The sequence below is a fragment of the Hibiscus syriacus genome, unplaced genomic scaffold (genome assembly GCF_006381635.1).
Source record: "Hibiscus syriacus cultivar Baekdansim isolate YM2019G1 unplaced genomic scaffold, ASM638163v2 tig00111157_pilon, whole genome shotgun sequence".
NCBI classification, from domain to species: Eukaryota; Viridiplantae; Streptophyta; class Magnoliopsida; order Malvales; family Malvaceae; genus Hibiscus; species Hibiscus syriacus.
In genome coordinates, this window is record NW_024063004.1 from 113,422 (window position 1) to 185,510 (window position 72,089).

The window sequence follows — 72,089 nt, forward strand, 5'->3', positions numbered from 1 at the left end:
CTCAAGAACAATCCTACACCACACAAATAAACTAATTTAAACCATTACAAATTCAACAAATATCTAACTCTCACCTAACTAAATTGATGTAAGCAATGACATCATTAATTAAATGATGTAAGCAATGACATCTTTAATTAAATGATGTAAGTAATGACATCAATTTAGTTTGGGTTTGGATTTAGGCTCTCATAATGGATCAAGTTTATGATCCAACAACCTTTAGGAAAACTATTACTTTTTTTAACAATGTGTTGTGAATATCATGGCAGCTTGATGTGCTACTGGTTGCAAATGAAAGTTTACTTCAAAAGGTGATTCCAGTAACTCTTTTTCTTCATTATCATGCAATTTTTTCCGTTGTTGAATGTAATGAGATCTTATGATAAGTTGTATTTAAAAGTTGATACTGTACTCGTGCACATCAATTTGGCTCTCCATCATGTTCAAGCACTGAGCCAATATTCTAAGGTTGTTGCAACAGTTGTCTTCAAATAAACGTCATAACTCATAATCTATCTGAGCACTGGCATTTGGATATTGCTGTTGCAGCACCATCTCCCAACCCCCGCCACCCCCCCAAAAAAAAAAAACTCTGATATCTTTAGGCTAGCCAAACAAGCGCTTTGGCTTATGGAAAATTTAATAATAGTCATGCACTATTTGTTTGGTTCTCCATCATGATATTTGCCTTCCCAGCTTCACCTTGCAGAGGAGAGGTGTGAAGAAGCAGAAGCAAGAGCTCAGCTGCTTGAGAAGCAGTTGAAGGAAGTAGCCCAGGTAGAGGAGGTTTGTTCTTCTATTGAGTGCCACTAGGAAGGATAGAGAGGCTTATTAACATATAAAATTGGCATGTGCATGAAATCTTGATTGTAAATCTTAAAACGAGAACCTGATATGCAAAATAAATGCCAAGGAAAGATTCGCAGAAGCCATGCTTTATTCATTCTAAGCATCTTCAAAAGTTTCATAGGTTTTGTAAACCTACCTAGTCATGCTTTATTGCTTATAACTTGCCTCTTTTCACCCAAAAAAAACTAATGAGCTGATTTCATTGCTTTACTTTTACATGGTTTATGAACTGCAGCTGAGTAGCATGTGACATGGTCCTTCTTGCAGGCTGCTTCAAAAGGTGAAACACAAAACTCAGTTCATGCTGCTATTCATATAGAATACCGTGTTCTATAACAACAAAACCAGATTTATTGAGCAAATTTTATTGCTATAAAATATAGAGAAAATCGCTATAAATATAGAGAAAAAAGATCAATTGATTAAATGAAGTAATTGCATTTTAAAAAATAAGATAAAATAAATAAAAAAACAGATAAGATAAATAACATATAACATATAAAAATAGAAAATATATTAATAAATAAAGAATAAATTAAATAATAAAATATTATTAATAATAAAGAATAAATAATTAATACAAAGAATTGACTTAATTCTTTATTTTCATTGTATTTTTTATAGTCTTTTTTATATTCTTTATTCTTTTCTCAACTTTCAACATTTCTATTCAAAATTTACAATCATATTGACAACAGTGTATCGAACAAATATAATTCAATCATAGATAAATAGATCAATTTATCCCCCGCCCACAAGTTTGGCACTTCAATTCATTGAAATAATGGGCTCTTTCTATAGAATTTGTTGTGATACAATCAGGTTTTTTTTTTATTGTATTGAAAAAAAATATTTATTGTATTGAAAAAAAAAATAGATAACAATGGAATGAATAAGACCTTTAGGAAAACTATTACTTTTTTTAACAATGTGTTGTGAATATCATGGCAGCTTGATGTGCTACTGGTTGCAAATGAAAGTTTACTTCAAAAGGTGATTCCAGTAACTCTTTTTCTTTCATTATCATGCAATTTTTTCCGTTGTTGAATGTAATGAGATCTTATGATAAGTTGTATTTAAAAGTTGATACTGTACTCGTGCACATCAATTTGGCTCTCCATCATGTTCAAGCACTGAGCCAATATTCTAAGGTTGTTGCAACAGTTGTCTTCAAATAAACGTCATAACTCATAATCTATCTGAGCACTGGCATTGGATATTGCTGTTGCAGCACCATCTCCCAACCCCCGCCACCCCCAAAAAAAAAAAACTCTGATATCTTTAGGCTAGCCAAACAAGCGCTTTGGCTTATGGAAAATTTAATAATAGTCATGCACTATTTGTTTGGTTCTCCATCATGATATTTGCCTTCCCAGCTTCACCTTGCAGAGGAGAGGTGTGAAGAAGCAGAAGCAAGAGCTCAGCTGCTTGAGAAGCAGGTGAAGGAAGTAGCCCAGGTAGAGGAGGTTTGTTCTTCTATTGAGTGCCACTAGGAAGGATAGAGAGGCTTATTAACATATAAAATTGGCATGTGCATGAAATCTTGATTATAAATCTTAAAACGAGAACCTGATATGCAAAAATAAATGCCAAGGAAAGATTCGCAGAAGTCATGCTTTATTCATTCTTAAGCATCTTCAAAAGTTTCATAGGTTTTGTAAACCTACCTAGTCATGCTTTATTGCTTATAACTTGCCTCTTTTCACCCAAAAAAAACTAATGAGCTGATTTCATTGCTTTACTTTTACATGGTTTATGAACTGCAGCTGAGTAGCATGTGACATGGTCCTTCTTGCAGGCTGCTTCAAAAGGTGAAACACAAACTCAGTTCATTGCTGCTCTTCATACAGAAGCTAAGGTATCTTGAGATGCTACGTTGTATGTTCTTGCTTTATCTCTTTCAAATGTTACCATTCTTACAAAGGGAACATATCCGTTCTTAACATAATTCTTTCTCTTAAATTGTGGCCTAGATAGCAAGAGATGAAACTAATTCCGTCTTAGAGAAGCTCAATGCAGCAGACACTGAAATAAAATCACTGCAAACAGTAACTCAAAGGATGATGCTGACTGAGGAAGAGATGGTTGGCGTTATTCTTAATCTTTTAGACATCATCCTGTCAATTTACTCCTTTATGCCATTTTTACGTAATCTGCAGTTTTCATCTTAGGAAGAGGTTGTTTTAAAGAGATGCTGGCTTGCTCGTTATTGGAGCTTATGTGTGGAACATGGTAAAGTGTTGATCTTTCAATACATGAAGTTCCTGATTGTTTTTGAATTGATGCTACTGTATTGGATAAAAAGCTGCTTATAAGTAATCACTATAAAAGTTACAATGCTGCAATTCATTGTAACAGTCGAGTAATCCTTGGAGTAATTCAAGTTGACACAGTTTCTATAATGTGCAAATCTGTAACTGTGTCCTTTACATTTTGCACGGAGCTGCTTAGATTCCTTGAGGACATCACTTTTTGCAGGTATTCAGGCTGATATAGCCGGAGTGAAATATGAATATTGGTCATCATTTGCCCCTCTTCCTTTTGAAATAGTATTAGCTGCTGGACAAAGAGCCAGAGAGGAGGATATGTCACGTAAGAGATTTCATTTGATATGCATGCTTACTTCATCCACTTCCTTAAACATTCCGACTTTTGTTAGGATTAGAAAATGAAGCTTTAAATGATCTTTTCCTTTTACATTTTTTCTTCTTAGAGCCTTACATTCAATTTTTACTCTCTCAATAGAGAGAAAACTAAATGTCTCCTTTTTGTTTCCTTCCTTATCTCTATATTGAACAGCCGGCGACGATTTAGAAGAAAGACAGAAGGTCCTGAAACACACTAATGAACTATCCGGGGAGAGAAATGTTGAGAGCATGCTTTTAGTGGAGAAAGGTCTAAGGGAACTGGCTTTATTAAAGGTATTTTTCCTTCTTTCATTTGCTTGTGTTTGCAGCTGTCATACCATCTTTTTTCTCACTTACTATCATTGAATTATGATGCAATATCTCATATTATCGTCCTTTATAGGCTTTTCCCCCCTCTTATAACACATTAAATGGTAAGTTTGTTTGTATATCTAAAGAATATTTTCCCTTTCATTTCTTTTAATTTTTTCTGAAGGTAGAGGACGCAGTTACATTCACATTGGCTAAACAACGACGCCCGAATATGCTAAAAAATGGTATTTTTTCCTTTCCTTTTCAAACGTAACATCTATTGATAGTGGGAAAATTTTCTGCTGTTCTGTTGGCATGTAATAACAACTTTTATTAATCGAAACTTGCATTGTCAACGCAAAAGCTTTACATGAATGGCATGCTTTTAAATCCAGAAGATCTATTGATCTCCTGGCATTTTTTTCTTCTTCCATTTACATGGATGTAGAGGAGGTGAAACTGCCTACCGATGGTCAATTCGAGATATTCGGTAAGTTAGTCAACCATTTTGTTCGTTTAAGCTCACTATAGCTGTATTTTGTTTACTCCCATTGATGGTTTTTTTCCTTCAGAATTGAGCCAAGAGGAGTCTGATGACGTGCATTTTAAGCAGGTACCCTGTTTCACTGCTAAGAAAAACATTTGCGTCTTAATGGTCAAATATAATCTAAGAAAGATGATTATGTCATTATGGCTCCAAGCTAATCTTTGTTTTCTCTTGGATCTTATGTTCATTGTGTGTAGTTTGAAAGTGATTAGTTGCAAAAACCTTCAGCTAATCATCTACTTAGTGGTATGGCTATGGTCTAGGCTAAAGGCAGGTTTCCTTTTGTGTTCTAAAAATGTAAAACAACTTTGATGTTGATGAAACTTATACATATAACATAAGGAAACAGTACCAAGGCCTCAAAATTCTGCCATTCGTCCTGCTTGGTCGAGCTATTTGTTCTGCAACTTGTTGCTGCCATATTTTTTTTAGCTTGTGGGAAATGCACTAAGAATTTTCAACTTTTTATGAAATGATTGACAATGTTAAGCATAATTGAATGTGTATATTTCCCTAGAAAGCATCATTTCAAGAATCTTTGTTGAGCTATTTCTTATTGCTTATACATTTGTCATGCAGGCTTGGCTAACATATTTCTGGAGGAGGGCAATGACCCATGGTGTGGAACCTGATATTGCAGACGAACGTTTGCAGTCGTTGATCACCTGCAGTTCAGAATCGTGCACTTCTCAGGACGCAGTCGATGGTACTTGCCCTCTGTTCCTCTACCTTTCTTAACCTGGAAACTTACTAACCATAACCATTTCACTTTACTACCGCGTTTGAATACTGTCTTCGATATATATCTATGTCGGACACATCTTTATCAGGCATCTCCTAGATCAGGGTAACATAGACCAGTTAAGCTACATATAATATAAACATATGACGTGGTAAATTTTGAAGTAATGTTATGTCTGGTTAAAGTATGTTGACTGTTTTAACTGTATGCAGTTGAGCGTGGGCTTATTGAGATTAGGAGGTTAGGGCTGGAGTCCCAGTTATGGAAGACGTCTCGGCGAGGGCTCGAGATAGGCGCCACTGCCCGGTTGCATATTGAAACAGATTTCTGATAAAAAAAAAGGTGTCATATGTATCGCTGAGAAAAATCTTCATTTATTTGTAGGAATTACTTTACATGGTGAGAGTTCATTTAGTACAAAAAAATTTGTAATGTATAGCTGCTGTTTTTGCCAATGAAAGTGTACTCTAAAGAATATTATCCATTTTTCTTTATTTATTTATTTGCTAAGCTGTAGATTTTGATTTTATAGTTTTTCTGATAATTGAAACTTTGTTATATCAAGCCCTGGTTATTAGTGAGTTGTTGGTGTAATGGACATGTCATAAGATTTATGGTGCTTGAGTGCGGGTTATTAAAACTCTGGTCTTGACGAGGATGAGGGATTTTGTGTATTTAGATTTCAGTCTCAGCAAGGATGATAGATGTATATTGATTTTGTATCATATACTTGACGAGGAGGTGAGATCCGGATATCTGTATATTACTAATATTTATTGGTTAATTACATTATTTATCACTTATGTTTGTGTTTTGTTCATTTTGCCTACGTTTGTGTTTTGTTCATTTTGCCTCACTGATTTCAAAAGGCATAATATATAATCACTTTCGTTTTTACTTAATTAAAATATGACAACTTTCATTTTTATTTAATTAAGATGTGGTCACCATGAGTTAACTATCGTTAACAGTTAACTATCGTTAACGTATTAGATAACGTGGTATTTCAGTACAATCGCACACTTGGTCTCACATATTCTCTCAACTTAGTCATACTTTTAGTGAATTAAAATAAATTTAATCATCCAATCGAAAGATACCACGTGTCACCGTTCGGTTAGAGGGTTAACTTTATTTTAATTTATTTTATTTTAATGTATGCCACCCGAACCTTAAGGTTCTCAATGTCAATCGAGAGGCGAATCGTGTTACTATTCTCTTGTTCAATGGGCATTGTCGAGAGTCGATACTTTCTATTCCGTCTGATGTTTCTGATTGTATCGCTAACAATGTAATTCTCAATGCCAAGAAAAATAATCTGTAATAGGTTTTTGCTTTGTAGATTTCCTAGGAGGATGACTAGCGTTTGCCTTTGAAATCAGACCACAATCTTCCCGATCAACGGCATCTGCGGTCTCGGTCTCACGACTTTCATCGGATACCTCTACCGTCATCCTCCCCCTCTTCTTGCCATTTCCCTAAGTTCCCGACTCTTTCGGCTCCGATGCCTTATGCATAGGCATGTCACCACCTTTCTTTTCGTCTCTCGTGTTTGGAAAACCATCTACGTTCTGTTTTGCTGTAAAATCCTTGTAATCCTTCGGAATATGAGGTGGCCGGGCAACTCCGCACCGAAACTGGGCACCATCGTTACATGGTCCCTGAGGACCTATGTCAAAGGCAATGAATTGAAACCCACAAGCCGGACAAAGTAACAATCTGTTGACAAAATCTTTATAGTACTGGTACTTGACGCCACAGCACTGCAGAGTGTCCAAAATGTTTGATGTTGTGCCTCCTGATAGGCATACGAAGCAGTGAACTTTGAAGAACCATTTTGATCACCATTTGTGAACTCATGCTGACCATGGACAGAGGCCTTCGATGGGCGAGAAGCTGCCTTCTTCGATGCACGAGAAGCTGGCTTTCGTGCAGTTTTGACCAAGATTCTGCACTTCAAATCATATTGAGAACGTTTCGTTTGGTCCGAGAGAATCGTGTTTGCCTCCCCGATCAGCTTGAATGCAGCCTCAGCACCAGTAAACTTATTCTTGTCTGGATGAAGCAGTAGTGCAAGCTTTTTGTGCTGCTTGATAGAAGTCTCATCGACCGAACGTTCAATCTGAAGAACCCCGTACCAGTCCATTTCCGACCCAGAGAGCTTGTTTTTCGCAGAATAGTGAACATTACACACCGTCAACAACTTTAAGATGTTCTCGAGTTCGGGGAACAATTTCTGAGCCTTCAATGCAAACTTCATAGCGCCCTCAAGATCACCATCCTGCATCATTTGTTCAGCAGTCCCCCATGCTTTGACAGCCTCTTCTCTGTTACACTCCATTGTCGATAGCACCCGAAGATCAAATGCTCAAATTTTCCAACCTATTATTTATCCAATGACCACCATCATCAAAAACCTTCCTGCAACAGTGCAACCAAACCATTGCAGTCCAATGTATCCACCAAATTCATCTAAAACTAAAACGATAGTTGGAAAACTCACAAAACACCTACCATTATAGCAATAACCACCATACATCTGCAAGACTTAATGCAGCTGGATAAAATAGAGACCAAAGGACCAGCCTATTGGTACCAAACAATTCCTAGTAGCATGCTTAAGCAAAATCCGAATGCTCCTGGGAGCCAGGAATCCAAATTTCAAAGCCTGAAACATGATATAAAGATGACAAGGGCCAAAACAAAATGGCTTAAGTATTGAAATATACAATCTTTAAAAGACTCAAAATGGAATCATAGCCATTAGAATCAACAAATTAACTAGAAATCAACTTAATAGTTTTAAGCAGAGTTTTAAATAACGTTCACGGTCACGTCGTATTTATCACGGTTGCGAACATAAAAGATGTCATTGTGGTCATTGCAGGTATCGCGGTCGTGATTTTTTTTAAATTTCGTACAACTTTTATCCTTTCATTAAACTTATTTTTCTTCAAAATTGTCATTCTTCTGTCGTTGAATAATAAAAATTCTACGAAGGTTAAATAATAAATTTATTCTTAAACTATTTTAGATTTACAAAAAAGTTCATAATTAGGATTTTATATGAAGTTCAAGGGTTACAATAAAATTTTATCATTTCATTAAACTTATTTTTCTTTTCAATTTTATAAAAAAATATATAAATTTTATGAATTTAAAATTTTTTAAAAATATATATAAATTAATTATAGTAATATTATAGTAGAATTCAACTTGTTAAAAGAAATATATAATAAAAACTATTTGATAAAACATATATTCTAATAATCTTTTATTCCTTTAATCAAATATGATAATCTTACATTCTTATAAAACTAAATAAACTCAAAATACAACATTGTGAGTAAAAACGTACCTTAAGGTTGTTGACTCGTTAAAAAGTACGCCTAATAGGTTAAGTAGAGGGACACATCTAATGTTAAAACTTACGGTTGAAGTCGGGCGATCAAATTTGCCTCTGTTTAAATTTGGCGTCGACCTCTTAAACCTCGCATCTAATGATGAAGCTAAGCTGTAGAAAACTGTAAGACCCGAATGGAAAACAGTCAACTTACCTTGGACCAAAACTTCTCTTTACAATCTGTTTTAAGTTTAGCTTTCACTGTTCAAAGTGACCTTTGATTTTTCCTGGGTTTTCTTCTTTTTTCCCCTTTTCTGGGAATCATCTCAGTTTCAAGGTGACAAAAATGAGTGATTCTGATGATATCGCAGCTGATTTGATCCTCTTAGAATCCCAACGGAAAGGCCTAATAAACACCCTGGAAAAGCTCCAGTGTGGTTCTTCTTTAGTCCCTTCCCTCACCCTTCAATGCCAAAAGATCCATCAACTCTCCAACTCCATCCAAAATGCAATCCAAACCCGTTTCGAATTGCTCCGATCCAAAGATATTGAGATAGAGAATAGACTCAAGGATCTTGAATTGAGGGAAAATGAAGTGGGTAAACGTTCAAAAGATAAACTTCACGAGGTGTTGATCGGAGAAGGTTCATCTTTACTGGATTTACGGTTTATTGTCAGCTCCGATGGTGAAAGATTGTTGATGTTCTTGAACGCTCATGGAAATGAACACGAAAAGCTTGCCGATGAGGTTTATAACGTACTCAAAATGTCTAAAAATCCTGCAAAATTGGTTTGGCAGGGTGTTAAGAGGGTTTTCATGGAGCAAAGAAATGTTGGGGTTGAGAAAAAATTGGAGAGGCGAAGTTGTTTGGTTTTGTTGGAGGGATTGATGAGGGTTGGGACTCAGTTTAACAAAAGAACTAAAAATGAAGCAACTTCAGCTGCAAAAGCATGGAAGGTGAAGATGGGGATGGAGGGTGAGGATACTTTACTGTTTTTGATGCTTGTGGGTGCTTTTGGATTGCAGGGCCAGTTTAATTCCAATGAAATTAGGAGTCTTTTTGAGAGGGTTGCACAGAATAAGCAAGCTTCCTTGTTGGGTCATAATCTTGGATTGTTTGAGAAGGCTGCCCCTGGTAAGATCTCTTCACTTTGTCATATCACGTAAAATTTCATGTTTGATCAGTGAATTGCTTAGTTGATATTCTTATGCCTCCAAAAGAAAAAAAAATTAATGATCTGTCAATTTTGTTTTTGTTGTTTTTGCCTGTTCAGAGAGCTGCATCCTCCATTCTCAAGGAAAGACGGTGCAATCGGGTGAGGTTTCGAACGTGACGTCCGAGACAATAAATGATACAAAGATTAATTATTCCTCTACACCTTCAGCTGATTTGAGATTTATTGCAAGTACAGATGCTGATAGGTTGTTGATGTTTTTGAATGAACATGAGAACAATGACAGGATTGGTATTGATGTTTACAATGCACTCAAAGTGTCCAATAAACCGGCGAAATTGGTTTTGAATGTAGTTAAAGCTGGAATTTCAGGGAAGACAAATGTGGGAATTGATAAAGGGGTGGTCAAGAACAGTTGTATAATTCTGTTAGAGCAGTTGATGAGATTGAGGCCAGTAATTAGTCAGAAACTGAGGAAAAAAGCTCTGAAGGTAGCACAAATATGGAAAGGAAGTATAAGAAATAATAGCAATTATGATAAAGAGATTTTGGTCTTTCTGATGCTTGTGGGTGCTTATGGATTGACGAGTGAATTTAATTCCAAAGAAATTGAGAGTCTGTTTCAGTGTGTTTCTCAGCATAAACAGGCTCCTATATTGAGTCCTATGCTCGGTTCACTTGACCAAAACTTGGGTAAGTGTCTTTCCATTGTTCCCATACCGAGTTGTATCATTGATTTTGTTGGTGAAACTTTTGTAGGTCTGTTGTTATTTCCTACAGAAAACGTTTTCATTTTACACTTTCTTTTTTTGTGACCTTTTTGTCAGTTCATTGGTAAACTTATTTCTTTTACAAGTTAGAATTTTGTTAAACAAGCAGGATTTTCATTTTAGGATTTTTCATCCTTGTTCTTGATTTACTGCTGCTTATCTCAATGATTTTCAATCAATTAGTGATTGTAATTTGTTTATGTCTAACTTTTTTTTGAAGGATTTTTTTTAACTACACGGAAAGGTACATGTATTTTACTAGCTTGTGAAATTTAGGGATCATTGTTTTCCATTCTTGTGATTCTAGATTCACTTATTAGTGTGTCGTTATGCTGACGAGTTGATACTCTAACCATTCAGTGAGAGGTATCCACCATTCTCCAGTAAAAATTGAGCAGTCCGAAGCAGACAATTTTCAATTGGATAGCTTCGTTCCTTCTGAACAAAAGTTTGAGCAGCATATTGCTTCTTCGACTACTATGTCTTGGCCTGAGCTAAGGTTTCTTAGTATCAATATGAATGCAAGAGGCTTAATATTATTTCTGTCTGAGTGTGTGGAAGATCATAATCTAATGCGAGGTGAAATCTCTGATGCTTTTCAATTGGCCTCGGATCCTGCAAAACTAGTATTAGAAACATCATCATATTTTTATCGTTCAAAGTCAGGGGATGGGTTTAAGGGTGTAGCCTTATCTAATGCAAGAAAGAGTTGTATTCTTTTGTTGGAGCAGTTAATGGCATGTTCAGTCCAGATTGAACCACATGTGAATGAAGAAGCCTTGAAGTTAGCAGTCGAGTGGAAAGAAAGAATGGAAGAGAAGTACCCTCAAGGAGTGATGGCATATGGATTCTTGCAGTTTATAATCACATACCAGTTGAAGTCTTCTTATAACGTTGATGAACTCCTTCGTCTTTTGGTAACCGCAAGTGAGTATAGACAGTCTCCTGATTTGTGTCTGGCTCTTGGATTGGCTGATAAGATATCGAGTGAGTCTACTCTTTCTCTATCCTGATCTTTCTTAGGACATTGTTCTAAATGCTATATATACTGAGTAGCGTCAAACATTTTATGGCATTATCATTTTATGTTTCCTGAACCATGATATAAGGTGTTTGTCGGTTTTCTTTTTCTCGATATTGTTACCTCGTTTAGCTGTTTCCTTCTCAGCAGAGCTTATATTGATTGCTTGAGTTGATGCATTGCTGCATTGATCAGAAAAACCACATAACATGTATACAGCTATTTACATCTTTCGACTAATTTCCATTTTTTGAAACATGATGTCTGTATTGCTTTCATGCCGCGGCAGTTGTCTGGTTGCAGTATGATTCATAATGGTCAACAAATGGGGTTGGTAGATCAGTATGTTTATATATTTAGTTGTTCATGGTTCTTCAGTCCTCATTTTTATTTTCGTTATTCATTTTAAAATTTTAAACCGAGGATAAACAAGCTCCAAAAAAGTCGAGTTCCGATAAAAAACTCCATGCCCTTATCGAATTGTCATCTTTCTTATTCATTTGCATTGGAAGTTTTCGTATTTATAAATTATAAAGCTATTAGTAAGTTGATATGGTGCTTTTACTTTCAGTAGTAGTTTTCTAGTCTCCTTAATGGCATTTTGATTGTAACTGCAATATTGGATTACATTCGACAGTCCTTATCGAGACCCTCATAAATAATAATCTACGGCTTGAGGCTATTGCATATATTTGTTCTTTCGATCTTGCCGACAAGTTTCCTCCTGCACAACTTCTGAATGCCCACTTGAAGTATTCGAAGATGAGAAAATCCCGGATGAAAAAATCAAATGTGAAACTGGTAACCTTTGCAGCCTTTTTGTCTCTGAATTCTCAATGGTTAAGCTGGTATCCAGCTGCTATCCTACATCACCATATCTTTATGACTTTAACTTAACATGCTGACAGAATGTGACCATAGACCAAGAAATTGCGATAATGCGAAGGGTCATTAAATGCATTGCGGATCACAAGCTTGAATCTCTATACCCTCCTCAGGGTCTTGAAAACTACGTTGAGCATCTGGAAAGGCAGAAAGAACTGGGAAATGATACAGCAGAAAGAGGAAAGCAGAAAGAAGTGAAGAAAAACAACTTGTCAATCCCTTCAACTAAAGATGAAATGCAGCAAGAGAGTGAACTTAATCGGCCCTGCATCAATCCGTCAGGCGAGGCTGCACCAAGCCCTTTTGCTAGTGCTGGTGGCAATTTTCACTTTAAACCATCACCTCTAGAACAACCAATTAGCTTTCTTGCTGATCCAGCCGAGGCTTGTAGTTTGTGGGGCTCGGCTGCTTTTTCTATGGACACACACTCTTTTAATCGGCAATGTGGGTGTGAAATTGCTGATAACTGGAACTTGGAGAATTTCACTTCAACAACTAGAGCAGTTGACAGGGCTGCCCCTGGTAAGATCGTTTTTCTATTGTTGCTTTTAGTTAACTTTTTTTTTTATCAAACAAGTTAGTATATCTGGTTTAATTTTCTTTAATATTTTGTAATTAAATAATTTTTATAGCATGAATGTTCCCATGCATGATTAGAGTTTAGAAAGAATATTTGTTCTATGTTTAGCAAGTTGAATATGTGCTCATAATCGATTCTCGAACCATGCAGGAAGCAGTATCCATCATGCTCAAGTAAAGATTGACCAATGTCAATCAGACAATTCTAATTGGGATGCCTTTGTTCCTTCTGAAGCAAAGTATGAGCAGTATAAAGCTTGTTCATCTAGTGATTATGGGATTGATCTACAATCTTTTAGTACCAGTATGGATTCAATGGGTTTAATATTGTTTCTATGCAAGCAAGTGGATGATCATGATTTAATGCGCTCTGAAATTTCTGATGCTCTTCAATTGGCCCCGGATCCTGCAAAACTTGTTTTGGATGCAATATCAGCTTTTTATGAATCAAAGTCCAGGAATGCTCCTAAAAAGAAGTCTGGGAATGAGTTTAATTCTCAACTCTTACACAGTGTGAGAAAAAGTTGCATTCTTTTGTTGGAGCAGTTAAGGACATTTCCATTCCTGATTGAACCCCATGTGAATGAAGAAGTTTTGAAGTTGGCAGTTGATTGGAAAGAAAGAGCGCAAAAGTGCCTGAAAGGCGTGATGGCCTATGGTTTCTTGCAGCTGACAGTCACCTACTCTTTGATCTCCGATTATGACGTGAACGAGCTTCTTGGTCTTTTGGTGATTGCAAGCGAGTATCAACAGTCTCCTGAACTGTGCATGGCTCTTGGTTTGACAGAGAAGATTCGCGGTTAGTCTACTTTTACACCCGTCTCTCTAGTTTCCATTCCTCCCCTTTTAGTTGATTCTTTTAGCTGTTAGATGAGGTTAATCCTTGTCTTCTGTTAATGCTACTGTGCTTTCATATTCACTACATTATAACCATGAATGTCCCAAAAATGCTACTGTTGTCTCTTTCACATTTCGTTTGTTTTTTGCATGGAAAAATTATGATATCTATGCATTATATAACACTAACCTAGTTTTTGTTGATGGCATTCTGTTGCCACCTGCAAAATCCGTTTTAAATTGGACAGTCTTGATTGAAACCCTCGTACAAAGAAACCTACGGCTCGAGGCTATCGGGTACGTATGTGCATTCGATCTTGTCGACAAGTTCCCACCTGCACAGATGCTGAAAGCTCACTTGGAATATTCCAAGCAGAGTTTACACCAACAGGCCCAAAAATCACATTGGAAATGGGTAAGTTTTTCTTGTTTCATTGTATTCATGCGTGCTCATAGATTCCTGGAAAATGAACGGCCTTCCTACGTCCATGGTTTTACTTGAATGTTCTCGCAGCATCAAATTATAGATCACAAAATAGCTGCAGTGAGAAAAGTGATAAGATGCATTGCCGATCACAATCTCGAATCACTTTACCCGCCTAACGATCTTGAAGACTACATTAAACAGCTGGAAAAGCAGAAGGAGGATCGAAATGATGCTGCACGAAAGGAGAAGCAGAAAAGAGTCCGGAAAAAAACTCCAAAAGCCTCGTCTGCCAATACAAAAACACACGAGTCTGGAACTTCGCTATCTTCCCCAACCACTTCTACTGCTGGTTCCACAGCTAAACTGTCACCTTTGCAACTACTCGAAAGCTTCTTTCCAGATCAAGCAGTGTCACGTGGGTTATGGGACACTGCAACTTACTCTACAAACTTGAACTTATTAAGCGATAATCAGCAAGCGGATGCAGCCTCCATTGAAGGTAACTAGAGCTCAAACTTGGACTGAAATGAGCAAGCTCCATGGATATTTTGTGCTATGAGGTTCTCTGTCTGCTTTAATATTTTGATTTGTAAGATCATGGATGATGGAACTTTGCAGGACAGGTATATTACTAGAATTATATAAACGAGGGTTTGTCTACATCTACTTTCAAAAGGTTGATATAAATAATGGTAAACTAAGCGTACTATGTCACCTACCTATTCCTAGTGTTTCTATTTAATCATCTAATTTTTTTTTTCAAAAATTATATATAATATTACGTTTTGTTCACTCGTCATTAAAAAAATAGGGGTGATGCTCACGATTCAACTTAAAATAATGTAATCATTAAAAAAATAAAAATTCATAATATCAATAGTTATGTTTATTTTAACGATGGATGAGCAAAATAAAGCTATAACATAACATTATGTATGATTTTGAAAAATAAAGTTAGGTGATCAAAACCAAATCTCAATAATAATTGAGTGGCAAAATATGTAGTTTATCCTAAATAGTTAAGGAATAATATATTTTCTTATAACTATTAATTATTTTATTTTAGGATAAAATACATTCATCGGTCATTCAATTATTATCAATTTTCCATTTTTATAATTGAATTATAAAAAATAAAAAATTAAACACTCGCTCATTAACTACTACTATTAGCAACTTAATGTAATGTCACATTCACTCAAGAATTAATATTCGAATTATAGTACTAAAGTGGAAAGCAGGGAAAACACTAGCCCTATGATTCCCCTCGTGAAGCCACTGTCGATGAACAAACCCCCAAGCACCAGCGTCGGCACGATGAAGCGCCACTCGATACTTCTCCGCCTCCCACCTCCTCTATGGACTGTGATATCTCTCATATTGCACCGCCTCCTCCTCCTTATTGGGATAAAGTCATTGGATCCAATACTATTGCTAACGCTGAAGCGCTATTTTTATTGGAAGATGACGATATTGATTTATTTGATGATGATGTCGAAGTTGGTGAATCTAATGGCATTGTTTTCATTAATTTTTCTGATAGGGTTCAAAACATTGCAATCAAAATTATGGATCTAACCCTTGTCGTCAAAATTCTTGGCCGAAGAAATGGTTATAACACACTCTATAACCGGCTCCTCTCCATGTGGAAACCTAGCCACCCCATCAAGTTGATCGACATTGAGAACGATCACTTTCTTGTTAAAATTCCTGCGATATTGGATTATTATTATTTTTTGATAGGAATTGAAGGCCTCGTTAAAAACCCCTTCTTGATTAAAGGAGCTTATAGAGAAGTTCCTTAATCAGCGGAAGGAGGAAAAGAGTGCCTTAAGATTTCATTAACCAAAAGAAATTACATAAAATACAACCAGATAAACACCCCCAACATAACCAAAAAACCAAAAAACACCCGAACGATATTGGATTATTTATCCGCTTTAACGGATGGCCCCATAGGTAATCTTCGGCCACTACCTTACGGTTGAACCCTGGTCAAAGCATAATGAATATAAAGAGCAATCATGATCTAATCGTGCTAAATTATTAGGAATAAAATATTAGATGCGAAAGCGTACGTAATTTAATCTATAGGTTGAAATCATTGAATCTTTCTTTGGTTGTGTCGTTGTGATCTTCCAAGAAGATAAAATTATCTTAAGTATAAACTCTCTGACGCGATAACAATAAATACAAGATTGTCTATTTCTTTGAGATCATTACCCATTTATATAGTTGATTTAAGAATTAATTATTGTCTGTAGTTGTAACTCTACCACTCATCGAATTATAAATACAACTTTAATAGTATATACACTTTTATTTCCATGACACTTCTAATACCTTGTTACTTTATAACATAAATATTCACTTAATTTATGTCATATTTTATGATAACAATATACATTATAAATATGTGTCTATAATTATGATTTTAATCTAACATTTTTCTAACAAAAATATCAAACCTCAAAACATATGTATTGGTACTTTTTATTTTGAACTTATTTTCAAAAAAAAAAATATTTTAAACCCAATTATCGAACCTGAAACCATATGTTTCAAAAATTTATATTTAGAACTTTTCAAAATAATTTTTTGACTCAAAGTATCAAACCTCAAACAATGAATTTCAATTTTTTTTCATCAAAGTGATTTTCATATAGTTTTTATCTCAACTTAATTTTTTAGTGACCAATAATATTTTTTAGCACAATCCGATTTATTAATGCGATTGATAATATTTTTAACTTTCAACTTATTTTATTAGCGTAGCTATTTTTTTGACCAATTTGTTAAATTTCGGTAATATTTTCGGTCCAAAATCAAATTTGTTAAAAAAACTTATAACATTCACGATCTCAACCTAATTTCTTAGGGACCAATAACTTTTTTGACACAATCGGATTTATTAACGCGATTGATGATATTTCGGGTTTCAACTTATTTTGTTACTGTGGCTATTTTCTTTGACCTGTTTGTTAAACTTTGGTAACATTTTCGGTCTAGACCGAATTTGTTAAAAAACTTATAGAATTCAATCTTAACACAATTTCTTAGCGATCGATAGTGTTCTTGAGCGTAATCGGATTTGTTAATGCGATTGATGATTTTTTTAGCTTTCAGCTTATTTTTGTCATTGTAACTATTTTTTTACTCATATGCTAAATTCCGGTAACATTTTAAGTCCAAACCGAATTTGTTAAATAAACTTATAACATTTTAGATTTCAACCTAATTTACTAGTTATTGGTAACATTCATAGGTTCAACCAAATTCATTAACGCAATTGATAATATTTTCAGTTTTCAACTTATTTTGTTACTGTGACTAAACTCTTAGCCCATTTGCTAAACTTTGGAAACATTTTAGGTTTAAAATGGATTTGTTAAAGAAACTTATAACATTTCAGATGCCAACTTAATGTCTTAGTGACCGATAACATTCTCGGGCGCAACCAAATTCGATAACGCGATTGATTACCATTTTTAGCTTTCAATTTATTTTCTTAGCACCAGTAATATTCTTAGGCGTAACTGAATTAGTTAACGCGATTGATACATTTTCAACTTATTTTGTTACCTTTACTAAACCATGAGCCCATTTGTTAAAATTCGGTAATATTTTAGACGCAATCATATATGTTACTAAGATCGATAATATTTTTGATTTTTAACTTATTTTATTACTCCGATAATAATTTTGAGTGCAACCAATTTTGTTATTGCAACCTATAATATTTTTTAATTCCTATTAATTGTCCCTTGTTCCCATATGTAATGGGGAAAAGGAATGTAAGATAGTAGGCTGCCCCTAACACTCGGTTGAAAGCAGTTTCTGTAGGAGACCTCCAATTATGAAATAGACTCCATAAGACTCGATCCCACGACCTTAAAATTAAGAACATAATGTTCTACCAACTAAACTGGATGGTCATTATATATTCCACTTTAAACGTATAATTATTGTAATCGATTTTATCGTTTATTAATCTTATTTTAACTGCCTCACAGTCACAGCTAAGTCATCCATCATAATATCAGCATAAAAAAGGGAATAGCGTCCCACTCATCATGGCGCACTCTATGTTTTCCGGCTCAACAAGCAATAATTGTTTTATAAAACCATAAGGGCAGCTTTTTCATTTACCCACCCCAAAAACCCAAGCTATAGACTCTGCTAGCATACTGCAACAAGCAAGCATCCGATTTCCCATCAACTACACGCCGCCAACACCAACAATCGAGCCCTAATTGAAGTTCGAAGTACCCCTAATCGCTTCCAAGCATCAAACATCAAGCAAAAATAAACGAAGAAAACTTGTCTGGTTCGGATCTGAGTTCGCATGGTTCGGGTAAATTGCATTATGCCTTTTAAATTTCCTGGAATTTCTTATGAAGTCTTAAACTTCAAAATTTTAAAAATTCCCATCTAGCCTCTCAATTGTTTTTCTTCTTCTTGAAACCTTGTTGAAAATTTTCATTGTCTTTCCAAACGTTTGAGAACTTTAATTAGATCGCCGGACCTATTCTTCTTTCACTGAATACGATGATACCGTTTTATTTTTTGTGTGTGTATATATGTTTATGTTTTAGGAATAACGTGATGTTAATTCTAATTGTATAATGTGTTTGGAAGCATGATCATTGCTATGTTTACCATTTGTGTTAAATTGGCGTCACTCAAGCGTGGAATGTTTTCAAGCCGATTTCGTTTTCAATGGAATTTAGTGAATGAAAGTGTATTCCTAAATTAAGATGAGAAATGAAGTTCTTACGTCTTGGTAATTTTTATCAAACACAACAAAAATAAAGCCATTAAATGGTCATAAATGGCCCAAAGCCCAACCCTCCGTACCCCTTCGTGATTTTCTTTTGGACAATTGCTACTCTACTATTCTTTTTTCTTCATCCCCACATCTCGAGTTTTCCCTAATTATTTTCAATGCTTTTTAGCTTTATTTTTTGATATTGCTTTTGTTTTGCAACTTTTGGCCGTTAGGTTCCTGCATACATTGAGTTGTGAAGTTTTTGAGTGTTTGGTTTGAGTTACTTGATGGAGAAGTTGACTGATTTACAGCTCATTGAGTTGAGCAAAGCCAATTTGCGAAGAACTATGAATGAGATTCAAGATCGTGCCTCCTCCATTCTTTTACTTAATCTTCGATGGGAAGATATGGAAAGCGTTTTGGATTCTGCTCAGAATTCTGTTGAACAACGACTCAAAGAAGTCAAATCAAAAGAAGATGAGATTGAAAGAAAGGAGAAATCAGTTAAAGACCAGTTTGAAGAGCTTAACATTAAAGAGGAGGAATTAAGAAGGCAATTTGGGGAGTTGGAGTTGGGTAAGAAGTATTACGAAGAAAGTATGAGAGAAGTTGTGTTGAAGCAGAAGCAACTTGAAGGGCTTAAATTAAAGGAGGAAGAGTTTGTGTTGAAGGAGAAAGATTTTGAGGAGCGTTGTAGGGATTTTGAGTTAGAGAAGAAGGATCTTGAACGGCATAGTAAAGACCTTGAATTTAGTGTAAAACAATGTGAAGAGCAACTTAAGGAGGCTAAATTGATGGAGAAAATGGTAAAAAACAAGTGGGAGGAGGTTGGGTTGAAAGAAAAAGATTTGGAAAATTGCTTGAGAGACTACGAGTTGAAAGAAGAGCAATTTGGACTGAAAGAGAAGGGTTTTGGGAAACGTTGTATGGAGTTTGAGTTGGAAGAAAAAGCTTTGGAAGAACGTCGTAGAAATCTTGAATGCCATGTAAAACAATGCGAGAAGCATTGGAAAGATTTGGAGAAGTGCTTGCTAGAGTATGAGTTGAAAGAACAACAATTTGTGTTGAAAGAGAAAGATTTGGAGAAGGGTTTGAGAGAGTATGAGTCGAAAGAAGAGCAATTTGGGGTGAAAGAGGAGAGTTTTCGGAAGCGGTGTGTGGAGTTTGAGTTGGAAGAAAAGGCTTTGGAAGAACGCCGTAGAGATCTTGAACTTTGTATTAAAAAATGTGAGCAGCAGCGTAGAGAGGTTAAGTTGATGGAGAAAATGGCAAAAGATCAGTTGGAGGAAGTTCGGTTGAAAGAGAAAGAATTGGACAAATGCTTGAGAGAGTATGAGTTGAAAGAGGAACAATTTAGGCTGAAAGAGGCGGATTTTGAGAAGCGATGTATGGAGTTTGAGTCGGAAGAAAAGGCTTTGGAAGAACGTCGTAGATATCTTGACTTTAATGTAAAACAATGTGAGCAGCAATGGAAAAAATTGGACAACTGCATGAGAGATTATGAGTTGAAAGAACAGAAATTTGGGTTGAAAGAGGAGAGTTTTCAGAAGCGGTATATGGAGTTTGAGTTGGAAGAAAAGGCTTTGGGAGAACGTCGTAGAGATTTTGAGTTTAGTGTAAAGCAATGTGAGCAGCAATGTAAAGAGGTGAAGTTGACAGAGATATCAGTAAAAGATAGGTTGGAGGAAGTTGGGTTGAAAGAGAAAGATTTGAAGAAGAACTTGAGAGAGTATGAGTTGAAAAAAGAGCAAATTAGGCTGAAAGAGGAGGACTTTGAGAAGCGATGTCTGGAGTTTGAGTCGGAAAAAAAGGATTTGGCAGAACGTCGTACATATCTTGAATTTAATGTAAAACAAGGTGAGCAGCAATGGAAAAAACTGGACAACTGTTTGAGAGATTATGAGTTGAAAGAACAAAAATTTGGGTTGAAAGAGAAAGATTTGGAGAAGGGTTTGCGGGAGTATGAGTTGAAAGAGGAGAGTTTTCGGAAGCGGTATATGGAGTTTGAGTTGGAAGAAAAGGCTTTGGAAGAACGTGGTAGACATTTTGAGTCTAGTGTAAAGCAATATGAGCAGCAATTTAAAGAGGTGAAGTTGACAGAGAAATCATTAAAAAATAAGTTGGAGGAAGTAGCGTTGAAAGAGAAAGATTTGGAGAAGTGCTTGGGAGAGTATGAGTTGAAAAAAGAGCAATTTAGACTGAAAGAGGAGGGCTTTACGAAGCGATTTATGGAGTTTGAGTCGGAAGAGAAGGCTTTCAAAGAACGTTGTAGAGATCTTGAAGTGGCAGAATCAGGGGTGCAAAAGCAGTTAGAGAATATTAGAAGGAAAGAGGAAGATTTTGGTTTTAAAGAGAGGGATCTTGCGTGGCGTTGTAGAGATGTTGTGTTGTTGGAGAATTGTCTTGAAAAAGGTCTTAAAGATCTAGAATTGAAGTCTGAGCAATGTGAAGTGAAGTTCAGAGAAATTAAGTTAATGGAAGAATCAATAACAACCCAGTTTGAGGAGCTTAAGGAGAAAGAAGAGCAATTTAGATTGAAAATTTGTAATTTTGAGGAGCGTTCTAGAAATTTGAAAATGCAGGAGACATCTCTTGAAAAGGGTCATCAAGATCTTGAAGCAAAACAGAAACACAATGAAAAGTTCTTGAGAGAAATCAAATTGAAAGAGGAGGAGATTGAAGAATTATCAGCAGACCATAGAAGAAAGTATGAGCAACAGTCCATCGAGCTTGAGTTCAATGTTAAAAAGTGTGAGCAGCGGGTCATAGATCTTGATTTAAAGGAGAAGAAACTTGTGGAATGGTCTAAAGAACTTGAAGGCAAGAGTCTTGATTTCGGCCTGCATCCTCAAGTGAAAAATGAATCAGCAGGTAGTTCGTCAGTTAAATGTTCCATAAATCATTCTTCACCAGCACATCTTTGGTTTTGCATATATATGGATGGAAAGGATTTGCAGATGTTCCTAAATGAGCGCTGGAAAGAGCATGGTTCTATAGGTCCTGAAGTTGCTATGGCTCTTCAACTTGCAGCAGATCCTGCACAGCTTGTCTTGGATGCAATGGAGGGGTTTTACCCTCCACATTTGTGCAAGGGAGACAGGGAGTTCGAAGGGAATGTTGCCAGAAGAAGTTGCATCCTCTTGTTAGAGCAATTGATGAAACTCTCACCTGTAGTTAAGCCTCATGTTAGAAAAGCAGCTTTGAAGCTTGCCTTTGACTGGATGGCAAAAATGAGAGATGAATCTGGTCATGAATTGGAGGCTTTGGGATTTCTGCGGCTTTTAGCTTCTTTCCAATTGGCAGATGCTTTTGATGCTGACGAGCTTATCAACATTTTGGTGTTTGTTGCTCAACATATTCAAACTACTGAACTATTCAAGGTTCTTGGTCTGGGAGATAAGATCACCGGTAAAGTTTATAAAACTGTTTACCTTTTCTTATTTAAACACATATATGTTATTATAAGTTTATTTTAAAATGTTATTGCTCTCTCTTTCCGTGTATTGACAATTTATCATGGTGGTGCTTTGCTGATTTTGTTCTTGAAATCGGAATTAGAGAACAAGATATGCATAAAAGAGCTGACTTGGCAAAATAAAATGAAAAGTATTGATCATTCTTTTGTTTCATTCTCAATAAATCAGTGGCCTTGATCCTAAATTGAAATTTAGTTGTTAGTAGATTCTTTTATTTATAAGGCGAGAACAGATAGGAGTGATAACTTGGATTACTTGTTTGACAGGTTTCATAAGAAAACTTGTGGGAAAGAAGCAGCATATGGAGGCAATTAGATTTATTTATGCTTTTGAACAGGTTAATGAGTTCCCCCCGGTACCTGTGTTGAAAGATTTCTTGAATCATTCTAAGACTGAAGCTAGAAGAATTTTGCTAAAAGGAAAAAAGGCCCCTTCAGCACGGGTTTGTCTATGTTCCTCTCTATTTAAATGCCGACTGTGTCATTTAATATCTAGCCATGTAACATGTGTAAAATTAATTAACAGCATGAGGCAAGCACCAAAAGAATAGCTGATCTTAGGGCTGTTATCAAATGCATTGAAGATCATAATCTTGAATCCGAGTACCAACCTCATAGCCTTAAGAACCTTAAGGATTTACTTGTCTCTCTTGAAAAAATAAATGCAAGTGGAAATCTTACCTCCCCAGAAGCTAACCCTGCCCCTTGCACTGCTCACAAGAGGGAGACCCCATCACATGAACATGTTGGTGTTAAGCGAGAACGAGAGGTCATAGCTACAGAAATTGCTGGAAATGCCCCTCTTGGTGCCACGACCAATGTTTCCTCCAGGAAAATGCCTCCTAATCATCCAAAATGGTCAAAAACAGGTAAGCATTTGATCCAATGATTCCTGGACACTCCATTTATTTGTATGGGTTCATACCTAAGCCTTGTCATCGTTGATTGTGCAAATGCTTTTGTTTATTTTATTAGTGGTTGTATTTTATGCTGAAAAAGCTGTTAATTTCATCTATTTCTCATCCTAACTCCGAGAAATAGATCTTAGTCCCAAGTTTAGTGATAGTCGTTACAACAAAGTAATTTCAGCAATGGAAGATCGGTTTTGACTTCCAGACATTTCAGTCAACTATGATAGTCTTGTGTCCTTGATCGCTGTTCCTTAGACTATCACTTCGATGGCCACATCTTTCCTGTTTTAAGTCTTGTCAGTTGCTTTTTAGTGTAGGAAGTTGAGCTTTTCCTCAAATGGATTGAAATTTAGATGGCTTTTCCCCTTTCAGATTTGCATACAAACCCCAATCGTAAGGCTGTTTCAGATAATTATTCTTGGGAAGCTCTTGCAAGACCTAGTGATCAGGTCGGTAGCTAGCCTTCAGTATGCGGTAGGGATGGCAGCAAGTGACGACCCTTGGTTCAGTTTGTATATACTTCTTGAGTTTTAGTCTCATTTTAGTATTTTTCACTCGTGTTCTAGTATCTATGGAATGGTAAGTTATTGTTCTAATTCCTCCAGTATATACATTTCTTTAGAGTGCAGTCCCATCTAAGAACAAATTATAATTTAAATATAACAAGGTTGAAACATTTCTTTGATGTCAAGATCTTGGTTCAATGATTTTCTTTGTTTCTTACTGGCCCTAGGCTAAGAGAAGTTGAAGATCACCAAATTTTTTGGTGGACTTGTATGAAGCAACTTTTATGGCTTCCTGTTTTGGGATTCAATCAGCTGAAACAAGCTAATTTATCATTTTCTTATTTAGATGTTTCATTCTTTTATTTAGGGTACACTACTTAAACTATCAGTTTTGTTTCGTATTAGTAAACTTTCATTTGTTTCAAAATCTTACATAACATTTATTTTTTGTTTCATTTTAGTACTCTGTCGTTGAAGATTTAACGACACAGTTAAAGTGATAATTTTTATTATTTATTTTTTAATTAAAATTATTATTTATATTATTATTTATCCAACTAATGAAACTAAACTCATAACCGAAAGTAGAATAGAGAAGAGAGAAAGAAGACTGACCTCCCCGGCATTTGGCATCCGTGACAGTTGGCAATAGCTCAATAATGACAGACATTGAAGAGTTGAAGAACAAAAGGAAACAAAAATCAGCAAAACAAAGGAAAAGAAAATAAAACAAAAAGGGTGAAGAGTTTTACCTACGGGTTCTCGATGATAGCTATAGTGATTGGATGACCAATCTGAACGATACCATAAGAGAACGACAAGTCGATTAACATAGTTCAGTTTTAAGCCCATTGGATGGTGGATGACGGAGATTGGAGGATAAAGAAATTGAAGAGTCCATAGTCGACTCGGGGAGTGATACGTTTTTCAGTGAAATAGAAGTTGAAATTGCGTTTAGAGAGTCAAAAAGGTTAAGGTTGAAAAGTTTGAGCTTCATCGATCAACATATGTGATAACCGATAATGGATGACATAGCGATAGACTGTAGTCAGCGATTGCAGATGCGACGACCAATGGAGCTTCTCATCATTTAATGGGCAAGATTATGTATAGATGGGAGGGATGTTTTTTTTTGTGAGGGGGATTTCTAGTAAAGTGGTGACATGTGTCACCACCTTATTAGTTGAATAAAATTAATTAAATAATAAAATAAATAATAATTTAAAATTTTAAAAATAATTAAAAATAGCATAGTCACCTGTTCCGATAAGTTTTTAATGGTAGAGTACTAAAATAAAACAAAAAGCAAACGTTAGGTATGGTTTTTAAAATAAATGAAAGTTTAGGTACTAAAATGAGATAAAATTAATAGTTAAGTATTAAATATATTGTTTACCCTTTTATTTAACACCCGCTTTGATATGTATTTAGATATGCGAATGCAATACTCTCTATGTCCTATTAAATATGTTGACTGTTGATTTTTTTGGTTAATTTTTTTAACTTTGTCATTATTTAAAATTTATTATTTAATAAAAATATGAAAAAATATATTTTAAAAACCTTTAATCAAGTAGTTTTTAAATATGTTTTTGGGTAACACACCATTCCACATTGAACTTTACTCTCTCTCCTATTTCGTTCATTGTACTTGTAATTATTTTTCAATTTACTCATTGAACTTTCGAATTGCTCTTGTTTTGGTCACTAAGAGTTATTTTATTATTGTTTTGGTATGATGTGATATTTTTTTATTATTTAATGCAAAAATAATTTAAAATATAAAATAAAAACAGAAGGTGACCGTTCATTGTTCATTAACGTTGGACATCACCGTTGATGGATGAAGATGGTGTTCGCTCAATCCCAGATTTCATCGGCCGTTTTGTCTTGACCCACTGAGTCCGAATCTGACATTCATTTTTTGGAACATATTCAAAGTCCGATAAAAAATGAGAATCAAAACGGTGATCGCCGTCGATCATCATATATGATGGTCAATCGGTCCCAAATTTCATGGGTCGTTTCGCCTCAACCCATTGAACCTGAATTTGATCTCCGTTTTATTAGAGCATGCTCAAAGTCCATGTAACATCCCAAATCAGGGCTAGAGACTAAATTGCAAATTTTGAAAACTATGTGCTCGATTTCGAAACAAGTTAAAAGTTCAAAGACTTAAATATGAATATTTCAGTATTGGATTAAATTGTAATTATAGAAGATTGAAAGGGGTATTATGGTCTTTTTCCTTTTAAAAGATATTATTTCCCCTTAAATAAGAGTGAAACACGTGGGGGAGAGTTATCTTGAAAACTCTATTCTTCTTCTGCTTTATTCTTCTCGTGTGCTCAAAGCTTAAGCCTCAAAGGTGAGTTTTAATTTAGATGGTTAATTCCTGAATTTTTAAGTTGGGTTTTATTCTTTGAGTGTTATATAAGCTTAAGGAAAGCTTATATATGTCACACCCTGAAGTTGGGGCAAATATTTTTAGAGACCAAATTGTATGATTCTCAATTTTTTATGGCAAATTTTGAAATTCCTGAAAGTTCAAGAACCCAAGCTTGAGATTGCCCCTCCCTTTTAGTGAAAATAATAAATAAGTTATTTGGTGGGATGGAAACCGTGTCCTTTAGCAATAATGGAGCATATATCTTTATCACCCATGCTAGGTGTTATTCAATACTAAATTATTAAATTATTATTTTATAAACTAGATATGAGAATAAGTTAAGGATAATGCATTTCCACATGGAATCCATTGCTTTCCAGCTTAGAGGAAATTCTATTTTATTCTTACTTGTTGATTCATAGTTTAATATGTTGACAAAAGCAAAAAAATGGAAGAGTGTAATCAGCTGAACGAGAATAATACTCTTAGCCTAGGGGGGATTTCTTTACGCAACTCAAGTTTTTGCACCAAATTCTTCAGTATATGGGGGAGCGAGTAGCAGCTTAAGCGTGAGTAATTAACAGACCAGAGAAGGTACGGGAAGTTCTTAGAGTGATGTTGGATTCCAAAGCTAACGTCGTATTTCTGCAAGAATCAAAGCTTTTAACGTTGAAGGCAATATTATTTCATCAGCTTCGATGAGGCACCTTGTCGAGTTCATTCAAGATAATAGCTTTGTCGATCTTCCTCTTGCTGGAGGACCGTTTACCTGGTGGAAAGGTAGCTATTAGGTTTGATCGGTTCATTCTTTCTATCGAAGTGCTAGCGTACTTCCCTAATAATGTGTAAAGTTCCTTACCGAGGAGCTTGTCTAACCATAAACAAATTCTGTTGCAGGATTCTTCGGTGAGTTCGGGTCCCCGTCCGTTCAAGTGGTTCAACAGCTGAGCAAATGATCAAGGATATGTTAATCTTGTTAAAAGGTCAGTTTAAATACCCAGGGTTGTGTATATCCAAAGTGCTAAAAAAATATTAAATTTGCATCAAAGTAGTTGGCATTCCAAACCAAGGAAAGAGAGACAGTGATGCGTGAAAAGAAAGAAAGAAATAGTTGAAAGTTGCATGGGAAATGAATCTTGAAATTGAGTTGAATTATAATATGGGTATCACGTGGGTTTTAGTTGAAAAAGTACAAACTGGGAAATTACAAGGTAAGTCATCTAAGTTGTTAAAAACTCAACCTTGTCTCTTAGTTTTCATGTTGTTATGATTATGGCATAATAGTTGTATTAAGATCGATTTAGTCCCTAATTTTAGTAATTAAAAATTATATTGACTCCTAAAGTTTTTAGTTTTAACAATTGGGTCCCCAGATTATTAATTGGATTTTAATAAGTATTTTTATGGCGAGGAAAATTATTTGAAGACGTATTTGTATGATAGATTGTTCGTGTTCGTTAGAAAAGATTGAAAGCTAGAAATCAAGTTGGTGAGCTGGAATTCAATAGTAATATTTTGGGTTTTGTTGACGTCCTGAATCCGAAGTCTATTTCGCCAAATTTGAACCCAGTAAGCTATTTTTCACTGATTAATCACCCGATTTGATCCGTTTTTTCGGAATTAAGCTCCGTTTTTATGTAATTTCTGTTGATATGCATCTGACGAATTATTGAAAGATGATTTCAAGATCGAGAGCGTTCGAATGGAATTTAAATGGTCGATCAGTATGGCACAAAAATCGAGGTACTACTTTACTACCTCTTTATGCTTTATGGAACATGTGAATATTGGTAAATGCATGGATAAGATAATGTTGGTCTCATTTGTATAGTTAATGAATTTCTACACTTGATCCGAATACAGTAGAAATTTGGCAACTGATTATGGTTCAAATGATTAATATAAGAAATTGATGGATTGTTAGAATTATATTATGAGTTCTGTGATTAGTGATAAATGGATTATCATAGATTTGCAGTTTATAATATATGTCATTAAAAATTAAATATTAAAGATACTCGGATGAGAAATCATGAGAATATTCTGATAGGATAAAATTACGAAAATACCCTTATATTGTAGGTTGACAAGAATTATCTTTGGAAGTTGGTTAATAACTCTGAAAAGACATATTGATCCGATATAACTACTGATGTGCATAAGAAATGTAGTTTACTTGGAAATTATGGATAACCGGTTTTTAACACCAAGAGGATTTATGGAAGATACTATAAGTCTGTTACGGAATCATTTCAAGATCAAAGAAGGTTCGAGAAAACAATTAATTATAGGATCTCTAAATTATATTATTTTCGTTAAGAGCTAATATCGAAATTATTTGGTTAAGAAATTAAGGAAATGCCCTTAAGAGGTAGAATAGTCTGAGTTGACTTTGAATGAGAAAATACTTAGAGGATTCATACTTAACTCGATTAAGTACGGATTTAATTGTTAAGATCCTGACTTAGTGCAGGAAAATTTCTGATATTCCGTTTGTAAAATCTGAGAAGGCACTTGACCCGGAAATATCCGAGTTATGAGTAAATACCTGAAGAACAATTTGTCGGGGGTGTTCTGTTGTCAGAATTTTTCGAAATGACTGAAATAAATGATAAGATTGAAATTAATAGTAAGATCAGACGAAAGGAAATTATTAAAGTGCACTGAATCTGTAAAATGACCAAAAATACCCTGTAATGGAAATGATCCAAGAATATCACCAAGCTCAAGAACGATTGGATATCCTAGAGCTCTAAAATGAATGAAATAAAAATGAACACCAAAATTACCAAAATACCGTCATGACCTATACTAAGTAAATGCCTTGGATTAATTAAGGAATCCAAATAAGCATGGGTATTGGCCTACCTTTAAAAGTAATGGAACACAATTTAAGTGAGTAGATCAACCCTAAAGCTATGTTAATACCTGAATGGAATAGATATTACTGGAATGCGTGTTCGTCTTCTTAAGTTTGACTCGATGATAAATTTTGGAAGTATTCAGCTTGGCTCAACTCTGGATCGCATTCAGTACTAAGAATTGGACGTTTGTTCGACAAATCAACCACGAAGACCAAATTGAATGGAACGGAAGTGCAACATCTGTCTGAAAATCAGGAACGCTTGAATTACTCTGGAAGATTCCGAAGTATCTGGAATGGACTTGAATGTTAAATAAATTAAGTAACCACAAGGACTGAGGATTGAATAAGTGAGTTGGATGAATCTGGAAATGTTAATAAACATATATGATGTAATGTTCTTATGGATTATGAATTACAAAATCAAGTACGTCAGTATTTCATAATATTGTGGAAGCGTGGAAATGAAATAAAGACATTGGAAGATTTATTCAGCGATAATTCCGAAAATGGTATACGGACAAGAATTTGTGGTATTAAAGAGTAAATACCCTAGAAGGAAAATGAATTGACCAGTCGACATAGATTGTTAAGGTTATGAATCTTCGTTCTCAAGATTGTTCGATTATCCGATCAATTGACATTGATGTAAAGGATTCTGAATACCCTTCTGATTACGTACAGCTTCTGAAAACTGTCCGAATAAGATAATATCCTGATAATTCACATTCTGAATAACTGATGATTCTGTCAGTTAATGAACTCTTCCAATAGTGATTCTAAATTCCGATATCCTATCGGTATACTAAATATTCATGTTTCTCTACCTATTAAGATTATCCAATACCTCTGAATAATATCTGTAAACTCTGGTGTGTTCCCTAATCATATAAATATTTTATCTGATTTCTGACTTGAATTCTGTTCTGATACATTACCTGAATTCTGTTCTGATTTCTGATCTGGATTCTGTTCTGATATCTGATCTGAATTATGTTTTGATTTCTGATATCTCCGTTTACCGATGGAGAAATGTTTTATCTGGGGGGTTTATTGTTGGAGGAAGATTATCTTCAGGCTTCTCGGCTGTGTGCTCAGGGCCTTATTGTTACTGGTTGTGCAGGGTGTATGGTTTCGGGGAACCTACACAAACAGATTGTGAAAAGATGGGGGTGTATATATATGTTTTAAAAAAACTATACTGGTTTTACGGGAACACACTAGAAAACATATTCTGATCTCCTTAACTCAATCATCCGAAATATTTCTCTGAACTGAAAGCTCATTGTCCGTTATCATCTGAAATATCAGTAGGATCTCTGCTCAGTATAAAAATCTGTAAATGTTCGGAAATAATAAGGATATGTATGTTTATCTGTATCTGGACGTTCATCAGCATCATCTGGTAGTTATGTATTACTGAGCTTTCCAAAGCTCACTCTATTACTCACCTTTTCAGGTTAAAAGAATTATACCAGTGCAGTTATCGACATCAGTAAAGGAATTCGTCCGGCGTTGTTGCAGAGTATGGTACATGTGATTAGGGGGCATGTAATTGTATTTTAATTTATATACGAGTTTGGAAATCTGTTTTATTTTTAAATAGTGAAAACTGATTTTATAAGTTTACATGTTCTGAAAAAAAGTTTTAAATTTTCCGCTATTTTTACTGTGGGTCGCTCCGGTGGCCCTAATGTGACTTCCCGAAATCGGATCGGGCTACCCGCATCGGTATGGGGGGTTACATTTAGTGGTATCAGAGCTATGGTTTGAGTCAAAATTTTTCAAGATAGGCCGGCCGGTCGAATGTCAAAATATGTCTGATCAGTACATGCCCCTAGACTACAATCGTACCTCTCTGAGCCGGAACTCCAGGGCTGAGTCCCTATCTGTAGCGAGTAAACCAAAGTTTCTATCTGTTAAGGCTATACCTGTATAAAATAGAATACCAGTAACATCTGTCTAAACGCTGTGATGTACCTCACGAGCCATGTGAGAGTTATTTATCTGAAAAATTTGACTTGACTCCGGAAATGAAATTGGGATATATTATCGCTCTAGGAGCCTAATTTCACAATCAAGGCTGAATTGTTTCCACTAGGATGAATTGGTTCTGATTATTTTATTAGAATGAGTGAGAGTTCTGATGAAAATGTATACTCAGCTGGTTAAGTATTAGTAGAGGACACATACTTTTGTAGAAGCTACTTGAAGATATGAAAGAACTGATGGAAGTTTCATTTCTTGAATTATGTGACATGAATGAATTTCGCAGACGAAATTCTTTTAAGGAGGGGAGAATTGTCACACCCTGAAGTTGGGGCAAATATTTTTAGAGACCAAATTGTATGATTCTCAATTTTTTATGGCAAATTTTGAAATTCTTTGAAAGTTCAAGAACCCAAGCTTGAGATTGCCCCTCCCTTCTAGTGAAAATAATAAATAAGTTATTTGGTGGGATGGAAACCGTGTCCTTTAGCAATAATGGAGCATATATCTTTATCACCCATGCTAGGTGTTATTCAATACTAAATTATTAAATTATTATTTTATAAACTAGATATGAGAATAAGTTAAGAATAATGCATTTCCACATGGAATCCATTGCTTTCCAGCTTAGAGGAAATTCTATTTTATTCTTGTTGATTCATAGTTTAATATGTTGACAAAAGAAAAAAAATGGAAGAGTGTAATCAGCTGAACGAGAATAATACTCTTAGCCTAGGGGGGATTTCTTTACGCAACTCAAGTTTTTGCACCAAATTATTCAGTATATGGGGGAGCGAGTAGCAGCTTAAGCGTGAGTAATTAACAGACCAGAGAAGGTACGGGAAGTTCTTAGAGTGATGTTGGATTCCAAAGCTAACGTCGTATTTCTGCAAGAATCAAAGCTTTTGACGTTGAAGGCAGTATTATTTCATCAGCTTCGATGAGGCACCTTGTCGAGTTCATTCAAGATAATAGCTTTATCGATCTTCCTCTTGCTGGAGGACCGTTTACCTGGTGGAAAGGTAGCTATTAGGTTTGATCGGTTCATTCTTTCTATCGAAGTGCTAGCGTACTTCCCTAATAATGTGTAAAGTGCCTTACCGAGGAGCTTGTCTAACCATAAACAAATTCTGTTGCAGGATTCTTCGGTGAGTTCGGGTCCCCGTCCGTTCAAGTGGTTCAACAGCTGAGCAAATGATCAAGGATATGTTAATCTTGTTAAAAGGTCAATTTAAATACCCAGGGTTGTGTATATCCAAAGTGCTAAAAAAATATTAAATTTGCATCAAAGTAGTTGGCTTTTCAAACCAAGGAAAGAGAGACAGTGATGCGTGAAAAGAAAGAAAGAAATAGTTGAAAGTTGCATGGGAAATGAATCTTGAAATTGAGTTGAATTATAATATGGGTATCACGTGGGTTTTAGTTGAAAAAGTACAAACTGGGAAATTACAAGGTAAGTCATCTAAGTTGTTAAAAACTCAACCTTGTCTCTTATTTTTCATGTTGTTATGATTAATAATAGTTGTATTAAGATCGATTTAGTCCCTAATTTTAGTAATTAAAAATTATATTGACTCCTAAAGTTTTTAGTTTTAACAATTGGGTCCCCAGATTATTAATTGGATTTTAATAAGTATTTTTATGGCGAGGAAAATTATTTGAAGACGTATTTGTATGATAGATTGTTCGTGTTCGTTAGAAAAGATTGGAAGCTAGAAATCAAGCTGGTGAGCTGGAATTCAATAGTAATATTTTGGGTTTTGTTGACGTCCTGAATCCGAAGTTTATTTCGTCAAATTTGAACCCAGTAAGCTGTTTTTCACTGATTAATCACCCGATTTGATCCGTTTTTTGGAATTAAGCTCCGTTTTTTATGTAATTTCTGTTGATATGCATCTGAGGAATTATTGAAAGATGATTTCAAGATCGAGAGCGTTCGAATGGAATTTAAATGGTTGATCAATATGGCACAAAAATCGAGGTAATACTTTACTACCTCTTTATGCTTTATGGAACATGTGAATATTGGTAAATGCATGAATAAGATAATGTTGGTCTTATTTGTATAGTTAATGAATTTCTACACTTGATCCGAATACAGTAGAAATTTGGCAACTGATTATGGTTCAAATGATTAATATAAGAAATTGATGGATTGTTAGAATTATATTATGAGTTCTGTGATTAGTGATAAATGGATTATCATAGATTTTCAGTTTATAATATATGTCATTAAAGATTAAATATTAAAGATACTCGGATGAGAAATCATGAGAATATTCTGATAGGGTAAAATTACGAAAATACCCTTATATTGTAGGATGACAAGAATTATCCCTGGAAGTTGGTTAATAACTCTGAAAAGACATATTGATCCGATATAACTACTGATGTGCATAAGAAAATGTAGTTTACTTGGAAATTATGGATAACCGGTTTTTAACACCAAGAGGATTTATGGAAGATACTAGAAGTCTGTTAAGGAATCATTTCAAGATCAAAGAAGGTTCGAGAAAACAATTAATTATAGGATCTCTAAATTATATTATTTTCGTTAAGAGCTAATATCGAAATTATTTGGTTAAGAATTTACGGAAATGCCCTTAAGAGGTAGAATAATCTGAGTTGACTTTGAATGAGAAAATACTTAGAGGATTCATACTTAACTCGATTAAGTACGGATTTAATTGTTAAGATCCTGACTTAGTGTAGGAAAATTCCTGATATTCCGTTTGTAAAATCTGAGAAGACACTTGACCCGAAAATATCCTAGTTTATGAGTAAATACCTGAAGAACAATTTGTCGGGGGTGTTCTGTTGTCAGAATTTTTCGAAATGACTGAAATAAATGATAAGATTGAAATTAATAGTAAGATCAGACGAAAGGAAATTATTAAAGTGCACTGAATCTATAAAATGACCAAAAATACCCCTGTAATGGAAATGACCCAAGAATATCACCAAGCTCAGGAATGATTGGATATCCTCGAGCTCTGAAATGAATGGAATAAAACTGAACACCAAAATTACCAAAATACCCTCATGACCTATACTAAGTAAATGCCTTGGATTAATTAAGGAATCCAAATAAGCATGGGTATTGGCCTACCTTTAAAAGTAATGGAACACAATTTAAGTGAGTAGATCAACCCTAAAGCTATGTCAATACCTGAATGGCATAAATATTACTGGAATGCGTGTTCGTCTTCTTAAGTTTGACTCGATGATAAATTTTGGAAGTATTTAGCTTAGCTCAACTCTGGATCGCATTCAGTACTAAGAATTGGACGTTTGTTCGACAAATCAACCACGAAGACCAAATTGAATGGAACAGAAGTGCAACATGTGTCTGAAAATTAGGAACGCTTGAATTACTCTGGAAAATTCTGAAGTATCTGGAATGGACTTGAATGTTAAATAAATTAAGTAACCACAAGGATTGAGGATTGAATAAGTGAGTTGGATGAATCTGGAAATGTTAATAAACATATATGATGTAATGTTCTTATGGATTATGAATTACAAAATCAAGTACGTCAGTATTTCATAATATTGTGGAAGCGTGGAAATGAAATAAAGACATTGGAAGATTTATTCAGCGATAATTCCGAAAATGGTCTACGGACAAGAATTTGTGGTATTAAAGAGTAAATACCCTAGAAGAAAATTGAATTGACCAGTCGACTAGATTGTTAAGGTTCTGAATCTTCGTTCTCAAGATTGTTCGATTATCCAATCAATTGACATGGATGTAAAGGATTCTGAATACCCTTCTGATTACGTACAACTTCTGAAAACTGTCCGAATAAGATAATATCCTGATAATTCACATTCTGAATAACTGATGATTCTGTCAGTTAATGAACTCTTCCAATAGTGATTCTAAATTCCGATATCCTATCGGTATACTGAATATTCATGTTTCTCTACCTATTAAGATTATCCAATACCTCTGAATAATATCTGTAAACTCTGGTGTGTTCTCTAATCATATAAACATTTTATCTGATTTCCGACTTGAATTCTGTTCTGATACATTACCTGAATTCTGTTCTGATTTCTGATCTGGATTCTGTTCTGATAATTGATCTGAATTCTGTTTTGATTTCTGATATCTCTGTTTACCGACAGAGAAATGTTTTATCTGGGGGGTTTATTATTGGAGGAAGATTATCTGCAGGCTTCTCGGCTGTGTGCTTAGGGCCTTACTGTTACTGGTTGTGCGGAGTGTATGGTTCCGGGGAACCTACACAAACAGATTGTGAAAGGATGGGGGTGTATATATATCTGTTTTAAAAAAACTATACTGGTTTTACGGGAACATACTAGAAAACCTATTCTGATCTCCTTAACTCAATCATCCGAAATATTTCTCTGAACTGAAAGCTCATTGTCCGTTACCATCTGAAATATCAGTAGGATCTCTGCTCAGTATAAAATTCTATAAATGTTCGGAAATAATAAGGATATGTATGTTTATCTGTATCTGGACGTTCATCAGCATCATCTGGTAGTTCTGTATTACTGAGCTTTCCAAAGCTCACTCTATTACTCACCTTTTCAGGTTAAAAGAATTATACCAGTGCAGTTATCGACATCAGTAAAGGAATTCGTCCGGCGTTGTTGCAGAGTGTGGTATATGTGATTAGGGGGCATGTAATTGTATTTTGATTTATATACGAGGTTGGAAATCTGTTTTATTTTTAAATAGTGAAAACTGATTTTATAAGTTTACATGTTCTGGAAAAAAGTTTTAAATTTTCTGCTATTTTTACAGTGGGTCGATCCGGTGGTCCTAATGTGACTTCCCGGATCGGGTCGGGCTACCCACATCGGTCTGGGGGGTTACAATATAAGCTTAATGCATTAAGAAGAGAGATTTAGAAATGAATTTTTGATATAAAGAGCTTTGAAGTTTTATTGATGAATTTGACTTGTCATTAGAAGGATTAAGAAGTTTAAAGCATTAAAATTGAATTTAGAACACATAGAAAGTTTGATGAAATTATTTGATTCAAGAGTTATAGTGAGATATTGAGGATAATGAAGTGTTATAGTGTTTAAAGAGGGTTTATATATGTATAGATAAGTTTTAAGGCATAAGGAGAGGTTAACAAGTAGAATTTGGAGACAAAGTGTTTAATTTTCGGGATTAAAAATGAAAATCTGGGCAAGAGATATCAGTACCTATTGAGTAGATGCCGATACGACAAGGCAAATTATGAGGATTGGATGCATGGGATATCGATACCTATATGAACGATATCGATACCATATGGTTGAGGTTAGAGGTGGGTATATGAGCTAAGGCCCTCAGGCTACCCGTTTAAATTGAAGCTCATTTAAATTGCGGGCTTTTTAGCCCGGACTGTTAAACCCGCGGGTTTAATGGGTATAACCGCGGGTAGCCCGCGAAGCCCACAAAAGCTCGCTTAATTTAAAATTTTAAAGAAAATAAACTTAAAAAATTTTATAGAAAAAGAAAATAAATTACCTATAAATATGATATTACTTATAACCATTGTAGTTCTTAAATTTATTAGAGCATTTGTCATAATTCTACCGCTGCTTGATATTTTTTTTCATTTACAATGTATCAAATTATTCTTCATTTTAAAAAAATAAAAAATAAAATATTTATATAGTATTTTAGTCTTATAAAATTTACATCATTATCACTTTGGTATTTAAAGATTTTTTATTTAATTTTGACCTTTATTTTTTTCATTAAGTATGTTATCCATTTCGTTCTGTAATTATAAAAAGTCACGTGATATTTTAATAATATATCACTTGACACATAATATTTGGATTAAAAATAAGAAAGAAAAGTAAAAGAAAAAATTGAAAACATACTCTGTTGAATTTTTCTGTTTGAATTTCTGCTTGTAGACAATTCTGTGTCTTCATATTATAGCATTGAATAATTGTGTTTTATTAAAGTATAGTGTGATTATTGTTTTATTTGTTTTTCAATTTGGTGATAGAAGTGAATATTATTATTTTTTAATTTGAGTTTAAGTAATTATATCATTATATATATATATATTAATGATTAAAAAATTAAAAAAAATATTATTTTATAATCATTAATGACTATTTAAAATAAAATTTAAATATTATTTATTTTTTTACGGTGCTACCTTCCTTTTCAAGTTACTGGATCATTTTTAAAGGTGTAACAAGTTAGAACATTAATTTTTATTGCATTTAAAGTATTTAATTTTTTTAAAAACGGGCCGCGGGGTAAGCCCATTTAACCCGCGAGTTAAATGGACGGGCCACGAGCCTTAGAATTCAAAACCGTTTATGCATGCGGGCTTTTTAAACCGCTCCGTTTAAGCCCGCACCGTCAAAACCCACAGGCTAAACGAACTGGTAGCATGTATACCCACCTCTAGTTGAGGTATCGATACCTATTTGGAGGGTATCGATACCTGCGTGGGGTATCGGTACCGTGAGGGTGGTACCGATACCACTTAAGTTGGAAAGTTGAAATTGGAGTTTTAATTAGTTTATATTGAAAAGATTCGTATCAAGTGATTTGAATCTTGTCATTCATTAAATCACGTATTTGTGTAGATATCTATCGGAATCAAAGTTTGGATAGATCATCAAAGTAAGATTCTCAAGAGAACAAGAGTTTGGTAGTGTCCATTAAGACCCAAGTGAGTACATGATGATAAGAGTAAGTTATGCTATGGAATTAAGACTTGTGATAAGTCTAATTATGATATTAGGTTACATGAGTATGTGAAAATAATCATATAGGGATATGAGTCCATGCATATGTTAGAAGTAAGTGCATTTTTATATGTGATATGTGTGAATATGATTTGTATGTATTACATGTATGTGATTTATGAATATAAAAGGATAAAACATAAGATAAATGAAAAGATATGAATTATATGTGACCACATGATAATATGATATTTTGAGATACTAAATTAATGAAATATGTAAAAAGAATGTATGCGCTATGTGATGATATTTATGTGTTCATATGTTCATGAGAAGATATGATAACAAGATATAAGCCATGTGACAAGTGATATGAGATATATGATAAGAAGATATGAGACTCCATGTGAGTATTACACTATATATGTGATAAGAAGTCATGAGCTTATATGTGTATATGATATGAATATGTGAAAGTGTAATAACATAAATAATAATTCTCATGTTATGTGTTATGAGAGCTAGGGGTATAGTTGGCATGCCAAGAGTTGAGGGTTCTACGTGGTCCTTCGGGACATAGTGGTCTTCGGGACAATTCTACACTGTCCTTCGGGACAAATTCATATGCCCCTAGTGGGACCTTATATGAGCTGTGGTGACAACATATGTGCACAACCTCTATGTACTCACATACCTTAAGTTCTCAAAAATATACATGGGTTAAACAAAGAAATAACATAAGGAAATCTTGTATGACGTTATATGTTTTGTGGGGAAAGATATAATATGAGGTACTTCAAAGGTTAGGATCATATTATATGTTCTAAAAGGATTAATGACAGTGATAATGACAATAATGTGACTAGAATAATGATGATATGTATGTGCATGTATATAATTGTTTATATGAATTGGTATATGATGTTTGTATTATATTATGATATGAATTATGAAATATTCATGCAATATTGAATATATAGAAATGTTAAGTGTATATATATATATATATATATATATATATATATATATATATTTCTATGATAACAAGAAATTAGAGATATTTAAGCAATGATAAGTATATTAATGATGATTGATGTATGGACACAAGCATTGTGTTATATGAAATGTGCATGCATTTGTTAATTAGTTATATTTCCAATTATGTATTTACATGTCTCACTAAGTCTATGACTTAGCGTGTAAGTGGCTTACACGTAGGTGTTGATAAGCAAGAGAATCAAGCATAGAATCAGCAGAGCAGCATATATCCACTCGAAGATCAGATCAGAAATATTTGTAAAGTATGCCTTGTTATGTAATTTAGTATGCTGTCATGTAAACAAAGTCATTAAGTATGTACGCTCTGATGGAGTGGTAATGTATTAAACATGTTTGTAAAAGAATAACTTTATAGAATGAAAGTTTTAAAATTTTCTATGGTTTTTATAAAAGTACGTGTTTTGAATAGTCAATGTGACATATCTGATTCATACCCAGGTCGGATACGGGTTGGGGGTATTACAGTCCACCAATTGAAGATTGAAAGTGAGGAAACCGAAATATTTTGATCGAGATTCACGGGGTTTTGAAACATTTTCCGATGAAACAACCACCATATTCGAAATCAGAAGGTCAAGGCGAAGCAACCCATGAAATTTGAGATCGAACGATTGTCGGTTCTGAAGGCTGATGATGGTTAACTCTGGTTAACAGTGGGCAATGATTATGTTAAATGTTTTTAAATTTAAAGATAATAAAATATTATTTTATCATTTATTTTAAATTACTTTCATATTTTAATAATAATAAAAATGTTATGTCATATCAAAATAATAATAAAATAATTCAGAGTGGCCAGACATGAACAATTCGAAAGTTACGTGAGTAAATTAGAAAGACTGAAAGTACAATAGGTAAAATAGGAGAGAGAGTAAAGTTTAGTTAAGAATAGTGCAATTTACCGTATATATTTTATAAAATTTAATTGTTTAAAATATTTAAAATAATAATGGTCAAAGTTTAAATTTTTTGACCTTTTAAAAGTTAATAATGGGCACATTTAGTGGGACGGAGAGAATACTAAAAAATAAATAGATACACGTATTAAATATATATTGGGCATGATATAAAAAAGGGCATATAACGTTTGATTAAATAGTTACTTTGTTTTTTATTCTTTTTGTGAAGTATTTTGTCCTTTATCGTTTCGTTTTGGGGCAAAAATGTCTCTATGGATGGAAATCATATGTTAACAAATTGTTAACATTCCAAAATTGAAACATTTTTACCTTAATATGAAATATCAAGGCTTAAAATTACTATTTGATCAAATATTAGGAGTCATTTTGCCCTAAAATAAAATAGTGGTTTTCAAAATGCTAAAAAAAAGAATTATGGACAAAATGATCATTTTAATAAACGCTGGGGGTTAATTTTGATATTATCCCTATATATATTTATTTATATATCATACATGATTTACCGGCAAACTAAGAGTAACTTGTTGATAACCAAATGACTATTTTATGTGGCATAGCATTGTGGCCAATGTTTTTTTGTTGAACAAATAGAACTTCCATTGAAAACATAAAGAGAACAAATTACAAGGGTACGGAGCAAAGGCCCGAGATCACATACAAATGAAGGCTCAAATCAAACAAGGGAAAGAAACCGTAAAACACAAAATATAAAAATAACATTAAGGAAACATAGATTAAGTCATGTTGGAGTTCAAATAAGGCTCAAATGGCTTGCAATCTGCAATTATTTTAACATAATTTGATGGTTGGTTTACTTTAAGCTGCTGTGCTTAAGTTGCTTAGATGTTATAGCTACTGAAGTTCAACAAGGAAATTCTTTTTTGAGATCTCCTAAATGATTCGTCTAATTTGTAGCGTCTTGGTTATAGCTACTGAATGTTAATGTGCATATGGAGAAAAATGTATTTGCTGTTTTCTACTCTGAAGGAGGGGTGGGGGATTCTCAAGATACGTGAAGTTTTCTGCGCTACCGTTATCCTCTTACTGAAGATCTAGGCAAACAAGGTCTCATGGTAATGAGGTATGGTTTTTTTTGAATAGTCATGTGATTACAAAATAATATCTGTTTAAAATTTTTCTTAGTCATCGATAATGCATACAAAACCTGTAGATGCAGCTGCTCGAACATGAGAACAACACTCTATTTTACTGGTACAGTGCTGCCTGCTTGTTTGTTTAACATCATTTGAATCTTACTATGAGCAATAGTTGCAGTGAATTTCTCATCTCATGTGGCAACTGCTGCTTTACTTGTACCTTTCCAGCCTCTAATGGTTTCAGCTATTCACAGTAGTGGAATGGAGGTAATTTTTCCATATCGTTTCTTTGGAATTGTTTGTACTGCTATCTTTATGCTTGAAGATTTACATGTTTAGTGTTGGGTATTTTTATATTTTTTTTCCTTTTTAGTGGATCTAATAGATGACCCCTTGATTCAATTTCTATATAGTCAACAAACTGACCCTTTTGTAAACTATTATTTTTCTCTACTTTTGGTAACTAAACTTTCATCTTTTTTAAAATTATGGGTTTGGGAACCCACAGTCTGGTCGGTGTATCGAGCGTCTTGAGAAACTTCAAGATCCACATGTCATTTTCCTGATTGAGACAAAACTCTGTGCAAATCGTGTTCGTGACATGCACTACCGATTAGGTATGTAACATTGTTTTGCTGTTGGTGCTGATTGTTCCCGTGGGGGGCTTGTTCTTTTTTGGTCATCCGATTATGGTCTGTTTTTAATATCTTATTCGGTACATCACATAGACATGGTTGTCTCCGCTGTGACACCCTGGAGATTTACTGGTTTTTATGGGGCGTCAGTTATAACACATCACCCTCAATCCTTGTCACTTCTTCGTCAATTGTCTGGTTTGATATTGCTTCCTTGGCTTTGTATTGGAGATTTAATGAATTTATATGGATAACTGAGAAATCAGGGTCATGCTTGCATAGTGAAGGTTAGATGGCTTTATTCCGGGGTTGTTTAGAGGATTGTGAGTTAATGGACCTTGGTTTTATTGGTCGGTGGTACACATGGGAACGTGGTCGCACTCTACAGACTAACGTGTGCAAATGTTTGGATAGGGCAGTGGGAACTCCTGTATGGCATCACCTATTTTATTCCACGTGAGTTTAACATTTGGATAGCACGATTTCTGATCATTGCCCCTTGCTGGTTGATACGGATGGGTTGCTACATCTACCCACCACCGTCCGTGGTCCTATGCTTTTTCGGTATGAGGTTAATAATACTGCTGATCATGCCTTTGTTAATCTCGTGCATTCAGGGTGGCTTTTTTTTTATCAACTAGTTCCTCAACGGTTAGCAACCTTGGGAGCCTCTCTTGGCACTAGCAAACAACGTGCACCAATGAACAACGTCAAACTGTTCTGAATCTAACAAACCGGCTTCGGGTTCTTTAGCCATCACCAGCTAGGATGCCTCCTTGTCTGATATCCATATCCTACAATCACAGCTAAATAGTTTGATGACGAATGAGGAAATTTACTGGTGCCAACAGAGTCACGTGAATTGGCTTCAATTGAGGGATCATAATACCACCTATTTTCATACGTCGGCCTCCATTCGACACCGACAAAACACGATAACTTACACAATTTACTCTTCTGGTGTTGATGTTTATGATGATGCCAATATTCGACAGTGTTTTACCTAATATTTTGCCGACTTGTTTCGTGGGGTTCCTTTGTCCGATTATGAAGCTATCCTCAGTGGTATTTCACCATGCATTTCCACAAATCAGAATGAAGCTTTATCCGCACATTCTTAGCGATGAAATTAAGAGTACCACTTTTCAAATGCCCCCACTCAAGGCCCCAGGTCCGGATGATTTTCATTCTTACTTCTATCAGTCTTTTTAGTATGAGGTTGGTCTTGATATAACCTAGTACTGCTTTGACATCTTAAATGAGGGAGTAGACCTGACTACCATCAATCTTACGACCATTGTGCGTATCATGAAAATAAAGAATGCCCATACGGTTCAGAATTTCTGCCTCATAAGCTTGTGTAATATTCTTTACATGGTTGTTTCCAAAGTCCTAGTTAATCGATTAAACATGTTATGGGCCATTTCATTGATGAATGTTAGAGTGCTTTCGTTTTGGATCGGTTGATTATGAACAATACTCTTCTTGATACTGAGGCTCTTCATACCTATTGGTGTCGTCGATCAGGCCATCAGAGACTTTTTGCGCTCAAACTTGACATGAGCAAGGCATACGACTGGGTAGGTTGGGATTTTCTTAAGCATATTCTTTGTCCGTTTGGTTTCTATAGACAATGGTGTTATGTTTGACTTGAAATTAAGTTTGGCAAGATTGGAAATTTAATCTTGGTTGGTGGCCAACTTATTGAAAAATTAATCTTGGTTGGTGGCCAACTCATTGGAAAATTCTTTGGTAGGTGGCCAACTTATTTTTCATGTTTGGTCCTTAAAATATTAGGTTATTTATAAGTTTAGTCCTTAGAACTCAACTATAAATAGGCCTAAGTATTTCATTAGAAATCATCCCAAAACATGTTCTCTCTTCCTCTTGTATTCTTCATTCTCCCAACAATTGGCGATATATTGAAGTTATCATCCGGTGTGGTGCCCGAGGAGCAGACGATATTCTCGTCGAACCTCGTAAATTTGGTATGTTCTCTCCTTTATTGTTTTTATTCGGTTTTTCCATTGTGTTTCAATATTCAATAGTTTGAAAGGTTTATCCGCTGTGCAATCTTTGGTGGTTATGATTTTAAAATTTGAGGTCAATTTTGAAACTACGTTCGTGTGGGAAATAACCCGATTTCCCCAATAATTGGCATCAGAGCTTCGGTTGAGGTTATCCCAGTAGTTCCGTTGCTGAAAAGATACAGTTCATGCCATTGAATATTGTTCATTGGAATTAAAATGCCAAAATACGGATCAGTTGAGACATCAAGCTCTTCATCCGGACCGGTGAGGAGGAGGATGTCAAATGCAAATTTCTCGATGGAGTTGTTCGATGGATCCGGTCATTTTGGCATGTGGCAAGGCGAGGTGTTAGACACTTTATTCCAACAAGGTCTAGACATTTCCATTGAGGAAGAAAAGCCTGAATATATGGAGGATAAAGAATAGGGAATAATTAATCGTTTGGCGTGCAACACGATTCGATCTTGTCTTTCCAGTGAGCAGAAGTATGGCTACAAGAACGAGACTTCTGCAAGTAAGATGTGGAAAGCATTGGAGGAAAAATTCCTAAAGAAAAGCTCTCAAAATCGTCTCCACATGAAGAAAAGATTGTTTAGATTTGATTATCAACCAGGCACCAGTATGAAATTGGGCATGGATAAAACCTTCAAAGATGAAGATTTGGCCTTGATGTTGTTTTCATCTCTTCCAGATGAATTTGATCACCTTGAGACAACGCTACTTCATGGTAAGGATAATGTTACCCTTAAAGATGTAACTGCTGCTTTGTATAGTTATGAGCTCAGGAAGAAAACCAAGAAGGAGAGCAAGTACGAAGCAGCGGAGACCATGGTAACAAGAGGTCGCTCGAAAAGTCAAAAGCCAAAGTGGAGAGGGAGATCAAAGTCGAAGTCCAAATTGGGAAAAGATGAATGTGCATTTTGTCATAAGAAAGGCCATTGGAAGAAAGATTGTCCGAAGCTGAAGAAGAAAGGAAAAGCTGCTCCAGATGTATGTGTTGCAGAGCATGATGCAAATGAATCTGACATATCATTGGTTGCTTCATCCACAACATTCCATTCAGATGAATGGATATTAGATTCGGGTTGCACCTATCATATGTCCCCTAATCGGGAGTGGTTCTCCGATTTATTAGAACTAAATGCAGGAGTTGTTTATATGGGCAATGACAATGCCTGTAAAACTGTTGGGATAGGTTCAATTCGATTGAAGAATCAAGATGGATCAACCAGAGTTCTGACGGATGTCCGATACGTGCCCAGTTTGAAGAAAAATCTTATCTGGTTAGGAGCCTTGGAATCCAAAGGCTCAGTAGTCACTATTAGAGATGGAGTTTAAAAGTCACATATGGCGCATTTGTGATGATGAAGGGCATCACGAAAAAAAATTTGTATTACTATCAAGGTAGTACAATTATTAGAGCAGTTGCAACAGTTTCCGGAGGTAATGATTTGGACGCAACCCAGTTGTGGCATATGCGGTTGGGACATGCTGGAGAGAAATCCTTGCAAATTCTAGCAAAGAAAGGATTGTTGAAAGGTGCAACGACTTGCAAATTGAACTTTTGCGAGCATTGTGTTCTGGAAAAGCAGAAGAGAGTGAAGTTTGGCACCACTATACATAATACAAAAGGTATTGTGGATTATATTCACTCATATGTATGGGTTCCTTCAAAGACATCGTCTTTGGGAGGAAACCATTATTTTGTAACATTTGTAGATGACTTTTCCAGAAGAGTTTGGGTGTATTCGATGAAGTCTAAAGATGAAGTGCTACAAATTTTCCTGAAATGGAAAAATATGATCGAGAACCAGACTGGTAGAAAGATCAAACGTCTTAGGACGGACAATGGAGGGGAATATAAAAGTGACCTATTCTTTGACGTTTGCCATGAGTATGGTATTGTTCGACACTTCACTGTTAGAAATACACCACAACAGAATGAGGTGGCAGAGCGTATAAATTGAACACTATTGGAGAAAGTTCGATGTATGTTGTCTAATGCTGGGTTAGGCAAGACATTTTAGGCTGAGGCTGTGACATATGCTGGCCATCTCATCAATCGTCTGCCGTCATCAGTGATAGGAGGAAATTGGAGGTATGGTTTGGAAAACTTGCTACTAATTATGATTCCTTACATGTATTTGGATCCACTGCTTATTATCATGTGAAGGAATCCAAGCTTGATCCGAGAGAAAATAAGGCTCTCTTTATGGGAATCACCCATGGAGTGAAGGGATTCTGCCTTTGGTGTTTAGACACCAAGAAGATAATTTGTAGCAGAGATGTTACCTTTGATGAATCTGCCCTAGTAAAGAAAGTAACAAGTGAAGCTGTCCAGACAAGTAGTACTCCGCAGCAGGTGGAGTATACTCCAAAACAGGTGGAGTTTCAACAGACGATGATTCCAGAAGTTGATGCAGCTGATTCTTCAACTCCAATAGAAGAATCAGAAGATGAAGAGGTTCAAACCCAAGAACCATTGGAGATACTAGAACCACTTGCAGTTACAAGGCAAAGAAGAGAAATTCGTAGACATGCTCGATTTGTTGATATGGTGGCCAATGCTCTTCCAGTTGTTGATGATGATATCCTTATCACTTACCAAGAAGCAATACAAAGCTTGGAAAGTGATAAGTGGAAAACTGCCATGGATGAAGAAATGCAATATCTCCAAAAGAACAACACTTGGAAACTGGCTCAACTACCGAAAGGTAAAAGAGCAATTGGATGCAAGTGGGTATTTGCAAAGAAAGATAGATCTCATAGCAAGAAAGATGTTCGCTACAAGGCACGGTTGGTAGCTAAAGGCTACGCTCAAAAGGAGGGAATCGACTACAATGAAGTATTTTCCCTTGTTGTGAAGCATTCCTCCATTAGAATATTGTTGGCCTTGGTAGCACAGTTGAATTTGGAGCTAACTCAACTTGATGTAAAGACGACTTTCTTTCACGGTGATTTAGAAGAAGAGATCTATATGACTCAGCCAGAAGGATACAAAGATGGTGGTTGTGAGAAATGGGTTTGTAGCTGAACAAATCGCTATATGGATTGAAGCAATCTCCGAGGCAGTGGTACAAGTGATTTGATAGCTTTATGAGGAGGCAAAAGTACACTAGAAGCAAATATGATCATTGTGTGTATTTACAAAAGCTCAAAGATGGATCTTTCATTTATCTTCTCTTGTACGTTGACGATATGTTGATCGCTTCGAAGAGTCAAAAGGAGATAGACAAATTAAAGGCTCAGTTGAATCAAGAGTTTGAGATGAAAGATCTAGGTAAGGCCAAAAAGATTCTTGGTATGGAGATAAGCAGAGATAGATAGAGAGGGAAGCTTTGTTTAACACATAAGCAGTATCTGAGAAAGGTATTACAATGTTTTGGCATGAATGAAAATACCAAACATGTAAGTATCCCATTGGCTTCTCATTTGGAACTTAGTTCTCAATTATCTCCTAAAACTAACGAAGAACGAGAGTATATGGAAAAAGTTCCATATGCTAATGTAGTTGGGAGCTTGATGTATGTAATGGTGTGTACGCGTCCTGACATTTCACAAGCAGTTGGAGTTGTGAGAAGGTACATGCATGATCCTGGAGAAGGACATTGGCAAGCTGTGAAATGGATTCTACGGTATCTCCAACAAACAGTGGATGTTGGTTTAGTTTTTGAACAAGATGAAGCATTTGGTCAGTGTGTGGTTGGATATGCTGATTTTGATTATGTTGGTGATTTGAAAAAGCGTCGATCAACTACTGGGTATTTGTTTACTCTTGCTAAAGCCCCAGTAAGTTGGAAGTATACATTGCAATCTACGGTGGCCTTATCTACTACAGAGGCAGAATACATGGCAGTTTCAGAGGCTGTAAAAGAAGCAATTTGGCTTAACGGGTTGATGAAAGACTTGGGAGTTGTTAAAAGTCACATTAGTCTCTATTGTGATAGTCAGAGTGCTATTCACTTAGCAAAAAATCAAGTATGCCATTCAAGGACGAAGCATATCGACGTGAGGTATCACTTTGTGCGGGAGATCTTTGAAGAAGAAAAGATTCTGCTTCAGAAAATTGCGACAGTAAAAAATCTTGCAGATATGATGACCAAGGTAATAACAGTAATCAAGTTCAATCATTGTTTGAACTTGATTAAAATCCTGAAGGTATGAACACCTTCAGGTGTGTGGCGCTTGTGAGCACAATTAGAGGCACAACATCAAATTTGGGGAGTTGAAGAAGTTGAGTAGGCTTGGTAATTTCAAGCCAAGGTGGAGATTTATTATGTTTGACTTGAAATTAAGTTTGGCAAGATTGGAAATTTAATCTTGGTTGGTGCCCAACTTATTGAAAAATTAATCTTGGTTGGTGGCCAACTCATTGGAAAATTCTTTGGTAGGTGGCCAACTTATTTTTCATGTTTGGTCCTTAAAATATTAGGTCATTTATAAGTTTAGTCCTTAGAACTCAACTATAAACAGGCCTAAGTATTTCATTAGAAATCATCCCAAAACAAGTTATCTCTTCCTCTTGTATTCTTCATTCTCCCACTTTGGGAATTCTAAAGAATTCCATTTGTTGTAATATTAGCGATATAGTGAAGTTATCATCCGGTGTGGTGCCCGAGGAGTAGATGATATTCTCGTCGAACCTCGTAAATTTGGTGTGTTCTCTCCTTTATTGTTTTTATTCGGTTTTTCCATTGTGTTTCAATATTCAATAGTTTGACAGGTTTATCCGCTGTGTAACCTTTGGTGGTTTTGATATTAACATTTTAGGTCAATTTTGAAACTACGTTCGTGTGGGAAATAACCCGATTTCCCCAACAAATGGGTCTCCCTTTTAATACGGTGTTTGTTGTGTCATACCAAATATGGGTTAATGGTTAACTTTCTACGATGATTCATCCTAATTGTGGACTCTGTCAAGGTGATCCTTTTTTGCCATATTTATTTCTATTTTTGTATAGAGGGGTTATCATCGTTGCTGAGCAAGTCTTTTGCTTCGGGTCAGTATCTGGGTATTAGTTTGAGCCGGGGTGGTCCTGTTATTCACCACCTACTTTTGTGGATGATTGTCTGTTGTTTGGTCAGGCTCACCATGCCGATGCTACCTCCTTGATTTCAAGTATTTGACAATTTGAAACTTGTTCTCGGCAGAGGGTGAATTTTTCTAAGTTAGATTTTTTTTTCCAGTGCCAATACATATATCAATTGTCGGTCTTTCCTTGTAGGTTTGTTTGGGGTTTAGATAGTTATTAATGTCAAGCTTTATTTGGGGTTCCCCTTGGAATTTGGATGGAATCGATGCCACACATTTTGATTTCTCTAGGAGCATCTGCTTGAGCGAGTGAGCGGCTCATCGATCAGGCACTTCTCTCAAGGTGGTAAACTGGTCATGATTAATTCGATTCTGTAAGTTTTTCAGACTTACTAGATGAGTCTGTATGATTTACTGATGACTTTGTGTCATGATTTGAATATGATAATTGATCGATTTTGGCGGAGCAATGACATTGAAAGGGGTGTGATTCATTGGCTCGACTTACCCTTTATTCATCTGCCAAAGTCATACGATAGACTTGGTATTTGAGACTTCAAATTGTTTTGTAATACCTTGAATCCCATATTAGTAGTTTGAGTTGACCATAGACCTATAAATCGAGCCCAATAGACCTATTAGAATAGTTAGACCAAGTTGAGTTGGGTTTGAGCTTTATATGGGCCCAATTGTTAAAGGGGTAGGACCATTATAATATGAGATAAAAGAAGATGAATAAAGGTGAAATTTACCCATTGCTCAAATAAGATGAAACCCCTCTTATTTCATTTGATACACATGAAATCCTATTCCCTTTAACTCACCAAACACTCTTCCTCTTCTCTTCTTCTTTCCTTCTTCATTTTCCTCTCTAAAGATTGTGTAAAGGTGAAATCTTTAAGAATTTTAAGTTTAATTTGGATTAGTAAAGGTAAGAACTCTAATCTCCATCTCTCAAGCTTCAATTTAAACCCATATCTCAAGTTTTAGGCATAGTTTCAAAAAATGGGTTTTAGGGAGGTTTAAGAGAAGCAAATGATTCTAGCACAGTTTTGGTTGATTTGAGTTATAGGAAGTGCTTATAGCCTCAATCCAAATACTTAGTTGAGTTAGTAATCCATTTCTTGACTTGTTTAGTGAAAGAAGTTGGGGAGAGCTCTAAAGCTAGAGGAAAAGGAAAATTGATTTTCGGTTGATTTTGAGAGAGTTTCGAGCAACTAGAACATCAAGGTAACACATTTACATCTCTTTTATACCAATTTTGAGTCTTTAGAATGCATTCAAGCTATAAAATTAAGTTGCGAAGCATGTATGAGCATGAATGGTAGATCCTATCATATGATGTTATTTAACTCGTATAAAGCCCTTTTTCAGATCCATTATTTCATGTATGAACTTATAATAATCATTTGGAAATGTTAGGATTGTTTTGAGAGGGTTTTGGAGAGTTTATACATGCAAAATTTGAAATCAACAGCAAAGGTTTCAAAACCCCCTCTTGCTGGTTTTTAACCCAGTTTTTCAGAATGTAAAAATTCATAGAGGTTTTGAAACCCCCTGACCAGATTACAAAAATGGACGATGAGGTTTCGAATCCCCCTTAGGCTCGTTTTGAAACCCCTACTTAAAATTGACCAAATAGGCCTAGAATGGTACACGAAAGGTCGTTTACCTATTATATGCTTCTAATTGGGAGAATTTCTAATAAAACTACAAGGGAGAACCAAAATAATCAATTAAAGCTAGAAACAAGAATCATCTAGGATGTTATTAAAATAGCATTGGTTGATGCTCGGGAAATGACCAGGACACCCGATTTACTTTATTAAATTATATTAGTGTCGAGAAATATCATTGTCTATATATCCTTAGGTAGTGCACAAGGTAATTTAAACTGACTAACTAGGGCCGAGGCCTGACATTCGCGAGGGGTGGGTTAGTCGAGGGTGTTGTGTCCGATGTAGAGATTTTGGGCCTTATCCTCGATAGACTAGAGGGGTGCGTGAGCTCTAAGATGTAGAACCCTCAGCCGTACCATGATGGCTACCATAGAGTAGAGAGTAAAGTATACAAGTATGCTCACTATTGCATTTCACTTGATAGTTTGAGCATTAGTTTAGTTGTTAGTGTGGTACTGGGCTAGTGAGCTCAGCCATCGAAATTTGTTTCCGTGCATAGGTATTTAGGAAGAGCATCCGAGGAACCTTCTTAGCAGAAGCTATCCATAATAGAGCATGAAGGAGAGTACGTCTCGAGATATATTCTTTAGAAGGCATGTATAAATTGTAGACCTCTTTTCGTATTCGATTCGTAACATTATTTTTGAATATAATGAATTTGTATTATTTTGATATAATTATTTTAAAAGCTCTCGAATGTGAATTATTACATATTTATGTTTAAATATCTTTATTTTAAATGGGTTTTAACAGTCATTTTATCGAGAAATTAAAGAAATTTATGGGTTAGCCACTCCGGTGGTTCAGTGTGACATTCTAATCGGTCAAGTTTGTGTTATACTGGTTTAGGGTGTTACATTTAGTTGTATCAGAGCGTTAGGTTTAGACGTTTGTAGAACCCGCGGGTCAGAGTCAGTAAGAGTCTATGAGTATACATGCTTCTAGGGAGTTAAAAGTATTTCTGCGTCTGGAATAGTGATTGTAACTCCTAGTTTCCGTTTTAATTTCAGATTTTTTGTAACACCCCAACCCGTATCCGACCTAGATACGAATATGAGGTGTCACATTAACTTTTCAAATCATTTACTTTTACAATATAACTGAAAATTCAAATTCACATTTAAAACAAAAAGGAATAATTTACATTAAATACCATCATATGATTTTTACAAAACCGATCAGAGCATATCTGATTCAAAACTTTAATTACATGACAACTAAAAATCAGTATAACAAAATACATACAATTCAATTATTTTCTGATATGGTCTTTGGAAATGAGAAGTTGACCTGACTTGCCTATCTTTGCTCCTTTATCTTCTCGGAACCTACGTGTGAAACATTCACACGCTAAGTCGTTGACTTAGTGAGGCATAAAAACATATAATAGAAACTTTAAATACTTAACAATACATGATCATTTCATACCATAATAATATACAAAACCATAAAACATTTCATAAAACAAAATACACACACACATATATACCATCATGATCAACATTAACATCATTATCATTAATCCTTTTAATCATATAATATGGTACTTAATCTTTGTAAAACATCATATAACATAGAAATCATAACACATTTCAAAAAGCAATACACATAACATCACATACATTTTATTATGTTATCTCTTTTAATAACCTATGGTACACTTTTGAGAACTAAAGATATGTGAGTGCATTGAGATTGTGCACAAATGATGTCACCACAACTCGTATAAAATGCACCGAAGTGCCACATAGAATGTCTCGAAGGACCACATAGATATGTCTCGAAGGACCGCGTAGAAATGTCCCGAAGGATCACGTAGAATTGTCCCGAAGGTCCGCGTAGAACCCTCGACTCTTGGCATGCCAATTATACCCTATGCTCTCATATCATATACTATGGGATTTACCATTTATATCATTTCTTATATCTTATTTCACATAGACAATTAATCACATAGGTCATGTCATATGGCTTATCTCATATGTTCATGTCAACACATATATTATATCAAATAACTGATATCTTGTTCTCATATCTTTACATATATCATATAACACATATATTCTCATCACATAGCTTATATTACATGTTCCTATAATCCCTTATGTCCATATCACATAGCTTATATAATTTTGTTATGTAATCTAATAGGTCATTTATACCAGTTCACATGGGTTATCACACAAACATGTATTCACATAGATCATGTAACATATACAATAATAAATATAACACATATACTCATATTCAAGTACTCATGCACATATAATAATCATATCAAACACATGCTTCTATTCATGGATTCATATACTCTAATATAGGAAATAGGCTCGTCGCAAGCCTTATTTCCATAAAACATCATATACCAACTAGTATGCACTAACTTGGGCCTCACTAGTCACAACAACACTTAGCACCTTAGATCGATCTCACAACTTTGAATTATCCGAGTCTTGCTTTCGATCAATATCTACACCAATATACGATATTAATAAATATAGAAATTCATAATACTATCAATCACCAATAACTTGAGCTAAACGAAACACTTAATTCACTATTTCACTTTGAATATTATCGATATTCAAGGTATAATACTGATACTTTTACACTATGATATTCATACTATACTTCAGTATAGATACCCAATTTCGATTATGGAATTTCCTCTCAAAATTGTATCGATACTTGCTCACTGGTATTTATACCCCTAGTATTGATACTACATCATTTAGTATTGATACTTTTTGAATATTTAATCCACTTTTACCTTATGGTATCGATTTGTTTATCAAGTATCGATACCCCAACCAAGATATCACCTATTTTTGCCTTGAAGTATCGGTACTGTTCTTCCAGTATCGATACCCCATGCCCAGAACTTACTCATTTCACTCGAAAATTTTCCAAATCTTTGATAAATTCCTCACTTTACTCTCTTTTCAGGCCTTTAAACTCAACTACACTTATCCATATCAACTTATATCACTTTAACACATCTAAACATCTAATATTTCATTAGAACACTTGAAACTAAAAATCTTACCACATATTCAACTTTGTTATTTATCCTTTCTAACCTCTTAAATCTCTTATTCTGACTGATGACAAGTCAAATATGACTTCTAAATTCATTTACAAACTCTTTCTCAACAATTCACTTAAAAATTCCTTATTTTCAATCTACTATAACTTGCAAAATCCAAGTATAATATTCATCCTCAACATCTAATTGAATAGTCACATTGATCTTAATACCTTTTAAGAACTTTATCTTTTAACGTTTCATTTTGAATCAAAATAATCTTTTTTTTTATAAAAATTATAAATTAACTTTACTTACTAACAAGGTAGTTCATGGGCTAAAAGGGTGAAGTGACATAATATATGTTAGCAAAAAATTATTTATTAAATTAATTGTAAATAATTATTTTTTGAAATTAATCATAATCAATTATATGTTATCACACGTCATCATCCGATTGGTTTAAAATTGAAGAAAATGAATTGGGGATTTAAAAAACTTGATCCCATGCATCGAGAGATGACCATTCGATCGTGTCGAGTAAAAAAATCGAATTACTCGAGTTGACAAACTATAATTCATGACTTAAACTTTATTTAAAAAAAAATTTAAGTTGAGTTTATGAAATTCAGATTGAGTGAAGTTATTCGAGTTTCTAAAAAAAATTTAATTTTAAATATTTATAATATTATGATACAATTTGGCTCCAATTTATCGATTTTCTCTAACCGTATAAGATATACATATTTATTTTTTTCATATTCTTTTTAGCATTATAATGTTATTTAATAAATTAAATACAACCTAAAATTATAAAATATATATTTATAATATTATTTTTCAAAGAATGTATATTGAGGATAAGGTATTGATGGAATATAAAGGAGTCAAAATTGATGAGAAGAAATAATTTGCCAAAAAAACCAATCAAAAGATCAAATTGAATTAAATGCAAAGTTAAGGCACTAAATTGAAAAAAAGTGTAACTTTGTATAATTAAAAATAGGAATTGAAGTTACACATGTATTCTATAGTAGTAGAGGAGTACATGCTTCAAATATGGTAAAAACAAATGAACTCAAAATGAAGGATGACTTGAAGAAATGAAAAAATCATGCAAAGTTAAAGGATTAAATTGAAAAAAAAAATAGAAAGACAATTTATTAGGAAGAGGAATTGAAGATACATATTATTCTACAATGAATTAGGATCATGTAGTTCAAATATGATAAAAATGGACTTAAAATTAAAAAAATAAAATGAATAAATGAGAAATTAATGTAAAGTTGAGGGATCAAATTAAAAAAATAGAAAAATAAATTTTATCAAAAAGAGAAATTGAAAGTACATAGTTATTTTACAATGATTTAGGAGCATGTGGTTTAAATTTGGTGAAAAATACCTAAAATAAATTAGGAATTAAAAGAATAAGAAAATAAGGGACCAAATAACAAAACTATCAAAACGCTCAGCTAAATTTTCAGTTCAAGCGCCAACTCTGTAGATCCTTCCTTAGAGGTACCCCAGTGGACAACACATATCTCCGACATATCATGGATCTCAGGTTTTTTCATAGCATCATAATTAATGTCATGTTTTGCAATTGGATGATGGTACTGAGAGAACTCGTGTTGAGGAGGTTAGGGGTGTAAACGAGCCGAGTCGAGCTTGAGTATTACTGAGCTCAACTCGACTCAAAAACTCTGAAATGGAGCTCGCTCAAATAAAAAACTCACTAGCCTAAAATTTTTAAGCTCGACTCAAACTCGAAATCGTGAACTGAAGCTTGTAAAAGCTCGAAAAGGCTTGAAATTAAAAAACAAAAGTCTTAAACTTAACTTGACTGAAGCACTTGAACCTTAAATACATATAAACCTTATACCATATTTTTTTTAAAAAAATCAACACATAAATGTTAAAATTATTAATAATTTATTTTTAAAAAAAATAAAATCTTAATATATTATATTTAAGGCAATGATGGCAAATGACTTTTTAACCGAAGATAGTTTTGTGGTACGTACTTTACTTTTACTTTTAGCATGTTGTGTTGTCACAACACTGTCAATCATGAGTTATTCATTTTACTTTTAGTATGTTTTGTGGCAACACCGTTAAAACTGATTCCCTTTTCTAACTCGTACAAAATTTGTTATTGATGGTGTGTTTTTATGTTGTTTCTGAAGGCTAAATTACATAACTGACACCGTTTGTTTTTAATTTTACCTTTCTAACACCGTTTGACTAATATTTCTAAAACTAGCACCCTTTCTGCTGAGTTGGCAAAGGCGCGTCCCCGGGGACGCGCTTTACCCGTGTTTTCGCTGAGTTGGATGTCACGTGTGAAAGGCGCGTCCCCGGGGACGCGCCTTTGCCATATCAGCAGACACGTGTGGAAAGCGCATCCTGGGGACGCGCCTTCCATTAAATGTCATAAATGCCCCCATCCGTTTTTCCTAACTACCCCTCCTCCTCCCCTATATAAACCCCCTCAACCCTCCCTCATTCTTCACACCAAAATCATCTTCTCCTCTCTTATATAACTCAAATTCTCCAACTATTTGAGTTTTAAATTTGTTATTAGTGGTAAGAAATTTATTTTTATGTTAGTATTTTTTAAATAGTTATTATTTTTTATATTAATATATTATGTAAATATTATTTTTTTATTAAAATAATATTTATATAATTATTTATTTAGAATTATTAATTTTTTGCTAATTATATTGTTTTGTCTACAGTTATAATGGAAAACGAAATGCTGTTGCGATTGGATATTGATCATATCTCCAGACATTTTAGCGATATGGTAATATTTTTATAATTAATGTTAATATTTAAATTTATTTTTATTTTAAAGTTAGTATGAATTTATATTAATTTTTATTTTTTATAATATATATTATTTAGGATGCTGATCGTATTTTAGAAACTTTTATTAAAAATCCACGTATACCGACACCGGAACGTATTTTACCATATTTAGCTTCTGCTGGGTTCGGGTATATTGCAACAATTATAGGCGGTTGCAAACTCGAACCTGTCCTAATTTCTGCACTGATTGAGAGGTGGAGGCCCGAGACACACACTTTTCACCTTCCATATGGAGAGGCAACAATTACATTGGAGGATGTCTCTATGCATCTGGGGCTTCCCGTCGACGGAAATATGATGTGTGGTATGGCGGATGGTGATTGGCAATCAATGTGCATTGATTATCTTGGAGCTGCTCCGCCAGAGTTTAATGGAGGTAGAATAGCTTTATCTTGGTTGAAAGCTAATTTTGAGGTTTTAAATGAAAATGCTTCAGAGGATCAAGCAAAGGCATGTGCTCGGGCATATATTCTACGAATAATTGGAGGAATATTGATGCCCGACAAATCTCGCAACCAAGTGCATTGTATGTGGTTGCGACATCTGATCGATTTTGATGAAGCTGGAAGATATAGTTGGGGTGCTGCAGTTTTGGCATTTCTCTTTAGAGAAATGTGTCGGGCGACGAATTATAAGAAAACTGCTATCGGTGGATGTCTTCTGCTTCTACAATCATGGGCGTGGTTCCGCATGCCTTTCTTATGCCCGATCGTGAATGAACCATACGTATTCCCCTTATTGTTGAGGTAATTTTCGAACTAAATTTTGATTTAAATATTTTCAATTAAATAGGGTGATATTTAGTTTATATTATATTTCATAGGTGGTCGATGAAAAGAAAGGACCATAAAAGTATACCTACTGGGTTAGAGGAAATTTGTTTACTTATTGATACGAAAGCTGGGTCTGAGGTATGTTTTTAAATTTGTTTAATTATTAATATTTTAATTTAAAATGTTAGATATAATTAGAATATTTTATTTATTTGAATTGTATATTTATATTTCAGTTTCAGTGGATACCTTATGCGAGCGATGAAGTGAAAGCTTGCATCCCACCCCACCTTAGTGGGTCATTAGAGGTATGGATATCGGTTATACCTATTATATGTTATGCTATTATTGAGTGGCATCCAGTTGATCGCGTGCTCCGTCAGTATGGTTGTACGCAATATATTCCTGGAGCTCCTAGAAATTTAGACGACGTGCATAACATAGATAGACGGGGAAAGAAAGATGTTAACTGGGTGGTGAGACACAGAGATTGGATTGCGCTTTGGGAGAACCGATATACACTGTTGGCCCCTCGACAATATTACGCTGAAACTGGTCATATGGTTACGGATAACTATATGGACTGGTTTAATGAAAATGGGAAGCCGTTTCTACTTTCGGCGGAAGCACGAGGGGTTAACATTCCTAGGCGTCGAGAAAGACGTCAACCGTCTCAATATCATCGTCCCCCGACGCGTGGACGGAGAGAAGGCGCTACCGGTTCTGCATCAGTCCCACCACAACATCCTTATTCGTCGATGCCGCAGGGGTACATGCCCAGCCCTCCACTTCCTATGCCAAGCCCACCAGTTTATATGCCATCTCCGCAGGGTTACATTCCGAGCCCGCAGGGTTACATTTCTAGCCCGCCAGGTTACATGCCTAGCCCGCAGGGTTTTATACCATATGGAGGTGCATATACGACTATGTTTAATGATCCAGCATATGGTTCATATGAATCTTATTTGGCTGGTGGTGCTTCTCCGCATACACCTCAATCTTCATCTGGATCACATACATCGATGCCACAGTTTCCACAGTTCCCGGGGAGCGGTGGGATTGTTACTAGCACTCCTCCAGGGTCGTTATTTTATACAGGCCCTTCAGCCTCTTCAGCGTCATCTACACCAAATGAAGAAAATGATGCTGATGATGATAGTGAAGATGAGGAGACTGAAGAACAAGTTCCACGAAGAAATCCTACACGAAATAGGCAACCACCGCCATGTGGAACTCATTCGAGAAGACGACATCGGTGATCCAGTTATATTTAATGTTATTTAAATAATTAAATTTCAGAATTTTATGTAATTTGGTTATGTTATTTAAATGTTTCATGGTTGTTACATACATATTTTTTAATGTTATTTTTATTCACATTTAACATTAAATGTTTGATAAATGTTTTTAAAATACAAATTATATTATTCGAAATTTAAAATAAAATAAAAATAATATTATTCAAATTTAAATTTAAAATATAAATTATAGTATTCGAAATTTAACATTAAATTTCAACTTAATATTCCAATTGTATTCGAAATTAAAAGTTATATTCCAATTATAGTTCACAATACTTAAATTGAAATTAAATTTATCCATACATATGATTTTATCATTAACATATATATTAAAACGTATACATTAAAATCAACTTATGTTGAGTTCATCGATCGACGGAATCAGCCAAGAGGGGGGTGAATTGGCAATTTATTCAATGTCACATTTCAATGCTCATTCCATACAATTTCAATGTCACAATCAACTTATCACTTCACATTTATTCAATTTATCCATAACATTTTATCTAATTTATTCAAACTTCACATAACGTTTTAATTTAAGTTATTCTTAACTTGTTGAACTTTCAAAAGAAGTTAAATTTAAGTTATTCAAACTGATATATCTAGTGTCCCCGAGGGACATGAGTGACATAATAGGGCAATGATAACATATTCTCTGACGAAATAATGGAAGGCACGCCCCCGGGAACGCGCCTTCATGTGAATAGTGAAATAATAGGTACTGATATATCTAGTGTCCCCGAGGGACATGAGTGACATAATAGGGCAATGATAACATATTCTCTGACGAAATAATGGAAGGCGCGCCCCCGGGAACGCGCCTTCTTGTGAAAAGTGAAATAATAGGTACTGATATATCTAGTGTCCCCGAGGGACATGAGTGACATAATAGGGCAATGATAACATATTCTCTGACGAAATAATGGAAGGTGCGCCCCCGGGAACGCGCCTTCATGTGAACAGTGAAATAATAGGTACTGATATATCTAGTGTCCCCGAGGGACATGAGTGACATAATAGGGCAATGATAACATATTCTCTGACGAAATAATGGAAGGCGCGCCCCCGGGAACGCGCCTTCATGTGAATAGTGAACCGATTATAGACACTATTATATGCAACGTATTATAAACTTTCAAAACAAACTTCAGTTCACAATCTTTCAAATTCTCAAATTCTCAAACTCTAAATTCTCAAATTCTCTGAAAATGAGTCGTCTTTCTACTGTTGTTTTGTACGATGGAGAAATTAAGGAAGCTGAAGAGGGGGTTGTTTTTGAGTCAGATCATTATATCCCCTTAACCTTGAAGAGAAACATCACAATTGAGGAGTTAATCACAAAAATTTCGTTAAAGATTCGTGTAGCAGGCCAGAGAAGACTATCTTCACTTCAGTACAGATTTCCTACTGAATTTTTTCCGCTCACGTATACATCATTTCAGCTTTCAAACGATGATGATGTTTCTATGATGGTTGATGCTCATATGGGGAGTTCACAATCTCTTATTGAAATGTATGCCACTTTTATTGAGGTTCGTGCAACTCGTGGTCTCTCATATTCCTCTCACTTTGGCATTGCATATCAAACTGATCAAGTTGATAGCCCGACACAACTGATCTGTAATGATTTCACATCATTAATGGCGGATCCAACGCCATATACCATGCCATCAAGTTCAATAGGAAGGCATTCATCTGCAACTGCTTATGATATCAACCCACGTGGCTTCACCAATAATCCATATGGCAACATCTCTTCTACTTCAAGGGGCATACATTCATCTGCCAATGTTTTCGACTTACATATGGAAATGCCAACGAGACGATAGTCTATTCACATCCCACATGATACAATGGCCTCAAGTTCAAGGGGAGGACACACAAGCGGGAACTTATTTGACCTCAACATTGGATTATCGGAGGAACCCTCATCTCCACCAGAAGAACCTCTTCGGGAGCCAGGTGCAGATGGTGCTGAAACGGGATTATTCGTTGAACCTGACTCACCACAGTTTAACGTACATTCTGATGATGACGAGGATGACGTTCCGATAAATACAACACCAGTCGAACTTCCTGCACATATGTATGAGGCTGATTATGATGCAATGTATGAGCCTGAATTTCCAGATCTTCCTGATGTTAGCAACTATGGACTTCAATCATCAGTCAATGACGGTAATTTACATATTGGAATGGAGTTCGCATCGAAGGAGGAAGCAATGATGGCAATAAAGAGTTACAATATTCGTAACTCAGTTCAGTCCCGAGTTGATCGATCTAACACGGAGAAATATGTCTGCTACTGCGTCCAACGTCACAACGGATGTCAATGGATGGTCCGTGTATCAAAGAGGAAGAGGAAGAACAACTTATGGGAACTAACCAGATACAACGGTCCTCATACATGTTGTGCAACAGGTATAAACCAGGATCATCCCAACTTGGACTCCAACATTATTTGTCAAGCAATCATGCCCATTGTGAAGAAAAGCTCTCATATAGCTGTTGCAGTGTTGATTTCTGCTATACAGTCACAATATGGGTACACTGTCTCATATAAAAAAGCGTGGTTGGCAAAACAGAATGCCATTTGCAAACTTCGTGGCAAATGGGATTCCTCTTACAACGAGCTGCCCAGTTGGTTTCATGTTGTGCAAAGACTTAATCCCGGGACAATTGTTGAGTTCGAAACTCAACATCATTACGTGAATGATCGAATGGTTCGCGATCGCTGCCAATTTTACCGAGTCTTTTGGACTTACCCTCAGTGTATTAATGCAGTCAAGTACTGCAAACCAATTGTCCAAATTGATGGTACTTTCTTGTATGGGAAATACAAGCAAGTTTTATTATTGGCTGTGGTCCAAGATGGAAACCGCAATATTCTTCATGTTGCGTTTGCCCTCGTTCAAGGAGAAGACACTGAGTCTTGGGCTTTTTTCCTTAAAAATTTACGTTTACATGTTGTCACCAGGGAACGACTATGCATTATTTCAGACCGAGGAGCCAGGATAAAAGCAGCAATGGACTCTTTGGGTACAATGTATAGACCTCCACATGTTCAATATCGTTATTGTGTCCGTCATATTACTGCAAACTATTACGGAAAATACAAGAAGAACGATGAACGTCAGTTAGTCGTGCGGATGGGTATGTTACTTTTTCCCAATTTTTCTATCAATTTCTTATTACTTATTTATACTTCATATTAACTATTACATATTCCTAATGACTTAGGTTACGAACTCTTACCTCAAAGGTTTGAGTCGATGCTACAAGAGCTGTTTGGCAAAAATAAGAAGGGGTGCGAGTACATTATGGACATCAGCAAAGAAATGTGGACAAATGCATATGACGGGGGGTATCGCTATGGTCATATGACAACAAACTTGGCTGAAGCAATAAATTCAACCTTAAAGGGGGCGCGTCATTTACCAGTCACGGCGTTGGTCAAAACGACTTATTTTCGTTTGGGTCAACTCTTTGCAAAACTCGGTGGACAAGCTCTTACTTGGATGCAAAACGGACATATTTACCACCCAAGACTAGTAGCCGATTTACAGAAAAAAATGGCTGCATCAAATGGGATGTTAGTTACAAATTTTTCTCGCACCCGTGAATTGTTTCGTGTAACCGAAATGCCACGTCCGCTGCAAGGGATTGAAGCTAACTCTTTCAGAGTTAATCTGCAAGAGAGGTGGTGCGATTGTGGTTTCTTTCAAGCACTCAAATATCCATGCTCTCATGTCATTGCTGCTTGCTCACATTCGCATTTGGACTACAAAAATTATGTTGATCCCGTATACAAACTTTCACAAGTATTCAAGGTATATGAATTTGAGTTTCCGCCCATAGGAAACGAAAGAGACCCAAATGAGATTCAAACTTGGCTTACAATTGTACCAGATCCATTGCTATTGAGGGACTCAGGTCGTCCAAAATCTACTAGAATACATTGTGATATGGATATTCGGGAGAAGTCAACAGAACAAAAACGATGTGGGCATTGTAGAAACATCGGGCACAATAGAAAAAAATGTCCAGCTCTGTTATCATCATATAACCGTTAACTCTTATGTAATTAATATTGTATTTAAATGAATGTTTTTATTTCTAATAATTTAATGTTATTGCATTTATATAATTTGTCAATGTATGTACACCTAAATAATTTTTTTTAACTTTTAAATACATAAATATATTTAATATATTTATTTAATATAATAATTAATATTATTAGTTATAATTTTTTTTAAAATATAATAATAATTCCACCTTCTAAGTAGAGAAAAATATTAAATTAAACAAATTAAAAGTTATTAAAAAATTTATGTATACGATGACACATTTCATGTTCTGATTGGAGGATTAAATTTATTAAATTAAATTTTCAATAAGACTAATTTATAAAATATGTAAGTCTTGAAGATTAAATATGTAATTATACTAATTTATTAACTTATGCATCAATATTTTCGTTAAATATTGATATGAGATGACTAGATTGATAACATTTAAATAATTAACTGATAAAATTAATAGATCGATAATCAAAATCAAAATACTCGAAACTTGATAATTCTTACATTATAATCGAAACATTTTACATATATATTATTAATTTATAATAATAATAAAAATAAACTATTTATTATAAAACAAAATACGTGTCTGCTGAGTTGGCAAAGGCGCGTCCCCGGGGACGCACCTTCCACACGTGGCATCCAACTCAGCGAAAAACACGGGTAAAGCGCGCCCCCGGGGACGCGCCTTTGCCAACTCAGCAGAAAGGGTGCTACTTCTGGAAATATTAGTCAAACGGTGTCAGAAAAGTAAAATTAAAAGCAAACGGTGTCAGTTATGTAATTTAGCCGTTTCTGAACTTCATTATAGTTTTAAAAAACAGCTAGTAAATTAAAAGATGATATATGCCGTCTTCCATTTGCGACTGAGGATGACACACATGAAGCTGCTACCCTGAAGGACGACACTAAAACTGGCAATTACGAGGATGAAAAACAACCTATAGTGTCTTCAGCTGAAGATAATAACAACCTATAGAGATTGCTGCTCGGCGTTGTAAGACGCCATTCATTGCTTGCTGCTGCTACTTCAAGGATAGGAAACTCTGCTTTTAAATAGTTTCTTGTGTTGATTTTATTCAGGAGACTAATTGCGTCATTGGCATTGCATGTTGTATTCTTCATAGGTGCCAGACAGTTATAGACATCTTGGTAAAGCATGCATTTGACAATGTAGCAAGGGTTACTTCTCGACAACGGAATGCCATTGAAAAACTATGGGCTTTTGTTTGGGAGCAGCAAATCCGTAGGAAGCAAGGGAAATCTGTTTCTGGGAAACTTGATGTGAACGGTTTCGAATGGCTTCAGCGAAAGTATTCTACCTAGAAAATCAGCATTCGGCATTCAGTTGGAGCTAGTGAGGACCGTCGATGTCAACATGGCTTGGATGAACACTTTGGCTTTCCTGTTGTTCAGAAGAATTATGATACTAACTCTTGTGAAGAAAGCAATTTGAAATCATTGATTGATCATCTATAAATCTGAATGTAATACTCTTCAAGTCTGGAACATTTTTAATCGAAAGAATTCATGATACTTGGTTACTTTCCATCATGTTTCCTTCAGCTGGTTTAAATTCTTCAAAAATATCTTTACTGGGCTCTGTACTTCAAGTGCAGATCCAATGACTGCAGTTTTAATAACAGGTGAAAAACAGAGACATACATGTTGTACCCTAATTTTGTCTAGATTATTTAATTCAACTTGAAGGTGATCAAAGAACGATTTGAATACATTCGTAAATTGATGATAAATCCAATCTAAGGGTCATTCATGATACAAATGGAAAATTTGGAGATCAATTTGAAGATTTAATTTTAAGTTTGAGCATTGGATTATTTGGACCGGTGACTATTCATGTTCATCCATTTTCATCAAAAATTAACCATTAAAATAATGTCCATGTCCATTTATACATAACCCCCATTTATAAAACCCAAATAGACGTTCAAAACCTAAACTGAAACCCAATCTATTTGTCCCAAACAAAATGACCCAGACCCAGTTGAGACCCATTACTAAACCCAACGACAAATCCCAATAGAGACGTCCCCTCTCCTCCACGTGAGCAATCACAGCAACAATCGAGCCTCGTCACCAACATTCCAGAAAAGCCAATTGTGCATTTGGAATGGTGCTCATCCTCTCAGCAGCAGATGGTGTATCAAACCCACACCAGCAAAGAGGCTTCGTCATCAACCTGCACAAAGAAAAAAAAGGAAGAAAGAGAGAACAAAATGTAATTTTTAGATTCCTTTTGTAACAGAAAAGGGTATAAAACCCGAAGCAAATCATTTTGTAAGGAGGTTCGGCCCCCATATTGGAGAAGGAAGCAATGTAACAAGAGTCTTTCCCCCATATTCGAGAACGAAGCAATTAATGTAAGGGGTTCTTACCCATCTTCGAAAGAAAAATACCAAGCAATACAATACATTTCTCTTTCATTTTTTTTACTAAAAGGCAACACCATTCGGAAATTAGCAATAAAAAAGCAAGCAAAACGAAGAGAGGGAGGGGAGGAAAAACCAGAGAGTTTTATCAGAAGCATTTACCAACCAAAATAAAGATAAAAAAACCCACCATCTAAAAAAGAATTCATCAGCAACCTAAAAAAAATAAAGGAGAGGCATTCGAACCCAGAAAAGGAAAAGAAAAAAAAACGAAAACCCTTACCTTTCTTTGCAAACCGCGGCGGTTGATTTCATTGGAGAAGAGGAAACTCCTTCCACCATCGAAGAAAAACGCAGAGGATTCAAACCAAAGAAAAGCTTCTCCTATTCGATAAACCAAGAAACAAGTGTAAAGAGAGAGCCTTTTTCAAAATCAAAAGAAAACCAAGACAAACATTTCCGTTTTTTCCAAGGTATCCTTAGTCATTTCTTTTCCAATTTTTGAGTTTCTTTGATGTGCATGTGTTGTTTTGAAATAATAGAAAGAGGCAGACGGGTAGATCTCGTTACCTGGGTTTTGCTTCGGTCCCGTCGGTTGTCAGTCGTCAGTCGTCGAGGTAGCAAAAAGGTTGAGCCTTTCAGCAGTTAAAGGTAGAAGATGAGGGGTCGAATCTAAGCTTGCATGTGTTGATTTTGGTAGTTTTGGGGTAGAAGAGAAGTCAATTTTTAGGTATAGGTCTAGGCTTTGTCTAACCCGACCACCGCTGGTGGTGGTCGTAGCATGGGTTGGCTGATTTATGGCCAAGGGTGGTGGTAGCGTTCTCTCAAGGGTTACTGTTGAGTAAAAGGGGGAAGCTTTCGTGTCATTTAGGCTTCTGGGTAGTCTCTGCAACCCTTATCGGAGCCAACCGGAGTGGAGAAGCACGGTGGCAGCTTGTTCTTTTGCTGAGGGTGAAAAAAAATGAGGAGAGATGCTCCGGTGATGAGAGAATTTTTATAATAAAAAATTATGCAAAATGGGATTAGGGTTTCATCTTTACCCACTATATCATATATATGTTTCCACTAAAACGACGGCGTTTTGGGAGTAGCCGGTTAGTTAGAGTTAATTGTGCAAGAGTCCCTTTAGCTTCATAGTGTTGCGTTGAGGTCCCCGGGTCAAGTATTTTCAAGATTTTGAATTTGTCCTTCATATTTTCACGCATTTCATTTCGGTCCCATATTTTGTTATCTTTAATTTCTTGATGTTTTTATTTTTTAACTTGTAATTTTTCCGGATTGTGTTTTAATCCCAAAATTTAACCATTTTATTTTGACATATCATTTTAGATTTTATTTTTATTTAAATCAAATGTATGGGTTTATCTTAACATTAATGTTTGGAATATGGTTATTATAATGTTTCATGGTTTAATGTGGGCATAGTTTCTAATTTTAACCCCCAAATTTGCTCCATTTGTATTTTAATCACCATATGATAACTACAACAAAACTATTCTACAATAGTGTTTTTAGCGATATTTTGAGAGTAAACATCACTAACTTTAAACACATAGCGGCGTTTACATTCCAAACGCCACAAAATGGTAACTTTAACGGCGTTTGTATAAAAATGTCATAATAAGGTTCATCTATAGTGACTTTTTTTCAACAAACGCCGCAACAGAGTTATACTTTAGTTGTGTTTTTTATACAAACTCTGCAATAGGTTCATTCATAGTGGCGTTTCTTAACAAACGTCGTGACAAAGTATTACTTTAGCGGCGCTTGTATAAAATGCCGTAATAGAATAGTACTTTAGCGGCATTTGTATAAAAACGATGCAATAGGGTTCATCTATAGTGGGGGTTTTCAACAAACGCCGTAAAATCGCGTATTTTAGTGGCATTTTTAAAGAAACGTCGCTACAAACTCGTACTATAGTGGCATTTTGTAGATAACTGCCACAAAATGCGTACTTTAGCGGCGTTTTTTGGAGAAACGCCGCAAAAGTATTAATATATGTCAACCTCTTCCCCGATCCATAATTTCATTTCAACATCTTTAGAACTTCTTCTTCCTCATTTTGGTATACAACATCTTCTCCAACTCGGTGCCCGGATCATCGCGCCTCCGGTCACCATTGTCGCTCCTCTGATCACCATCGTCTCTCCTCAAGGCTCAATCTTCAGGTACTCTTTTAGTGTGTGTTTCCTTAATCTAACCCCTTTCCCCCTCAGTCTGTTGCTTAACTTATGGTTTTCCTCTTTTTAATAGGTTTAGAATGGGAAGTTGTGTTTAGGACTTGTTAGCTCTTTCTGTTGCTTTAACTTTGAAATGATATTTCATATGGGCATGTGGAATTAGCTTAGTCCATGAATAAGTTTCATGGTTGAAGAATTTAGTACTAATTACTTGAGCTTTCTTAGATTTAGTCTTAAACTGTGATCAGTTTTTTCTCCTCTTTACCTCTTCTTATTTCAATTTATTTTTTATGATATTTTCTGTATTAGTCGGAGCTTGAAGATGTAAAATCTGAGATTCAGAAATGTCATTCTGCGTTTCAGAATGAGCCCTTCATACCAGCTGGAATAGCTCCTGGCATCTCTTTTCATGTAGTTTTCCCCATATTTATTTTCATAAATTAAGATCGGTATCAGCATTTCCAGTTAGAAGTTTTATTAAATATAGATCATTTTATTTGTACTAGTTTTTTGATGAAGCAATTTTTTGTTCGGTTTCTGTAGAACCTAAGTTAGTACTAAATTATCTTCAAACTCTGAAATCCTCCGAGGAGGCACTGAAGGAACAAGTAAGAATCTGATGTGCTTATTTTCTCACTGTATTTTTCTGCATTAACTATTCTGATCTATCGTACTGACTTACATGTTTTCTTCTTATTTTCAGCTCGAAAAAGCCAAGGATAAAGAAGCTGCATTTTTTGTAACATTTGCAAAGCGTGAGCGGGAGATTGTTGAATTGAAGGAGATTGTTGTGCCCTTGTTTTCAACGGTAGTTTTGTCTCTGTTCTGATTTTCTGTTCTTTATCTTCATTGAGCAGTTGAAGATGTAAAATTTTACGTTTTCTCTTTTCTTTGCCTGTTTGATTTAAGGGCGTAATAGAAGACATCAGTCTTAACGATAGTAGACGTGACTCTCTCCTTAGACCTCTAATTTGGCTATTTGCATATCTAACTCTATGAGAGTTCTGGGACCACAGTAGTAGCTTTATATACTTCATTATGTTTGTTTTTCTGCATGATTATAAGTTGATTTGTACTCATCATTGGTTAAGACAAAAATATGTAATCTTTTATCTTGCCCAATTAAAATTAAAGTAATGAGAGTTCTGACCAGGACTGCAAACTTGATTTCTTATGTAAAGAGTCTGAGCTAAATGAATTAAACTGTATTCTGAACGTGTAAAAAGGTTGAGCAGAACTATTATTCATTTATCTGAGTGAAGGCTTGAAATCTTATACTTTAGTACATAAAATTTGGTCTACTTCGGTGTGGTTTAGGGAGAAAACAACAACAAATCAGGAGAACTATGGCTGAAATATAGTTTTAATCTAAGTCCTAGATTTAACCCTAAGTTTTAATCTAAGTCCTAGATTTAACCCTAAGTTTTAATCTAAGTCCTAGATTTAACCCTAAGGATAATTTATAATCCTAGCCATCTTTCTATAAATATAAAAATTAAGAAATACGACTGAAATAATAAAATAACTTAATAGTAGTAGCTTCTGTGTTACTCTTTATAATTTAGTTCACTATTTACTTTCTACAGTCATGTAAGTTCTGTAGGTTGTTTCTTCTGTTATATGTTCCTGACTAGTAAAACATATTTTGTTGTAGTGTCTCGAAGGAAAATCAGGATTTCATTGTTTCGTCTCTTGTAAGTCATGATATAGTATTATCATTTGTAATTCCGAAAAGTAATGGTAAATCTAACTTGAAATGAAAAAATGTTCGATTGTTATATCATAAAGAACAAATCTTCGATTTCCCTTGTACCCGAAAACTATTTATGCTTTAATTATTTCTAGAGAGAAAGACGCTTGACATAGAGAAAAACATGCATGAACTAACTCGATCACCCATATGTATGGAAAGAGTAAAAGAAATTACCATCGGAATGTCCACGTGGCGTATTTGCTCTGATGACGGATCAAATTATCGTTGGGAGGCTTTCGGTCCATTCTTACCATCGAAACCCGATGATGACCCGAAAGGAACTCCTATTGCTCCATACCCTTCCATGGTCGATCTCCTACTTCAAGGTAATAATCTCTTAATCTTTCCGCAGCTGAAGATAATAACAAGGATGAATCTGATCCTTTTGGACTTGATGCTCTAATTCCTAGATAGTTTCTTGTGTTGATTTTATTCAGGAGACTAATTGCATCATTGGCATTGCATGTTGTATTCTTCATAGGTGCCAGACAGTTATAGACATCTTGGTAAAGCATGCATTTGACAATGTAGCAAGGGTTACTTCTCGACAACGGAATGCCATTGAAAAACTATGGGCTTTTGTTTGGGAGCAACAAATCCGTAGGAAGCAAGGGAAATCTGTTTCTGGGAAACTTGATGTGAACGGTTTCGAATGGCTTCAGCAAAAGTATTCTACCTATAAATTCTGCATTCGGTATTCAGTTAGAGCTAGTGAGGACCGTCGATGTCAACAATGGCTTGGATGAACACTTTTTCTTTCCTTTTGTTCAAAAGAATTATGATATTAACTCTGTAGACACCTATTTTCGTCCGAGACTTATTTAGTATAGTCTTTTAAAATATTTTTGAAAAACATATAATATATAGCTTTTAGAAAACGGTTTTTGAAAGCAATATAATATATATTTTTTAAAAAAATGGGTTTTGAAAAACATATATATAATATTCTTTTTGAAAACGTAGTTTTGAAAATATATAATATATAGTTTTAAAATATTTTTGAAAACATATAATATATAGTTTTTAAAATAGTTTTTTGAAAATATAATATATGTTTCTAAAATAAATATAATATACATATTATTTATATTATTTATTATATATGCTATATTATATTGTTGTTAATATTATTTTTTCATTTTTTAGAGGTCCAAGTCCAAGGCAGCAATGAAGGGTCCGATTAGCATCCAGGCCCAGCTAAGCTCACAAGTCTGACCCAGCAGGTGAGCCCGTTTGATCATGTAGGTCTGACCTAGCCCACGAGCTTATTAGGGTTTTCACACATTAACCAGTCGCGCCGTACACATCTCAACCATTAGATCGGGAATGAATCAAGGGTTCAGATTGAGGGGTATTAAACCCTAAATCATATAGCACTGGCGCCACACGTGTGGCGCGTGGAAGTCACGCGTAGAACGTGAAAATCGGAAGCTAACAACCGCCTGAGATCGGGACTAAACTATCTCGAAAATCTCGGCCGAACAACATGCATCTAGAACCATTCCGAGACAAAATAGAAACGATTAACCCAACAAAAAAATGAACAACCCGGAAAATCTCGAACCCACACAAATCTCGTCCATTTCGGGACTCAAAACGGCCAAACTCGGGGCTATACAAGCCACCGGTGAGGCCAAAGAAAGGGGACCACAGAGAAAACCGATCAAAAATATGAGCAACCAACGATCAACAAACAACAATGTTACATTAAAAAATATAGCAAAAAAACCACGAAAAAAACCCAAGCCATATTCGGTCGAAAATCGAAAACAACCAAGCTTAAAAACCTCAAAAAAATAAAGCCATAAACGCTCTAAACCGAAACCAAAGGGAAACGCTTTGCCACACCGAGAATCGACAGAAGTGTGAGGGAGCCTCGTCGGAGAAGAGGAAGCTATTAGAAGTCGAAAGCCACAGCCTAACTAAGGTAAAAAAACGAACCTTTCGGTGTATATCTGCGTTATTTGGGGTGTTTTTGCAAGATTTTGGTTTCAGTTCGGTGATCCCGGGGTTGAGAATAATGTTTTGGGTAAGTATTGTTTTTTTCGACCACCGTGGCGGTTGACGGTAGGAGGCTTCATCGGTAGGTGGTCGGCGTTCGACCGGAGAAGGAAAAGGGGGAGAACATTTTGAGAGCTCTTTTTTTAGTTTTTGGTTAAAAATGAATTTGTTTTAGTTTTGAGGTATATATAGGCGAAGGATCGGTTTGTAAATACAAGAAAGTTAAATCATTTCCGTAGTCCTTGGACTTTCATGTGCAATTCATTTTGGTCACTTATTGTAATTTTGTCTCTAAATTTTCAATTAATTCAATTTAGTCCTTTATTATATTTATTACATTTTGTAATTCAGTCCCCTAACTTTTATTTTTCTCTTGCGACTAATTTTTTAGTATTAATTCAATCCATAAAATTCAATTTATTTTAATTTGATCCTTTTAATTTTTATCTATTCATTGATTCATTTTTCAAAACCTTTTTCCATTTTTAAAGCACTTTTTACTTTATTTTTTAGTATTTTTTATATTTTTATTTCTCTCAAAATTTAATATTTTCCTCTTTTTTTATTTTATTATTAATATTTTTTTAAAAAGATTTAATATTTTTTTTCATTTTATTGATATGTTTTTCATTTTTTTCTTTCTTAACATTTTTAAACTTTTTTTTCCTTTTTTTCTTAATTTAACCCTTTTTGTTCTCTTTGATTTACTTAATATTTTATTTTACAATCTAATATTTTTTTAGGATTAAATTTAAATCGATCAAAGGTAAGCAATTTGAATCGAATATTTAAATTTCAATTTAACTATAAATTTTTACAATTAAGACAACTGAGAAATTAAATTTGTACTGAAAGGGCAATACAAGGGTGCTGATCCTTTCTTGACTGTAATCGATTCTCGAATCTGACATATTTCTGGTAAATGCATATCAGGTAAGAGGGTAAATTAAGGTGTCCGGTCAACCTACTTTCTTTAAAAAATTATCAGTGGCGGCTCTAACATATTTTACTTAAGTCAAAACCCGATTTTGGGCCCACCCGAAGGAAAGTTACGACAGCTTGGCGACCCTGCTAGGGAATGGGTAAGTGAGTCAGGCCAAAATTAATTTTCGATTGTCTTCTTAAACGAAAATTGTAAGTTTAAATTTTAATTTATGTTTTCGATTCTTATTATTTATCTTTGATTATTTCTTTTCAAATAAATAGTTCTACTAATGTTTTTTTTCAATGATTTCAGCTTTTCAAAATTTCTCTCAAGCTTTATACCCAAGCTCCAAACCCTTTTGTAAGTGGAGGTGAAAGCGACGCCTTCGTGGGAATTTATTATCTGTACAGGCCTAGCAAGTAACCTTTGGTATTCATATACCTTATGTCTTCTTGTGAATGTATTCTCCGTACATACATAAGGGAATGTGTCCTCTCGAGTTTAACTCGATTCATGCAAGCTTGTAATGTTCTTAGGACTGAGGGTCTGGCCAGCCCAAGGGGGCACTAGAAAGGAGAATCGAGTACCTTTATTAGAACCTAAACCGGGATATTGTAAGGA

At 35.0% G+C, this 72,089-nt stretch overlaps 2 protein-coding genes and 4 long non-coding RNA genes across 8 annotated transcripts; 4 read left to right on the forward strand and 2 right to left on the reverse strand.

The window, feature by feature from the left end:
• Positions 1–7,382: 7,382 nt before the first annotated feature.
• On the reverse strand, positions 7,383–10,758 carry LOC120155009. Its single transcript, XR_005518931.1, has 3 exons — positions 10,744–10,758; positions 7,595–7,637; positions 7,383–7,501 (listed from the first exon to the last, which is right to left on the reverse strand). It is a non-coding gene; the product is annotated as an uncharacterized LOC120155009 (long non-coding RNA).
• LOC120155008 lies at positions 8,594–14,778 on the forward strand. Of its 3 annotated transcripts, XM_039166602.1 has the most exons (9): positions 8,594–9,559; positions 9,699–9,740; positions 9,837–10,292; positions 10,730–11,356; positions 12,028–12,191; positions 12,299–12,797; positions 13,006–13,653; positions 13,940–14,106; positions 14,206–14,778. In XM_039166602.1, exons 1-9 carry the CDS (start codon positions 8,770–8,772, stop codon positions 14,623–14,625), a joined length of 3,813 nt encoding a protein of 1,270 aa, XP_039022533.1. In that variant the 5' UTR covers positions 8,594–8,769; the 3' UTR covers positions 14,626–14,778. The 3 variants fall into 3 exon arrangements, with proteins under 3 accessions (XP_039022533.1, XP_039022531.1, XP_039022532.1); XM_039166600.1 differs by having other exon boundaries at positions 9,699–10,292; XM_039166601.1 differs by having other exon boundaries at positions 9,699–10,292; positions 12,389–12,797.
• A 4,304-nt stretch (positions 14,779–19,082) lies between these two features.
• On the forward strand, positions 19,083–23,963 carry LOC120155013 (trichohyalin-like). Its single transcript, XM_039166605.1, has 5 exons — positions 19,083–19,795; positions 19,901–22,294; positions 22,629–22,804; positions 22,888–23,230; positions 23,645–23,963. The coding sequence occupies exons 1-5, from the start codon at positions 19,174–19,176 to the stop codon at positions 23,731–23,733; spliced, it is 3,624 nt and encodes a 1,207-aa protein (XP_039022536.1). The 5' UTR covers positions 19,083–19,173; the 3' UTR covers positions 23,734–23,963.
• A 2,651-nt stretch (positions 23,964–26,614) lies between these two features.
• LOC120155006 lies at positions 26,615–27,650 on the forward strand. Its single transcript, XR_005518930.1, has 3 exons — positions 26,615–26,947; positions 27,065–27,150; positions 27,611–27,650. It is a non-coding gene; the product is annotated as an uncharacterized LOC120155006 (long non-coding RNA).
• Positions 27,651–31,603: 3,953 nt separating this feature from the next.
• Positions 31,604–32,886, forward strand: LOC120155000. Its single transcript, XR_005518928.1, has 3 exons — positions 31,604–32,041; positions 32,159–32,472; positions 32,701–32,886. It is a non-coding gene; the product is annotated as an uncharacterized LOC120155000 (long non-coding RNA).
• Positions 32,887–64,122: 31,236 nt separating this feature from the next.
• On the reverse strand, positions 64,123–65,606 carry LOC120154999. The gene is made up of 3 exons (XR_005518927.1): positions 65,177–65,606; positions 64,890–64,990; positions 64,123–64,416 (listed from the first exon to the last, which is right to left on the reverse strand). It is a non-coding gene; the product is annotated as an uncharacterized LOC120154999 (long non-coding RNA).
• Between the last annotated feature and the right edge of the window lie 6,483 nt (positions 65,607–72,089).

Coding starts and splice junctions, on each gene's coding strand:
- LOC120155008 (XM_039166600.1), top strand. CDS start 8,770: ATGAGTGATTCTGATGATATCGCAGCTGATTTGATCCTCTTAGAATCC. Junction 9,560..9,698: donor GTTTGAGAAGGCTGCCCCTG/GTAAGATCTCTT, acceptor TTGCCTGTTCAG/AGAGCTGCATCCTCCATTCT. Junction 14,107..14,205: donor AAAAATCACATTGGAAATGG/GTAAGTTTTTCT, acceptor ATGTTCTCGCAG/CATCAAATTATAGATCACAA.
- LOC120155013 (XM_039166605.1), top strand. CDS start 19,174: ATGGAGAAGTTGACTGATTTACAGCTCATTGAGTTGAGCAAAGCCAAT. Junction 19,796..19,900: donor ATTTGGACTGAAAGAGAAGG/GTTTTGGGAAAC, acceptor AGCATTGGAAAG/ATTTGGAGAAGTGCTTGCTA. Junction 22,805..22,887: donor AAAAGGCCCCTTCAGCACGG/GTTTGTCTATGT, acceptor ATTAATTAACAG/CATGAGGCAAGCACCAAAAG.